This window comes from Rhinoderma darwinii, unplaced genomic scaffold (genome assembly GCF_050947455.1).
Source record: "Rhinoderma darwinii isolate aRhiDar2 unplaced genomic scaffold, aRhiDar2.hap1 Scaffold_36, whole genome shotgun sequence".
In the NCBI taxonomy this organism is placed as follows: Eukaryota; Metazoa; Chordata; class Amphibia; order Anura; family Rhinodermatidae; genus Rhinoderma; species Rhinoderma darwinii.
Genome location: NW_027463465.1, coordinates 295,927 through 368,015, shown reverse-complemented (window position 1 = coordinate 368,015; position 72,089 = coordinate 295,927). Strand labels below are relative to the sequence as shown.

The window sequence follows — 72,089 nt, the reverse complement described above, 5'->3', positions numbered from 1 at the left end:
GTATCTCTGGTTTGTTATTTTAATTGGAGAATGTTAAATATCCGTCTATTCAGCCACGTCCTTGGTATCCAAGGAGCTCAACACCGGGCGTCAAAGGAGACACAGGAGGGGCACCGGGGCACAGACTCCACAAAGATAACGGACAGAGGCTGAGGCGCTAACAGGAGACACCTCTGCTGGGGGAGGGGGGACATCACAATCCGCAGGTCTAGATGACCAAGATTGTTCATTCCTTTAGGTCATCCCACATTAGACCCCCCCACCAAATAATATCCACCTATTATCGACACAATGTAAAATCTATTGTACTCTGTTATCAGCCTTTTCGACCAGAGAGGGGCCGACTCTAGTGTAAGATGAGTGACAGCGACTGTAGAACCCTCCCTGCCCCCATGACAACTACTGTATGTCACACATCTCCGGTGCCGAGAATCTCGAGAGACATTACATCATATATGTGACTGATATCAGCCGCTCCTCTTATATCACTCCAGTACTATTATATCCTCCAGACATTACATCATGTGTGTGACTGATATCAGCCGCTCCTCTTATATCACTCCAGTACTATTATATCCTCCAGAGACATTACATCATATGTGTGACTGATATCAGCCGCTCCTCTTATATCACTCCAGCACTATTATATCCTCCAGAGACATTACATCATATGTGACTGATATCAGCCGCTCCTCTTATATCACTCCAGTACTATTATATCCTCCAGAGACATTACATCATATATGTGACTGATATCAGCCGCTCCTCTTATAACACTCCAGTACTATTATATCCTCCAGAGACATTACATCATATGTGTGACTGATATCAGCCGCTCCTCTTATATCACTCCAGTACTATTATATCCTCCAGAGACATTACATCATATGTGTGACTGATATCAGCCGCTCCTCTTATATCACTCCAGCACTATTATATCCTCCAGAGACATTACATCATATGTGACTGATATCAGCCGCTCCTCTTATATCACTCCAGTACTATTATATCCTCCAGAGACATTACATCATATGTGTGACTGATATCAGCCGCTCCTCTTATATCACTCCAGTACTATTATATCCTCCAGAGACATTACATCATATGTGACTGATATCAGCCGCTCCTCTTATATCACTCCAGCACTATTATATCCTCCAGAGACATTACATCATATGTGACTGATATCAGCCGCTCCTCTTATAACACTCCAGCACTATTATATCCTCCAGAGACATTACATCATATGTGACTGATATCAGCCGCTCCTCTTATATCACTCCAGCACTATTATATCCTCCAGAGACATTACATCATATGTGACTGATATCAGCCGCTCCTCTTATATCACTCCAGCACTATTATATCCTCCAGAGACATTACATCATATGTGACTGATATCAGCCGCTCCTCTTATAACACTCCAGCACTATTATATCCTCCAGAGACATTACATCATATGTGACTGATATCAGCCGCTCCTCTTATATCACTCCAGTACTATTATATCCTCCAGAGACATTACATCATATGTGACTGATATCAGCCGCTCCTCTTATATCACTCCAGCACTATTATATCCTCCAGAGACATTACATCATATGTGTGACTGATATCAGCCGCTCCTCTTATATCACTCCAGCACTATTATATCCTCCAGACATTACATCATATGTGTGACTGATATCAGCCGCTCCTCTTATATCACTCCAGCACTATTATATCCTCCAGAGACATTACATCATATGTGTGACTGATATCAGCCGCTCCTCTTATATCACTCCAGCACTATTATATCCTCCAGACATTACATCATATGTGTGACTGATATCAGCCGCTCCTCTTATATCACTCCAGCACTATTATATCCTCCAGAGACATTACATCATATGTGTGACTGATATCAGCCGCTCCTCTTATATCACTCCAGCACTATTATATCCTCCAGAGACATTACATCATATATGTGACTGATATCAGCCACTCCTCTTATATCACTCCAGTACTATTATATCCTCCAGAGACATTACATCATATATGTGACTGATATCAGCCGCTCCTCTTATAACACTCCAGTACTATTATATCCTCCAGAGACATTACATCATATGTGTGACTGATATCAGCCGCTCCTCTTATATCACTCCAGTACTATTATATCCTCCAGAGACATTACATCATATGTGTGACTGATATCAGCCACTCCTCTTATATCACTCCAGTACTATTATATCCTCCAGAGACATTACATCATATATGTGACTGATATCAGCCGCTCCTCTTATAACACTCCAGTACTATTATATCCTCCAGAGACATTACATCATATGTGTGACTGATATCAGCCGCTCCTCTTATATCACTCCAGTACTATTATATCCTCCAGAGACATTACATCATATGTGTGACTGATATCAGCCGCTCCTCTTATATCACTCCAGTACTATTATATCCTCCAGAGACATTACATCATATGTGTGACTGATATCAGCCGCTCCTCTTATATCACTCCAGTACTATTATAGCCTCCAGAGACATTACATCATATGTGTGACTGATATCAGCCGCTCCTCTTATATCACTCCAGTACTATTATATCCTCCAGAGACATTACATCTTATGTGACTGATATCAGCCGCTCCTCTTATATCACTCCAGTACTATTATATCCTCCAGAGACATTACATCATATGTGACTGATATCAGCAGCTCCTCTTATATCACTCCAGTACTATTATATCCTCCAGAGACATTACATCATATGTGTGACTGATATCAGCCGCTCCTCTTATATCACTCCAGCACTATTATATCCTCCAGAGACATTACATCATATGTGTGACTGATATCAGCCGCTCCTCTTATATCACTCCAGCACTATTATATCCTCCAGAGACATTACATCATATATGTGACTGATATCAGCCGCTTCTCTTATAACACTCCAGTACCATTATATCCTCCAGAGACATTACATCATATGTGACTGATATCAGCCGCTCCTCTTATATCACTCCAGCACTATTATATCCTCCAGAGACATTACATCATATGTGTGACTGATATCAGCCGCTCCTCTTATAACACTCCAGTACTATTATATCCCCCAGAGACATTACATCATATGTGTGACTGATATCAGCCGCTCCTCTTATATCACTCCAGCACTATTATATCCTCCAGAGACATTACATCATATGTGACTGATATCAGCCGCTCCTCTTATATCACTCCAGCACTATTATATTCTCCAGAGACATTACATCATATGTGTGACTGATATCAGCCGCTCCTCTTATATCACTCCAGTACTATTATATCCTCCAGAGACATTACATCATATGTGACTGATATCAGCTGCTCCTCTTATAACACTCCAGCACTATTATATCCTCCAGAGACATTACATCATATATGTGACTGATATCAGCCGCTCCTCTTATAACACTCCAGCACTATTATATCCTCCAGAGACATTACATCATATATGTGACTGATATCAGACGCTCCTCTTATATCACTCCAGCACTATTATATCCTCCAGAGACATTACATCATATATGTGACTGATATTAGCCGCTCCTCTTATATCACTCCAGCACTATTATATCCTCCAGAGACATTACATCATATGTGTGACTGATATCAGCCGCTCCTCTTATGACACTCCAGCACTATTATATCCTCCAGAGACATTAAATCATATATGTGACTGATATCAGCCGCTCCTCTTATATCACTCCAGTACTATTATATCCTCCAGAGACATTGAATCATATGTGTGACTGATATCAGCCGCTCCTCTTATATCACTCCAGCACTATTATATCCTCAAGACATTACATCATATGTGACTGATATCAGCCGCTTCTCTTATAACACTCCAGTACTATTATATCCTCCAGAGACATTACATTATATGTGACTGATATCAGCCGCTCCTCTTATATCACTCCAGTACTATTATATCCTCCAGAGACATTACATCATATGTGTGACTGATATCAGCCGCTCCTCTTATATCACTCCAGTACTATTATATCCTCCAGAGACATTACATCATATGTGACTGATATCAGCCGCTTCTCTTATAACACTCCAGCACTATTATATCCTCCAGAGACATTACATCATATGTGTGACTGATATCAGCCGCTCCTCTTATATCACTCCAGTACTATTATATCCTCCAGGGACATTACATCATATGTGTGACTGATATCAGCCGCTCCTCTTATATCACTCCAGTACTATTATATCCTCCAGGGACATTACATCATATGTGTGACTGATATCAGCCGCTCCTCTTATAACGCTCCAGTACTATTATATCCTGCAGAGATATTACATCATATGTGTGACTGATATCAGCCGCTCCTCTTATATCACTCCAGTACTATTATATCCTCCAGAGACATTACATCATATGTGTGACTGATATCAGCCGCTCCTCTTATATCACTCCAGTACTATTATATCCTCCAGACATTACATCATATGTGACTGATATCAGCCGCTCCTCTTATATCACTCCAGCACTATTATATCCTCCAGAGACATTACATCATATGTGTGACTGATATCAGCCGCTCCTCTTATATCACTCCAGTACTATTATATCCTCCAGAGACATTACATCATATGTGTGACTGATATCAGCCGCTCCTCTTATAACACTCCAGCACTATTATATCCTCCAGAGACATTACATCATATATGTGACTGATATCAACCGCTCCTCTTATATCACTCCAGCACTATTATATCCTCCAGAGACATTACATCATATGTGTGACTGATATCAGCCACTCCTCTTATATCACTCCAGCACTATTATATCCTCCAGAGACATTACATCATATATGTGACTGATATCAGCCACTCCTCTTATATCACTCCAGTACTATTATATCCTCCAGAGACATTACATCATATGTGTGACTGATATCAGCCGCTCCTCTTATATCACTCCAGTACTATTATATCCTCCAGAGACATTACATCATATGTGACTGATATCAGCCGCTCCTCTTATAACACTCCAGCACTATTATATCCTCCAGAGACATTACATCATATGTGACTGATATCAGCCGCTCCTCTTATATCACTCCAGTACTATTATATCCTCCAGAGACATTACATCATATGTGTGACTGATATCAGCCGCTCCTCTTATATCACTCCAGTACTATTATATCCTCCAGAGACATTACATCATATGTGACTGATATCAGCAGCTCCTCTTATATCACTCCAGTACTATTATATCCTCCAGAGACATTACATCATATGTGTGACTGATATCAGCCGCTCCTCTTATATCACTCCAGCACTATTATATCCTCCAGAGACATTACATCATATGTGTGACTGATATCAGCCGCTTCTCTTATAACACTCCAGTACCATTATATCCTCCAGAGACATTACATCATATGTGACTGATATCAGCCGCTCCTCTTATATCACTCCAGCACTATTATATCCTCCAGAGACATTACATCATATGTGTGACTGATATCAGCCGCTCCTCTTATAACACTCCAGTACTATTATATCCCCCAGAGACATTACATCATATGTGTGACTGATATCAGCCGCTCCTCTTATATCACTCCAGCACTATTATATCCTCCAGAGACATTACATCATATGTGACTGATATCAGCCGCTCCTCTTATATCACTCCAGCACTATTATATTCTCCAGAGACATTACATCATATGTGTGACTGATATCAGCCGCTCCTCTTATATCACTCCAGTACTATTATATCCTCCAGAGACATTACATCATATGTGACTGATATCAGCTGCTCCTCTTATAACACTCCAGCACTATTATATCCTCCAGAGACATTACATCATATATGTGACTGATATCAGCCGCTCCTCTTATAACACTCCAGCACTATTATATCCTCCAGAGACATTACATCATATATGTGACTGATATCAGACGCTCCTCTTATATCACTCCAGCACTATTATATCCTCCAGAGACATTACATCATATATGTGACTGATATTAGCCGCTCCTCTTATATCACTCCAGCACTATTATATCCTCCAGAGACATTACATCATATGTGTGACTGATATCAGCCGCTCCTCTTATGACACTCCAGCACTATTATATCCTCCAGAGACATTACATCATATATGTGACTGATATCAGCCGCTCCTCTTATATCACTCCAGTACTATTATATCCTCCAGAGACATTGAATCATATGTGTGACTGATATCAGCCGCTCCTCTTATATCACTCCAGCACTATTATATCCTCAAGACATTACATCATATGTGACTGATATCAGCCGCTTCTCTTATAACACTCCAGTACTATTATATCCTCCAGAGACATTACATTATATGTGACTGATATCAGCCGCTCCTCTTATATCACTCCAGTACTATTATATCCTCCAGAGACATTACATCATATGTGTGACTGATATCAGCCGCTCCTCTTATATCACTCCAGTACTATTATATCCTCCAGAGACATTACATCATATGTGACTGATATCAGCCGCTTCTCTTATAACACTCCAGCACTATTATATCCTCCAGAGACATTACATCATATGTGTGACTGATATCAGCCGCTCCTCTTATATCACTCCAGTACTATTATATCCTCCAGGGACATTACATCATATGTGTGACTGATATCAGCCGCTCCTCTTATATCACTCCAGTACTATTATATCCTCCAGGGACATTACATCATATGTGTGACTGATATCAGCCGCTCCTCTTATAACGCTCCAGTACTATTATATCCTGCAGAGATATTACATCATATGTGTGACTGATATCAGCCGCTCCTCTTATATCACTCCAGTACTATTATATCCTCCAGAGACATTACATCATATGTGTGACTGATATCAGCCGCTCCTCTTATATCACTCCAGTACTATTATATCCTCCAGACATTACATCATATGTGACTGATATCAGCCGCTCCTCTTATATCACTCCAGCACTATTATATCCTCCAGAGACATTACATCATATGTGTGACTGATATCAGCCGCTCCTCTTATAACACTCTAGTACTATTATATCCTCCAGAGACATTACATCATATATGTGACTGATATCAGCCGCTCCTCTTATAACACTCCAGTACTATTATATCCTCCAGAGACATTACATCATATGTGACTGATATCAGCCGCTCCTCTTATTACACTCCAGCACTATTATATCCTCCAGAGACATTACATCATATATATGACTGATATCAGCCGCTCCTCTTATAACACTCCAGTACTATTATATCCTCCAGAGACATTACATCATATATGTGACTGATATCAGCCGCTCCTCTTATAACACTCCAGTACTATTATATCCTCCAGAGACATTACATCATATATGTGACTGATATCAGCCGCTCCTCTTATAACACTCCAGTACTATTATATCCTCCAGAGACATTACATCATATGTGACTGATATCAGCCGCTCCTCTTATATCACTCCAGCACTATTATATCCTCCAGAGACATTACATCATATGTGACTGATATCAGCCGCTCCTCTTATATCACTCCAGTACTATTATATCCTCCAGAGACATTACATCATATGTGACTGATATCAGCCGCTCCTCTTATTACACTCCAGTACTATTATATCCTCCAGAGACATTACATCATATGTGTGACTGATATCAGCCGCTCCTCTTATATCACTCCAGTACTATTATATCCTCCAGAGACATTACATCATATGTGACTGATATCAGCCGCTCCTCTTATAACACTCCAGTACTATTATATCCTCCAGAGACATTACATCATATGTGTGACTGATATCAGCCGCTCCTCTTATATCACTCCAGTGCTATTATATCCTCCAGAGACATTACATCATATGTGTGACTGATATCAGCCGCTCCTCTTATATCACTCCTGTACTATTATATCCTCCAGAGACATTACATCATATATGTGACTGATATCAGCCGCTCCTCTTATATCACTCCAGTACTATTATATCCTCCAGAGACATTACATCATATGTGTGACTGATATCAGCCGCTCCTCTTATATCACTCCAGTACTATTATATCCTCCAGAGACATTACATCATGTGTGTGACTGATATCAGCCGCTCCTCTTATATCACTCCAGCACTATTATATCCTCCAGAGACATTACATCATATGTGTGACTGATATCAGCTGCTCCTCTTATATCACTCCAGTACTATTATATCCTCCAGAGACATTACATCATATGTGTGACTGATATCAGCCGCTCCTCTTATAACACTCCAGCACTATTATATCCTCCAGAGACATTACATCATATGTGTGACTGATATCAGCCGCTCCTCTTATATCACTCCAGCACTATTATATCCTCCAGAGACATTACATCATATGTGGCTGATATCAGCCGCTCCTCTTATATCACTCCAGTACTATTATATCCTCCAGAGACATTACATCATATGTGACTGATATCAGCCGCTCCTCTTATATCACTCCAGTACTATTATATCCTCCAGAGACATTACATCATATGTGTGACTGATATCAGCCACTCCTCTTATATCACTCCAGCACTATTATATCCTCCAGAGACATTACATCATATGTGTGACTGATATCAGCCGCTCCTCTTATAACACTCCAGTACTATTATATCCTCCAGAGACATTACATCATATATGTGACTGATATCAGCCGCTCCTCTTATAACACTCCAGTACTATTATATCCTCCAGAGACATTACATCATATGTGACTGATATCAGCCGCTCCTCTTATTACACTCCAGTACTATTATATCCTCCAGAGACATTACATCATATGTGTGACTGATATCAGCCGCTCCTCTTATATCACTCCAGTACTATTATATCCTCCAGAGACATTACATCATATGTGACTGATATCAGCCGCTCCTCTTATAACACTCCAGTACTATTATATCCTCCAGAGACATTACATCATATGTGTGACTGATATCAGCCGCTCCTCTTATATCACTCCAGTACTATTATATCCTCCAGAGACATTACATCATATGTGTGACTGATATCAGCCGCTCCTCTTATATCACTCCAGTACTATTATATCCTCCAGAGACATTACATCATATATGTGACTGATATCAGCAGCTCCTCTTATAACACTCCAGTACTATTATATCCTCCAGAGACATTACATCATATGTGACTGATATCAGCCGCTCCTCTTATATCACTCCAGTACTATTATATCCTCCAGAGACATTACATCATATGTGTGACTGATATCAGCCGCTCCTCTTATATCACTCCAGTACTATTATATCCTCCAGAGACATTACATCATGTGTGTGACTGATATCAGCCGCTCCTCTTATAACACTCCAGTACTATTATATCCTCCAGAGACATTACATCATATGTGACTGATATCAGCCGCTCCTCTTATAACACTCCAGCACTATTATATCCTCCAGAGACATTACATCATATATGTGACTGATATCAGCCGCTCCTCTTATATCACTCCAGCACTATTATATCCTCCAGAGACATTACATCATATGTGACAGATATCAGCTGCTCCTCTTATAACACTCCAGCACTATTATATCCTCCAGAGACATTACATCATATATGTGACTGATATCAGCCGCTCCTCTTATATCACTCCAGTACTATTATATCCTCCAGAGACATTACATCATATGTGACTGATATCAGCCGCTCCTCTTATAACACTCCAGTACTATTATATCCTCCAGACATTACATCATATGTGTGACTGATATCAGCCGCTCCTCTTATAACACTCCAGTACTATTATATCCTCCAGAGACATTACATCATATGTGTGACTGATATCAGCCGCTCCTCTTATATCACTCCAGCACTATTATATCCTCCAGAGACATTACATCATATGTGTGACTGATATCAGCCGCTCCTCTTATATCACTCCAGTACTATTATATCCTCCAGAGACATTACATCATATGTGTGACTGATATCAGCCGCTCCTCTTATATCACTCCAGCACTATTATATCCTCCAGAGACATTACATCATATGTGACTGATATCAGCCGCTCCTCTTATAACACTCCAGTACTATTATATCCTCCAGACATTACATCATATGTGTGACTGATATCAGCCGCTCCTCTTATAACACTCCAGTACTATTATATCCTCCAGAGACATTACATCATATGTGTGACTGATATCAGCCGCTCCTCTTATATCACTCCAGTACTATTATATCCTCCAGAGACATTACATCATATGTGACTGATATCAGCCGCTCCTCTTATATCACTCCAGCACTTTTATATCCTCCAGAGACATTACATCATGTGTGACTGATATCAGCCGCTCCTCTTATAACACTCCAGTACTATTATATCCTCCAGACATTACATCATATGTGTGACTGATATCAGCCGCTCCTCTTATAACACTCCAGTACTATTATATCCTCCAGAGACATTACATCATATGTGTGACTGATATCAGCCGCTCCTCTTATATCACTCCAGTACTATTATATCCTCCAGAGACATTACATCATATGTGTGACTGATATCAGCCGCTCCTCTTATATCACTCCAGCACTATTATATCCTCCAGAGACATTACATCATGTGACTGATATCAGCCGCTCCTCTTATATCACTCCAGCACTATTATATCCTCCAGAGACATTACATCATATGTGACTGATATCAGCCGCTCCTCTTATAACACTCCAGTACTATTATATCCTCCAGACATTACATCATATGTGTGACTGATATCAGCCGCTCCTCTTATAACACTCCAGTACTATTATATCCTCCAGAGACATTACATCATATGTGTGACTGATATCAGCCGCTCCTCTTATATCACTCCAGCACTATTATATCCTCCAGAGACATTACATCATATGTGTGACTGATATCAGCCGCTCCTCTTATATCACTCCAGTACTATTATATCCTCCAGAGACATTACATCATATGTGTGACTGATATCAGCCGCTCCTCTTATATCACTCCAGCACTATTATATCCTCCAGAGACATTACATCATATGTGACTGATATCAGCCGCTCCTCTTATAACACTCCAGTACTATTATATCCTCCATACATTACGTCATATGTGTGACTGATATCAGCCGCTCCTCTTATAACACTCCAGTACTATTATATCCTCCAGAGACATTACATCATATGTGTGACTGATATCAGCCGCTCCTCTTATATCACTCCAGTACTATTATATCCTCCAGAGACATTACATCATATGTGACTGATATCAGCCGCTCCTCTTATATCACTCCAGCACTATTATATCCTCCAGAGACATTACATCATGTGTGACTGATATCAGCCGCTCCTCTTATAACACTCCAGTACTATTATATCCTCCAGAGACATTACATCATATGTGACTGATATCAGCCGCTCCTCTTATATCACTCCAGTACTATTATATCCTCCAGAGACATTACATCATATGTGACTGATATCAGCCGCTCCTCTTATATCACTCCAGCACTATTATATCCTCCAGAGACATTACATCATGTGTGACTGATATCAGCCGCTCCTCTTATAACACTCCAGTACTATTATATCCTCCAGACATTACATCATATGTGTGACTGATATCAGCCGCTCCTCTTATAACACTCCAGTACTATTATATCCTCCAGAGACCTTACATCATATGTGTGACTGATATCAGCCGCTCCTCTTATATCACTCCAGTACTATTATATCCTCCAGAGACATTACATCATATGTGTGACTGATATCAGCCGCTCCTCTTATATCACTCCAGCACTATTATATCCTCCAGAGACATTACATCATGTGACTGATATCAGCCGCTCCTCTTATATCACTCCAGCACTATTATATCCTCCAGAGACATTACATCATATGTGACTGATATCAGCCGCTCCTCTTATATCACTCCAGCACTTTTATATCCTCCAGAGACATTACATCATGTGTGACTGATATCAGCCGCTCCTCTTATAACACTCCAGTACTATTATATCCTCCAGACATTACATCATATGTGTGACTGATATCAGCCGCTCCTCTTATAACACTCCAGTACTATTATATCCTCCAGAGACATTACATCATATGTGTGACTGATATCAGCCGCTCCTCTTATATCACTCCAGTACTATTATATCCTCCAGAGACATTACATCATATGTGTGACTGATATCAGCCGCTCCTCTTATATCACTCCAGCACTATTATATCCTCCAGAGACATTACATCATGTGACTGATATCAGCCGCTCCTCTTATATCACTCCAGCACTATTATATCCTCCAGAGACATTACATCATATGTGACTGATATCAGCCGCTCCTCTTATAACACTCCAGTACTATTATATCCTCCAGACATTACATCATATGTGTGACTGATATCAGCCGCTCCTCTTATAACACTCCAGTACTATTATATCCTCCAGAGACATTACATCATATGTGTGACTGATATCAGCCGCTCCTCTTATATCACTCCAGCACTATTATATCCTCCAGAGACATTACATCATATGTGTGACTGATATCAGCCGCTCCTCTTATATCACTCCAGTACTATTATATCCTCCAGAGACATTACATCATATGTGTGACTGATATCAGCCGCTCCTCTTATATCACTCCAGCACTATTATATCCTCCAGAGACATTACATCATATGTGACTGATATCAGCCGCTCCTCTTATAACACTCCAGTACTATTATATCCTCCAGACATTACATCATATGTGTGACTGATATCAGCCGCTCCTCTTATAACACTCCAGTACTATTATATCCTCCAGAGACATTACATCATATGTGTGACTGATATCAGCCGCTCCTCTTATATCACTCCAGTACTATTATATCCTCCAGAGACATTACATCATATGTGACTGATATCAGCCGCTCCTCTTATATCACTCCAGCACTATTATATCCTCCAGAGACATTACATCATGTGTGACTGATATCAGCCGCTCCTCTTATAACACTCCAGTACTATTATATCCTCCAGACATTACATCATATGTGTGACTGATATCAGCCGCTCCTCTTATAACATTCCAGTACTATTATATCCTCCAGAGACATTACATCATATGTGTGACTGATATCAGCCGCTCCTCTTATATCACTCCAGTACTATTATATCCTCCAGAGACATTACATCATATGTGTGACTGATATCAGCCGCTCCTCTTATATCACTCCAGCACTATTATATCCTCCAGAGACATTACATCATGTGACTGATATCAGCCGCTCCTCTTATATCACTCCAGCACTATTATATCCTCCAGAGACATTACATCATATGTGACTGATATCAGCCGCTCCTCTTATAACACTCCAGTACTATTATATCCTCCAGAGATATTACATCATATGTGACTGATATCAGCCGCTCCTCTTATATCACTGCTGTACTATTATATCCTCCAGAGACATTACATCATATGTGACTGATATCAGCCGCTCCTCTTATATCACTCCAGCACTATTATATCCTCCAGAGACATTACATCATATGTGACTGATATCAGCCGCTCCTCTTATATCACTCCAGTACTATTATATCCTCCAGAGACATTACATTATATGTGACTGATATCAGCCGCTCCTCTTATAACACTCCAGCACTATTATATCCTCCAGAGACATTACATCATATGTGACTGATATCAGCCGCTCCTCTTAGAGCACTCCAGCACTATTATATCCTCCAGAGACATTACATCATATGTGACTGATATCAGCCGCTCCTCTTATAACACTCCAGTACTATTATATCCTCCAGAGACATTACATCATATGTGTGACTGATATCAGCCGCTCCTCTTATAACACTCCAGTACTATTATATCCTCCAGAGACATTACATCATATGTGTGACTGATATCAGCCGCTCCTCTTATATCACTCCAGTACTATTATATCCTCCAGAGACATTACATCATATGTGACTGATATCAGCCGCTCCTCTTATATCACTCCAGCACTATTATATCCTCCAGAGACATTACATCATGTGTGACTGATATCAGCCGCTCCTCTTATAACACTCCAGTACTATTATATCCTCCAGACATTACATCATATGTGTGACTGATATCAGCCGCTCCTCTTATAACATTCCAGTACTATTATATCCTCCAGAGACATTACATCATATGTGTGACTGATATCAGCCGCTCCTCTTATATCACTCCAGTACTATTATATCCTCCAGAGACATTACATCATATGTGTGACTGATATCAGCCGCTCCTCTTATATCACTCCAGCACTATTATATCCTCCAGAGACATTACATCATGTGACTGATATCAGCCGCTCCTCTTATATCACTCCAGCACTATTATATCCTCCAGAGACATTACATCATATGTGACTGATATCAGCCGCTCCTCTTATAACACTCCAGTACTATTATATCCTCCAGAGACATTACATCATATGTGACTGATATCAGCCGCTCCTCTTATATCACTGCTGTACTATTATATCCTCCAGAGACATTACATCATATGTGACTGATATCAGCCGCTCCTCTTATATCACTCCAGCACTATTATATCCTCCAGAGACATTACATCATATGTGACTGATATCAGCCGCTCCTCTTATATCACTCCAGTACTATTATATCCTCCAGAGACATTACATTATATGTGACTGATATCAGCCGCTCCTCTTATAACACTCCAGCACTATTATATCCTCCAGAGACATTACATCATATGTGACTGATATCAGCCGCTCCTCTTAGAGCACTCCAGCACTATTATATCCTCCAGAGACATTACATCATATGTGACTGATATCAGCCGCTCCTCTTATAACACTCCAGTACTATTATATCCTCCAGAGACATTACATCATATGTGTGACTGATATCAGCCGCTCCTCTTATAACACTCCAGTACTATTATATCCTCCAGAGACATTACATCATATGTGTGACTGATATCAGCCGCTCCTCTTATATCACTCCAGCACTATTATATCCTCCAGAGACATTACATCATATGTGACTGATATCAGCCGCTCCTCTTATATCACTCCAGTACTATTATATCCTCCAGAGACATGACATCATATGTGACTGATATCAGCCGCTCCTCTTATATCACTCCAGTACTATTATATCCTCCAGAGACATTACATCATATGTGTGACTGATATCAGCAGCTCCTCTTATAACACTCCAGTACTATTATATCCTCCAGAGACATGACATCATATGTGACTGATATCAGCCGCTCCTCTTATATCACTCCAGTACTATTATATCCTCCAGAGACATTACATCATATATGTGACTGATATCAGCCGCTCCTCTTATATCACTCCAGTACTATTATATCCTCCAGAGACATTACATCATATGTGACTGATATCAGCCGCTCCTCTTATATCACTCCAGTACTATTATATCCTCCAGAGACATTACATCATATGTGTGACTGATATCAGCCGCTCCTCTTATATCACTCCAGTACTATTATATCCTCCAGACATTACATCATATGTGACTGATATCAGCCGCTCCTCTTATATCACTCCAGTACTATTATATCCTCCAGAGACATTACATCATATGTGTGACTGATATCAGCCGCTCCTCTTATATCACTCCAGTACTATTATATCCTCCAGAGACATTACATCATATGTGTGACTGATATCAGCCGCTCCTCTTATATCACTCCAGCACTATTATATCCTCCAGAGACATTACATCATATGTGACTGATATCAGCCGCTCCTCTTATATCACTCCAGTACTATTATATCCCCCAGAGACATTACATCATATGTGTGACTGATATCAGCCGCTCCTCTTATATCACTCCAGCACTATTATATCCTCCAGAGACATTACATCATATATGACTGATATCAGCCGCTCCTCTTATAACACTCCAGTACTATTATAAGCTGTGGATTTTAGGGTTAATGACTATGTGGGTGACTATATTATGATCTTGGAGGTGCAGCCTGTAATCCCCCGCAGGTTACATGACCAGTGACAGATGGAATGTATTTTGGGGAAGATTTAGCAACCAATCAGATTCCAGCTCTCATGTGTCAGAGGCTGTTTTGAAAATGAAAGGTGCAATCTGATTGGTTGCTATGGAGAATATTTCCATTTTTCCCTGATGTTGCAATGCATGATGGGATGACTCTATGATACGGCTGCAGTGATGATCACCGGTTCCTTATCGTCTCTCTTTTTCCCCCGCAGACTATTCCTCCCGATCAAGAGCTGTTGGTGTGGTATGGGAATTCTCAGAGCAGCTTCCTGGGTATCCCCGGAGTGCCCGGCATGGAGGAGGAGCAGAAGAAGATCAAAAATGGTGAGTGGCCTGTTCACCGCAGAACGGGCACGGGGACAGACTCGGAATAATTGTCTGGGTGCAAATACTTTGTGACCTGGTGGAGTTTTCAAGTTCAAGAATCGTCAGGAAATTTTTTGTTTCAGCGATTTATTTAGATTTAACCTCCCACCTAAAATAAAAGTGATGTCATGATCCCCCAGGAGCGTCCCTGCAGTATCCTGTACTGTCCAGCAGGGGGCCATAACCCAGAGGAGGAGTCAAGATTTGGGGATGTAGTGGGGGGGGGTAATTTTTCATAATTTATTTCAACTTTTAACATATTTTCCCCTTTGTTCCCCCTCAGATGAGTTTGGCGGCGTGGACCCCTCTATCCCAGTGCTGTCCGGCCGCATGCGCTGCGTGATCTGCCACCGAGGCTTTAACTCTCGCAGCAACCTGCGCTCCCACATGAGGATCCACACTCTGGACAAACCCTTCGTGTGCCGGTTCTGCAACCGTCGCTTCAGCCAGTCTTCCACCCTGCGGAACCACGTCCGACTGCACACCGGAGAGCGCCCGTATAAATGCCAGGTCTGCCAGAGCGCCTACTCACAGCTGGCCGGACTCCGTGCCCACCAGAAGAGCGCGAGGCACCGCCCACCAAACGGCTCCTTACAGGTTCATTCCCCCACCCTGCCGGTACCTCACCCGGCCTCCCTGGCACACCACATCCCCACCATGGTGTTGTGAAGAGACGCTGATACCGTCTGGAGACTTTCTAATTAGCATAAGTTAAGGCCTTGGACTGTGGCGGCTTTGGGATGGGGGGTGGGGGGGGGGGATTTAAAAATTCTAAGCAAAAAATTCGTATTTTTTTGGGCAGCCGTTTTCTTTCAAAAATGTCTAAATTCTACGCGACGACCCAGAACATTTTACAATTCCGCTGCCACGTTACAAGGCGTGTATATACCAGTGTATAAATATCTAAATCTCTATATAAATCTCTATACAAAGACACAAAGTAACGGATTCATCCCTCTAACGAGTCACTTTATATCCTGTAAATATTCCATGGAAACTCTTTGATATTATTTGCTGATATTCTATGTATAATACTTGTAAGTAATTTGTACCTCTCTGTATCTATCACATATTCCGAATAAAAAAAGGAAATTTATTTTGTGAACGTTCATTACTGTGAAAATATAGCTTTTTTTTTTTTATTTAGACCTTTATTATATTTTATATTTATTTATTTATTTATACACTTAAAAAAATTCTTCGGTTTCCGATTAATCAATAGATATTCATTTTTAATTTCTTTTAAATATATAAATATCTCCGGGATTGTTTTTATAGATTTTTTTAAAATTTTTTTTAAAAAAATAATTTAAATATATATCGGGGCGCAGTCAAAGGCGGTAGATTTGGTTGCAGAAATTTCCGCTGGCGGCAGAAACAACGCCCTACAGATGAATGCCACTCATTTGCCACGTGTAACTCCACCCTTTATGTTAAGCAGATTATTTAATAGATATTTTTATGTTTTTTATTTTAAAATTTTTGTTTTATTTATTTGTAATCTAAAGAAAGGACATTCGAAATTCGAAAAAGAAATTAAATTCTTGGTATTTATTAAATTTTTTTATTAAAAAATAATTTAAAAAAAGAGCTGCCTCCATGGTCTATAAAAATCTTCATCTCACACAAGAATTTTTTTTGTAGAAAATGAATCTCTCAATAAAAATAAAGAAAAACCCGGACACTTTTACTATAATCCTTATCAGTTTTTTTAGTCTGTGATGAATATAAAAATTTTTGGGATGAGGTTTTAACATTCTCCTGTAATAAAAAAATTAGAATTTTTTTTTTTACAAAAAAAAAAAGTTATACTTTTATATAAAGACATAGATTTTATTTTATGCATAATCAAAAAATGGCAATTGTCGTTTAGAAAAAAATTGTATTAAAAAAAATCTTTCAAAAATCAAAACCTTATACAATAAAATAAAAAAATACTCAATAAATATGAAACAAAACGAGCTAAATAATATTATATATTATTATTATTATATTTTATTATTATTATTATTTACTATTATTATTATATTTTATTATTATTATTTATTATTATATTTTATTATTATTATTATTATTATATATTATTATTATTATATTTTATTATTATTATTATTATTTATTATTATATTTTATTATTATTATTATTATATTTTATTATTATTATTATTATTATTATTATTATTATTATTATATTTTATTATTATTATTATTATTATTATTATATTTTATTATTATTATTATTATTATATTTTTTTATTATTATTATTATTATTATTATTATTATTATTATTATTATTATATTTTATTATTATTATTATTATTATATATTATTATTATTATATTTTATTATTATTATTATTATTATATTTTATTATATTCCTATTAAGTATAATTGACAGTAAAATGTTTTTTTGTTTTCTAAATATAGAAAATATGAAAAAAGAAACACAATAAAATAAATATTATGCTAATTGTCCTCCGTGCCGGGGTCTGTGATGGAATTTAAAACAATGCAAGTAAAATATATCATTAAATATTGAAAAAGTAAAAAAAAAAACGAAAAAATATAAAATATATATTGGTTAAAAAATAAATACAAATCAGAAATTATATATAAAAAAAAGATACAAAACCAAATTATTTTTTCTTTAAAAAAAAATATAGAATTGATATATTAGAAAAAATATTTAAAAAAGATTAAAAACAATCGGAATGTGTGAGTAAATTTAGATAAAAAAATTCCAAAATGATATTTTTTAAAGGAATAATATAAAAACGATATCTCATATAGTAATAAGCCCCGCTCAGCGCGGGATACAAGCATTTGGGGACGTTGGTGACATTTCGGCCGGATGGTTGTGATGATTGTAAAAAAAAATAAATGAAAAAATGTAAATAAGTGTAAATGATCATTTCGATGTGTATTTTGGGGGATTTCAACGGCTGAAACGCGCTTTATTTCCACGCTGAGGGAACTGATACTTCTGCCGCGTTCATCTTCCTTTTGTGATTTTCCTGTAAATCCCACAACAAAAAGACCAGTGCGTTCTGCGACGTGCCTGAGAGTCACGTTTGGGTGGCGTTGCCTCCGCGCCGCATCCTAATGCACTTGACAATTACAGGTATTCGGATACAATGGAATGTTTTCTGCGGTAACCTTGTTCCTTGATGACCCGCTTTATGTCGCCTACAATGCAGGATTTATGGCGGAGGCTGCGGCACAATGCGCACAATTTCTCTATTAGCTGCACTGCCGGGTTATGATTGCCCCATTGTTACAGCAAAATGGAGGTTTTAAACTGCTTACTTGACCCGGCGTCCGGGGTGTTCATTACCGGCTGCTCAATTCATGGAAATATCTTTATGTCCTCCTATATGGGATCTTAATATCCAGGAAGAATGGACTTTATGTTCTGCCCAGTTTCAGCAAAAGTTTAATGATGATCATTATCTATCTATCTATCTATCTATCTATCTATCTATCTATCTATCTATCTATCTATCTATCTATCTATCTATCTCATATCTATCTATCTATCTATCTATCTATCTATCTATCTATCTATCTATCTATCTATCTATCTATCTATCTATCTATCTATCTATCTATCTATCTATCTATCTATCTATCTCATATCTATCTATCTATCTATCTATCTATCTATCTATCTATCTATCTATCTATCTATCTATCTATCTATCTATCTATCTATCTATCTATCTATCTATCTATCTATCTCATATCTATCTATCTATCTATCTATCTATCTATCTATCTATCTATCTATCTATCTATCTATCTATCTATCTATCTATCTATCTATCTATCTAATCTATCACCACATATACAGTATTAATTACATCCATACACTGCCCTGGTCATTATCACTCTTTAGGATTCATCCTATTGCTGGCATTGTACTCAGTGCTCTACCATTAGCGCCGGCGAAGAATTACACGTTATTGGAAAAACGACAAATGCACACAAAAGAAGCATCATCTTATCCACAAAAGCCGGAACATTTTAGAACTTCTTATTAAAGGGACAGTGAGCGTTGATGAAGTGTCAGGCGATGAGTGGGGGAGGGGACTTGTCATATTTTCCGGAGAGCTGTCAGTGTGACGTTGACCTCTGAGCGTCATGAGGTGACACGTTGCGAGTTGTCGGTGTGAATGAGATGAGGCGCGGGCACATCCCATAGCGCAGTCCTCGCTGTAAGCACCTATTACCGGCAATGAATAGGCGCCCATGTCAGGCATTAGAATGGGCTTGTTGGCTGACAGCGCTTCTCGTATACTTGTGTCTCGCACAGCGGGGAGTCACGTTGAAATGTTTCAAAATACAACAACACGATGAAAAGGCAGCGGAGAAAAATAAAATCCAGCGCTGAAAGCCTCGCTCGTCAAGGGAGCGCCGCTCCGCCACATTCAGGGAAGTTATATTATGAAATTATAATGCTTCCCGGGTGACGCAGCGGCGGCGGAACATGAGGAGAGTTCATGTTTTATGGCTCATTCTGTAAATGGCGCTTTTATTCTGAATGTGAAAGAAACGTGGAGAGATAACAGGAGATAGAAACATCTAGAGATGAGACCAGACGTCAGGGATTTATGGGAGAAGGAGCACGAGGGACTAATTACACAAAGATCGAAAGGTATGAGATAGATATGAGAACGATAGATAGATAGATAGATAGATAGATAGATAGATATGAGATAGATAGATAGATAGATAGATAGATAGATATGAGATAGATAGATAGATATATAGATAGATAGATAGATGATAGATAGATAGATAGATAGATAGATAGATAGATAGATAGATATGAGATAGATAGATAGATAGATAGATATGAGATAGATAGATAGATAGATATGAGAACGATAGATAGATAGATATGAGATAGATAGATAGATAGATAGATAGATAGATAGATAGATAGATATGAGATAGATAGATAGATAGATATGAGATAGATAGATAGATAGATAGATATGAGATAGATAGATAGATAGATAGATAGATAGATAGATAGATAGATATGAGATAGATAGATAGATAGATAGATAGATAGATAGATATGAGAACGATAGATAAATAGATAGATAGATAGATAGATAGATAGATATGAGAACGATAGATAAATAGATAGATAGATAGATAGATAGATAGATAGATATGTAGGCTTAGTCCCGGTTCTGGGTGTATGTGCAGCGTAGTTTCCCACCTTACAAAGGTTGCCTTGTCGTGGCAGGTGGGCAAACACTTTTTGATCAAAATGTGCACTAAGAACCTCCCTATTATAAGTAGATTTAGCTTTAGTGCATATTTATTTATATTTAGTGGATTAGGTGGCATTAGTGTCACAGTGTGCTGTCGCCATACTTTTTCTGCTAGATGTATAGATAGATAGATAGATAGATAGATAGATAGATAGATAGATAGATAGATAGAGAAATATAGATAGATAGATAGATAGATAGATATAAATAAGATAGATATATAGTTAGATAGACAGTTAGATAGATCGATAGATAGATAGATAGATAGATAGATAGGAGATAGATAGATAGATAGATAGATAGATATGAGATAGATAGATAGATAGATAGATAGAGAAATATAGATAGATAGATAGATAGATAGATAGATATAAGATAGATATATAGTTAGATAGACAGTTAGATAGATCGATAGATATGTGGAGCACTATCTATAGGGGAAGCTATATGTAGGGCAGCACGGTGGCTCAGTGGTAAACTATTGCCTTGCAGCTCTGGAGTCCATATGTGGGCACTATCTACAGAGGGTTGTATGTGGGGCACTATCTACAGGGACTTTTTTGTAGGGCACTATCTACAGTGGCTCTATGGGGGTCACTACCTACCGGGGGGCTATTGGGGCACTATTTACAGGGGGCACAGTGTGTGTGTGGGACAGTGTATGGCACTATTATAATCAGGGACACAGTGTATAGCGCTATTATAGTTAGAGGTGCAGTGTATGGTACTATTATAATCAGGGACACAGTGAATGGCGCTATTATAGTTAGAGGTGCAGTGTATGGTACTATTAAAATAAGGGACACAGTCTATGGTGCTATTATAGAAGGTGGTGCAGTGTATCGTACTATTATAATCAGGGACACAGTGTATGGTGCTATTATAGTTAGGGGTGCAGTGTATCGTACTATTATAATCAGGGACACAGTGTATGGCGCTATTATAGTTAGCGGTGCAGTGTATCGTACTATTATAATCAGGGACACAGTGTATGGCGCTATTATAGATAGAGGTGCAGTGTATGGCACTATTACAATCAGGGACAGTGTATGGCGCGATTATAGTTAGTGGTACAGTGTATGGTACTTATTATAATCAGGGACACAGTGTATTGCGCTATTATGGTTAGAGGTGCAGTGTATGGTACTATTATAATCAGGGACACAGTGTATGGTGCTATTATAGTTAGAGGTGCAGTGTATGGCACTACTATATTTAGAGGTGTTGAGAATTTTATCTTAGTTTATAGATGCAGAAATCTTTTAAAAGTGAGAAACTGAAGACATCTGAGTGGAAAACTGCAGAAATTTGTCGTGGCCGGGAGAAATCCATCATAGAGGTCTGGACCGGAGGAAGAAGAAAAGAGAAAAAGAACTAGAATCTGAGACGTCACCAGTGAGTCACTTAATGTAAATTTTTATTCTGCCTCTAATCAGCACTGTAGTCACTGTATGATCTGCAGCGAGAAAACATCTCCCAGCATATCCTCACCATTGTTCGGGCCATGCTGGGAGCTGTAGTTTTACGCCGTAAAAACCTATACGGCAGGGGTTGCACTAAATTGAGCTGTATTTGTTCTGGTGTTGTATATATGTACTGAGCTTGGTTCTGGGGCTGTATTTATGTACTGAGCTTGGTTCTTGTACTGTCTATATGTACTGAGCTTTGTTCTGGTGCTGTATATATGTACTGAGCTTTGTTCTTGTGCTGTATTTATGTTCTGAGCTTTGTTCTGGTGCTGTATATATGTACTGAGCTTTGTTCTGTGACTGTATATATGTATGAGCTTTGTTCTGGTGCTGTACATATGTACTGAGCTTTGTTCTGGTGCTGTATATATGTATGAGCTTTGTTCTGGTACTGTATGTATGTATTGTGCTTTGTTCTGGTGCTGTATATATGTACTGAGCTTTGTTCTGGTGCTGTATATATGTATGAGCTTTGTTCTGGTACTGTATGTATGTATTGTGCTTTGTTCTGGTGCTGTATATATGTGCTGAGGTTGTGCTGTATATATGTATTGAGCTTTTTTCTGGTGCGGTATATATGTATTGAGCTTGGTTCTGGTGCTGTATATATGTACTGAGCTTGGTTTTGGTGCTGTATATATGTACTGAGTTTGGTTTTGGTATTGTATATATGTACTGTGCTTGGTTCTGGGGCTGTATATATGTACTGAGATTTGTTCTGGTTCTGTATTTATGTACTGAGCTTTGTTCTGGTGCTGTATATATGTACTGAGCTTTGTTCTGGTGCTGTATTTATGTACTGAGCTTGGCTCTCATGCCGTATATATGTATGAGCTTTGTTCTAGTGCTGTATTTATATACTGAGCTTTGTTCTGGTGCTGTATATATGTTTGAGGTTAGTTCTGGTGCTGTATTTATGTATTGAGCTTGGTTCTGGGTATGTATTTATGTATGAGCTTGGGTCTGGTGCTGTATATATGTACTGAGGTTTGTTCTGGTGCTGTGTATATGTACTGAGGTTGGTTCTGGTGCTGTCTATATGTATGAGCTTTGTTCTAGTGCTGTATATATGTACTGAGCTTGGTTGTGGTACTGTATATATGTACAAAGCTTTGTTCTGGTGATGTATTTGTGTACTGAGCTTGGTTTTGGTGCTGTATATATGAATGAGCTTGATTCTGGTGCTGTATATATGTATGGGCTTTGTTCTGGTGCTGTATTTATGTACTGAGTTTTGTTCTGGTTCTGTATATAGGTATGAGCTTTCTTCTGGTACTGTATATATGTACTGTAAAGGATCTGCCAGACACAGCTTCTGTGTCGACGCCCGTGGTTAATCAGAGTGCACCTGCTCCTAAGTCTGATAGAGTGACTCGATCTGCTACCACTCAGGCTGGTAGGCTGAGGAGTGGGAGAACCTATCACAGCCTGGCCAGACGGTTCTAGCTCCCGCTCTCGGTCTATTTATACCTTAATTTCCTGCTTGTCTCTGCCTGTGATTCTTTCCTGTTTCCTGGCTCTGCTGCTCCAGCTATCATTATTGACCTTGCTTCATTTTGACCCTGGCTTTACTGACTACTCTCCTGCTCTGCGTTTGGTACCACGTACACTCCTGGTTTGACTCGGCTTGTTCACTACTCTCCTGCTCTGCGTTTGGTACATCGTGCACTCCTGGTTTGACTCGGCTCGTTCACTACTCTTGTTGATCACGGTCTTGCCGTGGGCAACTGCCCCATTTCCCTTAGCTTGTGTGTACCCTTGTCTGTTTGTCTGTCGAGCACATATTGAGCGTAGGGACCGTCGCCCGGTTGTACGTCGTCGCCTAGGATGGGCCGTTGCAAGTAGGCAGGGACTGAGTGGCGGGTAGATTAAGGCTCACCTTTCTGTGTCCCTACCCCGTCATTACATGTACAGAGCTTTGTTTTGGTGCTGTAATTATGTACTGTGCTTGGTTCTGGGGCTGTATATATGTACTGAGATTTGTTCTGGTTCTGTATTTATGTACTGAGCTTTGTTCTGGTGCTGTATATATGTACTGAGCTTTGTTCTGGTGCTGTATTTATGTACTGAGCTTGGCTCTCATGCTGTATATATGTATGAGCTTTGTTCTAGTGCTGTATTTATATACTGAGCTTTGTTCTGGTGCTGTATATATGTTTGAGGTTAGTTCTGGTGCTGTATTTATGTATTGAGCTTGGTTCTGGGTATGTATTTATGTATGAGCTTGGGTCTGGTGCTGTATATATGTACTGAGGTTTGTTCTGGTGCTGTGTATATGTACTGAGGTTGGTTCTGGTGCTGTCTATATGTATGAGCTTTGTTCTAGTGCTGTATATATGTACTGAGCTTGGTTGTGGTACTGTATATATGTACAAAGCTTTGTTCTGGTGATGTATTTGTGTACTGAGCTTGGTTTTGGTGCTGTATATATGAATGAGCTTGATTCTGGTGCTGTATATATGTATGGGCTTTGTTCTGGTGCTGTATTTATGTACTGAGTTTTGTTCTGGTTCTGTATATAGGTATGAGCTTTCTTCTGGTACTGTATATATGTACTGTAAAGGATCTGCCAGACACAGCTTCTGTGTCGACGCCCGTGGTTAATCAGAGTGCACCTGCTCCTAAGTCTGATAGAGTGACTCGATCTGCTACCACTCAGGCTGGTAGGCTGAGGAGTGGGAGAACCTATCACAGCCTGGCCAGATGGTTCTAGCTCCCGCTCTCGGTCTATTTATACCTTAATTTCCTGCTTGTCTCTGCCTGTGATTCTTTCCTGTTTCCTGGCTCTGCTGCTCCAGCTATCATTATTGACCTTGCTTCATTTTGACCCTGGCTTTACTGACTACTCTCCTGCTCTGCGTTTGGTACCACGTACACTCCTGGTTTGACTCGGCTTGTTCACTACTCTCCTGCTCTGCGTTTGGTACATCGTGCACTCCTGGTTTGACTCGGCTCGTTCACTACTCTTGTTGATCACGGTCTTGCCGTGGGCAACTGCCCCATTTCCCTTAGCTTGTGTGTACCCTTGTCTGTTTGTCTGTCGAGCACATATTGAGCGTAGGGACCGTCGCCCGGTTGTACGTCGTCGCCTAGGATGGGCCGTTGCAAGTAGGCAGGGACTGAGTGGCGGGTAGATTAAGGCTCACCTTTCTGTCTCCCTACCCCGTCATTACATGTACAGAGCTTTGTTTTGGTGCTGTAATTATGTACTGAGCTTGGTTGTGGTACTGTATATATGTGCTGAGCTTGGTTCTAGTGCTGTATTTATGTACTGAGGTTTGTTCTGGTGCTGTATTTATGTACTGAGGTTGTTCTGGTGCTGTATATATATGTATGGGCTTTGTTCTAGTGCTGTATTTAAGTACTGAGCTTGGTTCTAGTGCTGTATATATGTATTGAGCTTTGTTCTGGTGCTGTATATATGTTCTGAGCTTGGTTCTGGAGCTGTATATATGTCAGAGCTTTGTTCTGGTGCTGTATATATGTACTGAGCTTGGTTCTGGTGCTGTATATATGTATGAGCTTTGTTCTGGTGCTGCATTGATGTACTGAGCTTGGTTCTGGGGATGTAAATATGTACTGAGCTTGGATCTGGGGCTGTATTTATGTACTGAGCTTTGTTCTGGGGATGTATATATGTTTGAGCTTGGTTCTAGTGCTATATTTATGTACTGAGCTTTGTTCTGGTGCTGTATATATGTATAAAGTTGGTTCTGGAGCTGTATATATGTTTTGAGCTTGGTTCTGGACCTGTATATATATGTATGTGCTTTGTTCTGGTGCTGTATATATGTACTGAGCTTTGTTCTTGTGCTGTATTTATGTTCTGAGCTTTGTTCTGGTGCTGTATATATGTACTGAGCTTGGTTCTGGGACTGTATATATGTATGAGCTTGGTACTGGAGCTGTAATTATATAGGATATATGTATAATAACAATATTGCAGGGCAGATGGAATTGTTCTCAATTCATTGTATATTTCATGGGAACCTGTCTGGTAGTTTTAACCCCTTGAACCACCACCATGCGGTGATACATGACCTGACAATATTCCCCTGTATGTTTTTTTCAAATGCAGCAAAATCTTTAAAATCCACTTTTAAAACGGTGCACACTATATGCTTATTAGTCATGGGGCGGTGCCACTATCCTGAAGAGTCACATAGTCCTGCCTCCAAACCCACCTTTCCATGTTTGATTGATATCCCCCTGGCTGATACAACTTTCTTGCGCCATTGCCCTGTACTACTTGGGGTGATGTGTGGCACTATACACAAGGGGGAGCTGTGTGGCACTATACACATGGGGGAGCTGTGTGGCACTATATACAAGGGACTGTGTGGCACTATATACGAGGGGCTGTGTGGCATTACTAAGGGGGGAATGTGTGTCACTACTAAGGGGGGGATGTGTGGCACTATCTACTAGGGGGCTGTATGGCTCTATCTACAGGGGGCTTTGTGAGGCGCAATCTACAGGGCTCTGTGTGTGGCACTACCTACTAAGAGATGGCTGTGTGGCACTATATACAAGGGAGGGGGGCTGTATGGAGATATCTACAGGGGGGCTGTATGGCACTATCTAAGGGGGAGGGCTGTGGCACTATATACACGGGAGGGAGGCTGTATGGCACTATCTAAGGGGGAGGGCTGTGGCTCTATCTACAGGGGGCTGTGTGTGGTGCTATTTACTAATGGGGGGCTGTTTGGCACTATATACAGAGAGCTGTATGATGCAATATACAGGGGGGGTTTATGGCACTATCTACAAGGGGGAGGTGGGGCACTATATACAAGTTGGGTGTAGCACAGTCTACGGGGGGGGGGGGGGGGGTATTATAGTAGTTATATTCTTGTATATAGGGGGCAGTATTATAGTAGTTATATTCTTGTATATAGGGAGCAATATTATAGTAGTTATATTCTTGTATATAGGGGCAGTATTATAGTAGTTATATTCTTGTATATAGGAGCACTATTATAGTAGTTATATTCTTGTATACAGGGGCAGTATTATAGTAATTATATTCTTGTATATAGGAGGCAGTATTATAGTAGTTATATTCTTGTATATAGGGGGCAGTATTATAGTAGTTATATTCTTGTATATAGGGGCAGTATTATAGTAGTTATATTCTTGTATATAGGAGCAGTATTATAGTAGTTATATTCTTGTATATAGGGGCAGTATTATAGTAGTTATATTCTTGTATATAGGAGCACTATTATAGTAGTTATATTCTTGTATACAGGGGCAGTATTATAGTAATTATATTCTTGTATATAGGAGGCAGTATTATAGTAGTTATATTCTTGTATATAGGGGTAGTATTATAGTAGTTATATTCTTGTATATAGGGAGCAATATTATAGTAGTTATATTCTTGTATATAGGGGCAGTATTATAGTAGTTATATTCTTGTATATAGGAGCACTATTATAGTAGTTATATTCTTGTATACAGGGGCAGTATTATAGTAATTATATTCTTGTATATAGGAGGCAGTATTATAGTAGTTATATTCTTGTATATAGGGGGCAGTATTATAGTAGTTATATTCTTGTATATAGGGGCAGTATTATAGTAGTTATATTCTTGTATATAGGAGCAGTATTATAGTAGTTATATTCTTGTATATAGGGGCAGTATTATAGTAGTTATATTCTTGTATATAGGAGCACTATTATAGTAGTTATATTCTTGTATACAGGGGCAGTATTATAGTAATTATATTCTTGTATATAGGAGGCAGTATTATAGTAGTTATATTCTTGTATATAGGGGTAGTATTATAGTAGTTATATTCTTGTATATCGGGGGCAGTATTATAGTAGTTATATTCTTGTATATAGGGGCAGTATTATAGTAGTTATATTCTTGTATATAGGGGCAGTATTATAGTAGTTATATTCTTGTATATAGGAGCAGTATTATAGTAGTTATATTCTTGTATATAGGGGGCAGTATTATAGTAGTTATATTCTTGTATATAGGAGCAGTATTATAGTAGTTATATTCTTGTATGTAGGAGCAGTATTATAGTAGTTATATTCTTGTATATAGGGGCAGTATTATAGTAGTTATATTCTTGTATATAGGGGGCAGTATTATAGTAGTTATATTCTTGTATATAGGGGCAGTATTATAGTAGTTATATTCTTGTATATAGGAGCAGTATTATAGTAGTTATATTCTTGTATATAGGGGCAGTATTATAGTAATTATATTCTTGTATATAGGAGGCAGTATTATAGTAGTTATATTCTTGTATATAGGGGTAGTATTATAGTAGTTATATTCTTGTATATAGGAGCAGTATTATAGTAGTTATATTCTTGTATATAGAGGCAGTATTATAGTAGTTATATTCTTGTATATAGGGGCAGTATTATAGTAGTTATATTCTTGTATATAGAGACAGTATTATAGTAGTTATATTCTTGTATATAGGGGCAGTATTATAGTAGTTATATTCTTGTATATAGGGGGCAGTATTATAGTATTATATTCTTGTATATAGGGGGCAGTATTATAGTAGTTATATTCTTGTATATAGGGGTAGTATTATAGTAGTTATATTCTTGTATATAGGGAGCAGTATTATAGTAGTTATATTCTTGTATATAGAGGCAGTATTATAGTAGTTATATTCTTGTATATAGGGGCAGTATTACAGTAGTTATATTCTTGTATATAGGGGACAGTATTATAGTAGTTATATTCTTGTATATAGGAGCAGTATTATAGTAGTTATATTCTTTTATATAGGAGCAGTATTATAGTAGTTATATTCTTGTATATAGGGGCAGTATTATAGTAGTTATATTCTTGTATATAGGAGCAGTATTATAGTAGTTATATTCTTGTATATAGGGGCAGTATTATAGTAGTTATATTCTTGTATATAGGAGCAGTATTATAGTAGTTATATTCTTGTATATAGAGAGCAGTATTATAGTAGTTATATTCTTGTATATAGGGAGCAGTATTATAGTAGTTATATTCTTGTATATAGGAGCAGTATTATAGTAGTTATATTCTTGTATATAGGGGCAGTATTATAGTAGTTATATTGTATATAGGGGGCAGTATTATAGTAGTTATATTCTTGTATATAGGAGCAGTATTATAGTAGTTATATTGTTGTATATAGGGGGCAGTATTATAGTAGTTATATTCTTGTATATAGGAGCAGTATTATAGTAGTTATATTCTTGTATATAGGGGGCAGTATTATAGTAGTTATATTCTTGTATATAGGGGGCAGTATTATAGTAGTTATATTCTTGTATATAGGGGGCAGTATTATAGTAGTTATATTCTTGTATATAGGGGGCAGTATTATAGTAGTTATATTCTTGTATATAGGGGGCAGTATTATAGTAGTTATATTCTTGTATATAGGAGCAGTATTATAGTAGTTATATTCCTGTATATAGGGAGCAGTATTATAGTAGTTATATTCTTGTATATAGGGGGCAGTATTATAGTAGTTATATTCTTGTATATAGGAGCAGTATTATAGTAGTTATATTCTTGTATATAGGGAGCAGTATTATAGTAGTTATATTCTTGTATATAGGGGGCAGTATTATAGTAGTTATATTCTTGTATATAGGGGGCAGTATTATAGTAGTTATATTCTTGTGTATAGGAGCAGTATTATAGTAGTTATATTCTTGTATATAGGGGGCAGTATTATAGTAGTTATATTCTTGTATATAGGGGCAGTATTATAGTAGTTATATTCTTGTATATAGGAGCAGTATTATAGTAGTTATATTCTTGTATATAGGGGGCAGTATTATAGTAGTTATATTCTTGTATATAGGGGGCAGTATTACAGTAGTTATATTCTTGTGTATAGGGGCAGTATTATAGTAGTTATATTCTTGTATATAGGAGCAGTAATATAGTAGTTATATTCTTGTATATAGGAGCAGTATTATAGTAGTTATATTCTTGTATATAGGGGGCAGTATTATAGTAGTTATATTCTTGTATATAGGGGGCAGTATTATAGTAGTTATATTCTTGTATATAGGGGGCAGTATTATAGTAGTTATATTCTTGTATATACTAGCAGTATTATAGTAGTTATATTCCTGTATATAGGGAGCAGTATTATAGTAGTTATATTCTTGTATATAGGGGGCAGTATTATAGTAGTTATATTCTTGTATATAGGGGGCAGTATTATAGTAGTTATATTCTTGTATATAGGGGGCAGTATTATAGTAGTTATATTCTTGTATATAGGAGCAGTATTATAGTAGTTATATTCTTGTATATAGGGAGCAGTATTATAGTAGTTATATTCTTGTATATAGGGGGCAGTATTATAGTAGTTATATTCTTGTATATAGGGGGCAGTATTATAGTAGTTATATTCTTGTGTATAGGAGCAGTATTATAGTAGTTATATTCTTGTATATAGGAGGCAGTATTATAGTAGTTATATTCTTGTATATAGGGGGCAGTATTATAGTAGTTATATTCTTGTATATAGGAGCAGTATTATAGTAGTTATATTCTTGTATATAGGGGACAGTATTATAGTAGTTATATTCTTGTATATAGGGGCAGTATTATAGTAGTTATATTCTTGTATATAGGAGCAGTATTATAGTAGTTATATTCTTGTATATAGGGGGCAGTATTATAGTAGTTATATTCTTGTATATAGGGGGCAGTATTACAGTAGTTATATTCTTGTGTATAGGGGCAGTATTATAGTAGTTATATTCTTGTATATAGGAGCAGTAATATAGTAGTTATATTCTTGTATATAGGAGCAGTAATATAGTAGTTATATTCTTGTATATAGGGGCAGTATTATAGTAGTTATATTCTTGTATATAGGAGCAGTAATATAGTAGTTATATTCTTGTATATAGGAGGCAGTATTATAGTAGTTATATTCTTGTATATAGGAGCAGTATTATAGTAGTTATATTCTTGTATATAGGAGCAGTAATATAGTAGTTATATTCTTGTATATAGGAGCAGTAATATAGTAGTTATATTCTTGTATATAGGGGCAGTATTATAGTAGTTATATTCTTGTAAATAGGAGCAGTAATATAGTAGTTATATTCTTGTATATAGGAGCAGTAATATAGTAGTTATATTCTTGTATATAGGGGCAGTATTATAGTAGTTATATTCTTGTATATAGGAGCAGTATTATAGTAGTTATATTCTTGTATATAGGGGGAGTATTATAGTAGTTATATTCCTGTATATAGGAGGCAGTATTATAGTAGTTATATTCTTGTATATAGGGGCAGTATTATAGTAGTTATATTCTTGTATATAGGGGGCAGTATTATAGTAGTTATATTCTTGTATATAGGAGGCAGTATTATAGTAGTTACATTCTTGTATATAGGAGCAGTATTATAGTAGTTATATTCTTGTATATAGGTGGCAGTATTATAGTAGTTATATTCTTGTATATAGGGAGCAGTATTATAGTAGTTATATTCTTGTATATGGGGGCAGTATTATAGTAGTTATATTCTTGTATATAGGAGCAGTATTATAGTAGTTATATTCTTGTATATAGGAGCAGTATTATAGTAGTTATAGTCTTGTATATAGGGGGCAGTATTATAGTAGTTATATTCTTGTATATAGGATCAGTATTATAGTAGCTATATTCTTGTCTATAGGGGGCAGTATTATAGTAGTTATATTCTTGTATATAGGAGGCAGTATTATAGTAGTTATATTCTTGTATATAGGAGCAGTATTAGAGTAGTTATATTCTTGTATATAGGGGCAGTATTATAGTAGTTATATTCTTGTATATAGGAAGCAGTATTATAGTAGTTATATTCTTGTATATAGGGGCAGTATTATGGTAGATGTATTCTTGTATATAGGGGGCAGTATTATAGTAGTTATATTCTTGTATATAGGGACAGTATTATAGTAGTTATATTCTTGTATATAGGGGGCAGTATTATAGTAGTTGTATTCTTGTATATAGGGGGCAGTATTATAGTAGGTATATTCTTGTGTATAGGGAGCAGTATTATAGTAGTTATATTCTTGTATATAGGGGCAGTATTATAGTAGTTATATTCTTGTATATAGGAGGCAGTATTATAGTAGTTATATTCTTGTATATAGGGGCAGTATTATAGTAGTTATATTCTTGTATATAGGAGCAGTATTATAGTAGTTATATTCTTGTATATAGGGGCAGTATTATAGTAGTTATATTCTTGTATATAGGAGGCAGTATTATAGTAGTTATATTCTTGTATATAGGGGCAGTATTATAGTAGTTATATTCTTGTATATAGGGAGCAGTATTATAGTAGTTATATTCTTGTATATAGCGGCAGTATTATAGTAGTTATATTCTTGTATATAGTGGCAGTATTATAGTAGTTATATTCTTGTATATAGGGGCAGTATTATAGTAGTTATATTCTTGTATATAGGAGCATTATTATAGTAGTTATATTCTTGTGTATAGGGGGCGGTATTATAGTAGTTATATTCTTGTATATAGGGGGCAGTATTATAGTAGTTATATTCTTGTATATAGGGGGCAGTATTATAGTAGTTATATTCTTGTATATAGGGGCAGTATTATAGTAGTTATATTCTTGTATATAGGGGGCAGTATTATAGTAGTTATGTCTCTATTATAGATGCAGTCTCCTGGGGGATGTCTATTATAGATGCGGTCTCTTGGGGATGTCTCTATTACAGATGCAGTCTCTTGGGGATGTCTCTATTACAGATGCAGTCTCTTGGGGATGTCTCTATTACAGATGCCGTCTCTTGGGTGATGTCTCTATTATAGATGCGGCCTCCTGGGTGATGTCTCTCTTACAGATGCAGTCTCTTGGGGGATGTCTCTATTACACATGCAGTCTCTTGGGGGATGTCTCTATTATAGATGCAGTCTCTTGGTGATGTCTCTATTACAGATGCAGTCTCTACAGATGTCTCTATTACAGATGCAGTCTCTTGGTGATGTCTCTATTATAGCTGCAGTCTCTTGGGGATGTCTCTATTACAGATGCAGTCTCTTGGGGATGTCTCTATTACAGATGCAGTCTCTTGGGGCTGTCTCTATTACAGATGCAGTCTCTTGGGGATGTCTCTATTACAGATGCAGTCTCTTGGGGATGTCTCTATTACAGATGTGGTCTCTTGGTGATGTCTCTATTACAGATGCAGTCTCTTGGGGATGTCTCTATTACAGATGCAGTCTCTTGGGGATGTCTCTATTACAGATGCGGTCTCTTGGGGATGTCTCTATTATAGATGCAGTCTCTTGGTGATGTCTCTATTACAGATGCAGTCTCTTGGGGATGTCTCTATTACAGATGCGGTCTCTTGGGGATGTCTCTATTATAGATGCAGTCTCTTGGTGATGTCTCTATTATAGATGCAGTCTCTTGGGGATGTCTCTATTACAGATGCGGTCTCTTGGGGATGTCTCTATTATAGATGCAGTCTCTTGGGGGATGTCTCTATTACAGATGCGGTCTCTTGGGGATGTCTCTGTTACAGATGCAGTCTCTTGGTGATGTCTCTATTACAGATGCAGTCTCTTGGGGATGTCTCTATTACAGATGCGGTCTCTTGGGGATGTCTCTATTACAGATTCTCTATTAGATTGAGGTCTGGGCTGTGACTCGGCCGTTCCAGGACACTTCCATGTTCCCCGGTGCACCCTCCAGTGCAGGTTTAGCCGGATGTTGAGGGTGATTGTCCTGCTGGACGTCCGTCCTCTTCTTAAATCTCCGGCAAACTGAAACAGGATTTTTTTCAGCAATGCCCTGTAGTTACTGTCACCCATCTTTCCTTTACTCCTGAGCGGTTCTCCAGTCCCTGCCCCCACAGATTGACGCTGCCCCCACCGCGTGTCATTGTGGGATATAGACACGCGCACCCACAACTGTTCCGTTTTTAGTTGTTTTTTTTTAGTTGTTGTTTTTTTTTAAACATTGTAACAATTTGGACATTTTTTAAGGTCTATTACATGAAATCAAAAGTAAAATCGAGTTTAATTTCTGTCTGTAATGGAACAAAACACGAAAAACACTGGGGGGGGGGGGGGGGGGTGGATGAATACCCTCACAAGGCACCGAATGTTCTATATTATAAATATGTAGCTCTATCGCCCTCTTGTGGTGATAGACGTGAAATACAGTAACAACTCAAATTGTGAATTTAGTATAAGGGGTCGCCCCACAAAAACCAAATTATCACTTATTCACATGAAAGATGATAAATGTATGATCATTACTGGACCCCCAGCAATCAAAAGAACAAGGGTCTCCTGTCTGGAGTGGTTGGGATTCCCTAAAGGACTTACAAATATAATCAGAGCGCTATGATACAGTGACTCCACCAGCAGAATAGTGAGTGCAGCTCTGGAGTATAATACAGGATGTAACTCAGGATCAGTACAGGATAAGTAATGTAATGTATGTACACAGTGACTCCACCAGCAGAATAGTGAGTGCAGCTCTGGAGTATAATACAGGATATAACTCAGGATCAGTACAGGATAAGTAATGTAATGTATGTACACAGTGACTCCACCAGCAGAATAGTGAGTGCAGCTCTGGAGTATAATACAGGATATAACTCAGGATCAGTACAGGATAAGTAATGTAATGTATGTAGACATTGACTCCACCAGCAGAATAGTGAGTGCAGCTCTGGAGTATAATACAGGATGTAACTCAGGATCAGTACAGGATAAGTAATGTAATGTATGTACACAGTGACTCCACCAGCAGAATAGTGAGTGCAGCTCTGGAATATAATACAGGATGTAACTCAGGATCAGTACAGGATAAGTAATATAATGTATGTACACAGTGACTCCACCAGCAGAATAGTGAGTACAGCTCTGGAGTATAATACAGGATGTAACTCAGGATCAGTACAGGATAAGTAATGTAATGTATGTACACAGTGACTCCACCAGCAGAATAGTGAGTGCAGCTCTGGAGTATAATACAGGATGTAACTCAGGATCAGTACAGGTTAAGTAATGTAATGTATGTACACAGTGACTCCACCGGCAGAATAGTGAGTGCAGCTCTGGAGTATAATACAAGATGTAACTCAGGATCAGTACAGGATTAGTAATGTAATGTATGTACACAGTGACTCCACCAGCAGAATAGTCAGTGCAGCTCTGGAGTGGGTGGAGTAGGAGGTGTGGAGAGAGCTGCTGAGACTACCGTGCAGGCCTTGGATCCAGGGACTTTCCTTATTCTATCTGCCCAGGCCTCATACCATCTGCCTGGGCTTGGAAAGTACCCTGAGGGGGGTTCCATCCTAGGATGGAGCCTCAGACCTCTACCTCCCGGAGCATGCCAGCGGGGGGTAGAGGGTCATCCCAGCTGGCTGGGAATATGCAAACAGTCGCGGGGGTGAGGAGATCATCTCGGGGCAAGGCTGTCCTGGCTCCCCCTGACGCTGGAACCCTGGATAAGGGTATGGAGACGCGGTCCGGCAGGGTGATCGAGGTGTTGTCATCTGGAGAAGGACCAGCGCCGTCCGGACATTTGGATGACGGTCGTGTGGAGGAATGGGGACAGCTGAGGACCGGAGAGACGGTGGAGAACTTCAGCTCCCGTCTGGCTATGCGGTTGGAGGAGTATCGGGACCTCAGGAAGTCGCTGCAACGGCTCCGTGCGGACTTGGCGGTCGCCAGAGGAAGGGCTGCAAAATGCACAGGAGGTAAGAGGTCCCGATACCTTTTAAATGTGAAATCCTTGTTGGAGGAAATAAAAGAAGTGGAAGAGAGACGTGAGGAGATTTTGGCAGGCGGAGGGGTGTTTGGTGAAAAATTAAAAAATGAAGAGAGGTTTGCCGAGATGGCAGAACCTATAAAAATAGAAAGTGTGGAGGAAGACAGCAGAGCCCCAGACACAACAAAGGAAATTGTGGGGGAGAAAATGGAGCATGAGAATGTAAAGTCCAGAGAAGGCTCAGATTCTGAGGCACCCAGGAGCAGTGAGGAGGAGGAGGGTGGACTCACAGCTGGGAGAAATCAGGAGAGTTTTGATACTGACAGTGAGCGGCCTCCAGGATTACTCACTCAGATCCGTAACGTGGAGTCGCCGGTATCCTTCCAGGGATTTTGTTTCGGTGCGGAGTTACCCGCAGAGGAGGAAAAGCAAAAGAAAAAAAAATTTAAGAAGAAAAAAAAGACAAAGGAAAAAAAATCTGCTGAAGGTTCATTTAAAATGGTGTATACAGCAAGATCCTTCCTGTGCTCTGAGCCTGATGAAAGTCAGGATCAGAGCGCAGGTCCCGCAAGACCCCCAGCTCAAGCCTCTGCAGTGGGGCTGGAGCGGGAATGCGGGGAGAGTGTTACGGGTCCGGCATTAGAACACGTGGTGGTCAAAATGGCGCCGGACGCCAACCCCTGCAAAGGGGGCGGTACTGGTGGCCTGGTGACGCCAGGGGGTGTGTCCCCGTGTCCGGTTAATGGCGAGCCCGGGAAACTGGTCTCTGATGCGAGTCAGCGGTCTGGAGAACGGGTAAACCAGAAACCGGATGTGGTGTCTGAAAGCCGGAAGTCTGTCGGTGTCGCAGTAAAGCCGTCAGACGTTCCGGACAAGGGCGGTCACAGAGGGGGCTCCGGCTCTGTTGGCCACTCCTCTGTGGGAGGGGGGAGTGGTCCGGCGCCGGAGGCGGCTCCAGTGACATCAGTGGCTCCTTCGTCCGCATCACTGAAAAGTGGTGTAGGCGAGAAGGGGGCTGCTGGCGTCGGGGGCGGCGGTGGCCCCTTTCCCAAAAATGTTCCGCACATAGAAAAGATGGAGGTTAATGAGGCGGAGGGCACAGCGGGGACACCGCTTATAACATCTGGTGGCGTCCCTGCAAAGGTGCCTGATGATGCGGAGACTGAAGCAGTGTCTACCCACACAAAATGTACAGGAAAAATACATAACATAGGACCAGGCCTGGCCAGAAGGATGACTGCAGGGGGACCTGGTGGGTTAAATAAAAAAGTTGCGGCTGTGGATGTGGGAACTGCTGGGGGTATGCAGGTGTCTGTAAATAAAGTTGCTGGAGTGTCTGCTGGTAATGGGGTGTTGAGTGCTGTGTCTGTGGGTGGTGAGGTGGTGGGTGGTGGGGATGGGGTATCAACCAGGGGCAATGGGCCTGGCGCTCCTCTTGCTGTGACATCCGGCAGGTCTTATGCTGGTGTGGCAGCGGGGGGACAGCGGGCCCACCCATCTTCATCCTCAAGGTCCGGGGACGGTAACTTGCAACAACGTCTCTTGGACGCTTTAAGAGAGGGAAAGCAAACCCTAACCATAGGGGGAGTGCAGAAGGACCTGTCTTTCTGGATAGACAGATATGGTCTAAATGCCTTCCGAGAGCAACGAGGAGATCAGTGGTCGCTCCCAACAGCCGGGCAGGCTGTAGCCAGGAGGAATGTGGTCCGTCTCCGGTGGCGTGGCAATGATGCGTGCCCTCCCAGAAAGAGGGTGGTGGAGCTGCTGCTGGGGATGGGCTTCAAGGCGAGTGACATCTTTGCCTTGATACATCCTCATGGCTCGGTCGAGTTTGACATCAGCTTTGTTCACCTAGGGGGCCTTGAGGTCTTCTGGGGGAACTACGAGCTGATGAAGGACGAGCCTGGCTGGCGAGACTTTGCTGCACAAGCAATTTCTCGCCAAAGTGGTCCCAAGAGAGTGACCGTTCTTACCCGTAATGAGTCACTCTCTTGTATTGATATCATGACCTGGTTGGGAAGGTACGGAGAGGTAGTAGAGATGCCACGGAAGAACATGGATGAGTTTGGCATCTGGTCAGGGGCCTGGACGTTCATGGTTAAATTAAAGCGTCTGGGACAGACGGTGTCCCACATACCATCGTCTGCTTTCCTGGGAAGAGATCGGATCCTTGTCTTCTACCAGGGGCAGCCGAAGTTGTGTCACCGGTGTGGCGACCCCTCACATTTGAGTGCAGGCTGCAAGGTGCAGAAGTGTGCTCATTGTGGGGGGATTGGTCATCTAGCCGCATCGTGTGACCGTATTCGGTGCAACCTGTGTGGTGACTTAGGTCACCCGTTCAGTCGGTGTCCTCGCTCTGTTGTCAATGCTTGTTCCAAACCTGCGGAGGATGAAAGGAGGGAGGCCTCCGTGGGTGAGGGTGCGGGCAGGGACGATGGGGCACAGGGGCAAGGGAAGAATGCAAAGAAGGGTCCCCCTTCTCTCCAGAGAAGGGCGGAGAAGCGAAGGAAGGAGAGGATTTGGAGGGCGCTCCAGGAAACTGGGACAACCTCTGATTCGGATCTGGATGCCCCCCCTGAATCTGATGCCCCTGGGGAGGCCGAATTGAATGGGGAGATGAGGAGGATCCAAAGGGAGCAGAGGGCTGAGGACTCTCAGTCCTCCCACTATGAAAGTGTGGGAGAGGAAGAGAGGACTCAGCCTACAGCAAAAGGGACACCGGGCAAAACCCAAGGGCCAAATACATCTGGCCCCGCCCTGGCCCAGGAAGGTAAATCCTGTACCCCCCTGGTGCGCTCTACTGATCGATACCATGCTCTCGTGGACATTCCAGCCTCTCATACTAAGAGGGAGGGCATGGTAGGGCACCCTAGAGTCGTTGAGCCTCCCCTGCTGCAGGGGCCGTTGCCCCCAGAGGGGGAGGTTGACCCGGTACTTGGGGATGAAGATGGGAATAGGGTGGTGAATATGGACTCCTCAGTTTGCAAGAAGCGAGGCAAAGAAGGGGGGTCCTCATCAGATAGAGGGGGGGGTGGGAAGAAGAAAGCCGTCTAACTCAAACATCCATGATGGCGGCACCCACTCCGTTGACGCTGGCATCAATTAACGTTGCCAGCATTAAGTCAGATAGGGCGAGATTTGCAGCCTTTGATTTTCTTGGCCGAGTTGAAGCCGACATTTTGTTTTTACAGGAGACCAGGCTGTCACTTTTGGCAGACGTCGTTAAATCTAGGAGGGAGTGGCGACGCGGGCCCTCCTACTGGTCTCTTGCGGCTGAGCCCTATAGCGGAGTGGCGGTCCTTTTCACCGCACCGGTAACATGCCGACGGATGATTGAGTTAGAAATGGGGAGGTGCTTGATCTTAGATGTCCTCATGAGGGGACAGGAATTAAGACTAATCAATATATACGGACCCCAGAGCAAATGGGACCGTAAAAGTCTCTTCATGAGGATTAAGCCTTTCCTTTTTTCAGGTCGACAAGTTATCTTTGGAGGGGACTTCAATACTGTCGTGAGGCCCCGAGATAGAGGAGGTTCCGGAGATAAAAAATTGACCTACGATAGTGTAGCATTAAAAAATATAGTTAGCGATGCTCGCCTGGTGGATATCCACATCAGGCATACCCCAGGCCACTCGGGTTTCACCTATCGTAGAGGTAGTTGTAGGTCTAGGATAGACAGGTTTTTTTTGAAGGAGGAAGCCATCTCTTCACCAGTGTCCGTTGTTGAGGTGGAGTTCTCCGATCACTGTATGATTATTTTCTCTTTGAACATTGCAGAGTCCCTCCAGATGGGAAGAGGTATATGGAGGCTGAATTCTACTCTCTTGGAAGAAGCGGAGATAAGACAGGCCTTTGAGGATTTTCTTCAGAGCCAGGTACCTTTGTTGGATCTCAGTGGTACTAAGTCTGAGTGGTGGGAGTTGTTTAAAGTCCGGGTGGCAGGATTTTTCCGCAGGCTCTCGAGCCTCAGGTCCATGAGTAGGTACCGCCTATATCAGGAACTGAGGAGGAAACTCGAACATCTGGTCTCAACCAGGGGTAGTGGGGAGGAGATCTCCGTGGTGAAAGCTTTGCTCAGGAGGTGTCAGTATGATAGGCACACATCTTTAGTTCTTGAGAGGGATTTCGGGAGGTACCGCTCGCCCGACCCCTACAGGAACTGTAAGATGTCAGTGAGTCGTAAGGTTGTGACAGGACTGATTGATAGTACAGGATCTCTGAAGAGATCCAAATCAGGGATCTTGGAGGTCGTCAGATCCTTCTACTCGCACCTCTTGGGGAAGCAAGATCCAAACCGAGACGAGATGTCGGCTTTCCTGGCTGAAACCATCCCTGAGCCAGGGGTAGACCCCTCTCTCGGTGTTTTGATAGACTCGATCAAGGAAGAGGAAGTGGGATTGGCGATTGATGGGCTTGCCCTCAAAAAATCGCCAGGGCCGGATGGCTTAACATCCGAGTTTTATAAGACTTTTAAAGGAACCCTAGTTCCCCTCTTGACTGAGGTGTTTAATGAGTGCCTTTCCTCGGGTACTTTGCCAATGTCAATGAGGAGGTCGGCCTTGATCGTTTTATCGAAGGGTAAAGACTCGACCCGTATTGAGAATTGGCGTCCCATAGCGCTGCTCAATACGGACAGAAAGGTTCTCGCAAAGGTGCTGTTTAATCGGCTGGTGAAGTTTGCATCCCGGCTCCTTTCGCCGGTCCAGCATTGCTCTGTTCCAGGCCGCAGCACATTTAGTGCTGTCCTCAGTGTCAGAGAGGCAGTGGAGCAGGGAAATTCTGGTCGGTGGGAGGGGTACATCCTGTCCTTGGACCAGGCCAAGGCTTTTGACCGGGTGGACCACGAGTACCTCTGGTCGGTCCTTCTGAGGTACGGCCTACCGGGGGGGTTTGTCAATTGGCTACAGACCTTATACACTGGGGCTGAGACTTTTGCGCTGGTGAACGGTTGGGTTGGAACCCCCTTTGAGGTTGGGTCTGGTGTCCGCCAGGGTTGTCCCTTGAGCCCTTTGCTATATGCGTTCGCAATTGATCCTTTTCTTAAAAGGATCGATCGTGGGCCATTGGCGGGAGTCGGGGCCGGCCTGGAGGGGCCGGAGGCCACTCAGAGGGTGGTTGCGTACGCAGACGACGTCTCCATTTTTGTCTCCTCGAGAGGGGAGGCAGAGTGGGTGATGTCGGAAGTGGAGCGTTACTCATTGGCATCTGGGTCCAAGATCAACCGGGATAAGTGCAAAAGTCTCTGGCTGGGAGGAGGAGATCCTGGTTTTGATCTCCCGGACACCCTTCCAGAGCCTCAGGGGTCTGCTAAGATCTTAGGAGTCGAATTTGGCCCGGGTGATTACCCCAAGAAGAACTGGGAGGATAGGCTGAATCTAGTTGCCCAGAAGGTCGACCAATGGAAGGGTTGGTCTTTAACCCTGAGGGAAAGGGTTCACTTGGCCAAGGCCTACCTGGTGCCCATGTTGCTTTACCTGGGCAGTGTGTGCATCTTGCCAGAACCTCTCTGGACTCGGGTCTATAGCCTGTTCTTCCAGCTGTTATGGGGGAACAGGCTCAACCTAATCAAGAGGGAGGTTACTTACCTACCAAGGACACTAGGCGGGTTAGGTATGGTTAACCCGGTGGTGTTCCTAGTGAACACCTTTGTTAAGATCAACCTGGCAAACCTCTGGCAAGAGAGGGCTCCTTGGTGGATATCCTCCTGCAGGGGGTGGTTTCGGCCTTTCTTCCAGGAATGGGAGAGAGGAGGGCAAGTGAAAGACCTGCGTACACCTCACGGACATCTCCCGGCTTATGCCACCCTGGCGCTGAAGATTGTTCGCCGGTGGGGTCTGGAGGTGTGGGAGATCAGGACCATGTCGAGAAAATTTCTTGACAGGAGGGTCCTGATGACCCACTTCCAGAAGCCCCTGGCGCTCAAAGACTGCCCAAGTAGTGACCTCGGGGTGGGATTAAAACTTTTAAATTCAGCGAGGATTCCCCAGAAGTTTTGGGATCTGGCTTGGCGTTGCTTCCATGGGAGACTGTATGTGAGGGACAATCTAAAGTGCAGAAGCTCTGATGATCGGGATTGCCCCCGGGAGGAGTGTGGCGGAGTGCTGGAAAGCATGGAGCATTTCCTGCTTCATTGCCCTTTCAATACAGAGGTATACAAAAGGGTGGGAGCCTCCATTGGTTGGCCAGGCCTAACCAGCCTCTCCTATGCTGGGTGGGCCTATGGAGTGTTCGGAGACCTCGGTGGTAGGGACCATTGCACCTTGTTTCTAGTCAGTATAGTGGTCAGGCACTTTATGTGGAATGCACGATGTCTAGTTTCTACCCAGAAGAAAATCCTCCTAGTGGATGAGGTTGTTAGCAATATCATGGGTGACCTGGTGAAGGTGCATTCTTTGGAGGTTGGCAGATTGGGAGCATCCAAAGCCTCTCGTCTTTGGAGGGGCTTTTCCTTTTGGGTGCCTTAATGTGTCTGCCTTCATGAGGGAGGGGGAGTCGTCACCGGTGCTCAACTGGAGGTGGGGGTCTGCGTTCCGCTGAGGCACCAATAAAAAATGGAATAAGGGAAAGGTGAGGGTCAGCATAGGGTCAGCTTTCAATAGGGTCAAGAAAGGGCTAGTAATAGGGTAAGGAGATAGGGCAAGCGATAGGGAGGGTGCAGCGGTGGACGTGGTACCTTGGCCTCTGGGGGGGAGCTGGGGGGGCTTTCCCTTCTCTCTATCTGGTGATGGGCTAGGTAAGCACTGGAAGACTTTTGTTTTGTTTAGGATTGAAATGGCAGGAAAAAGGTTTACAAGCGACCGAACTTGGTGCTTTCGGGTACGGTGTATTTTGTATATGGTTTGGTATTTGGACAGGTTGGTGACGTGTATTGTATTATAATGTAGAAATGTTGTTAGAATAGGGATAGACTTAAGGGGGTTAATAGATAGGTTGGGAGGGGGTCGGGGGGGGGGGGGGGGGGTTTGCCTGACCCAGCCCCGGACTATGCGGACATGGGAGGACATGGGGCGGGGGGGCTGGGCTGGGGTGTTGGGTGTGGTGGTGGGGGCCAGCATCTGGACTATGCGGACGTGAGAGGACATGAGGCGAGATGCTGGCTGGGGTGGTGGAGTTTAGGTAAGAAGGGTAAGGTTAGGGAAAGTCAGGATGTGTATAGTGTGATTAAAAAATATATATATATAAAAAAAAAAAAAAAAAAATTGGGATTAGTATTATTATATTTTGGATTTTTGGGGTTATTATTATTATTATTTTATTATTATTATGTTGTTTCTTTAGGCCCTTGGTTGACGCGGGTCGGGGGATTTTCTGTTGGTACTTTGGATTACGTTTATATGATGTTTGTATATATTCTAGTTATTGTTTAGTTTCGGATGAAGTGTAGATGTAAGTATATAAGAGTGGGGTGTATGTGGCCGGGTCTGGTATCGTTTTCTCTTCTCATATACAGAGATGTATATAAGAAAATTTGTTTATAAGAATTGGGTTGTGACTTTTTGGTTATATGGAATTAGTTATGTATTTGTTTTTCAGTTTATGTTTTGTAAATTTATATAAAATAAAGAGATACAGGATGTAACTCAGGATCAGTACAGGATAAGTAATGTAATGTATGTACACAGTGAATCCACCAGCAGAATAGTGAGTGCAGCTCTGGAGTATAATACAGGATGTAACTCAGGATCAGTACAGAATAAGTAATGTATGTATGTACACAGTGACTCCACCAGCAGAATAGTGAGTGCAGCTCTGCAGTATAATACAGGATGTAACTCAGGATCAGTACAGGATAAGTAATGTAATGTATGTATACAGTGACTCCACCAGCAGAATAGTGAGTGCAGCTCTGGAGTATAATACAGGATATAACTCAGGATCAGTACAGGATAAGTAATGTAATGTATGTACACAGTGACTCCTCCAGCAGAATAGTGAGTGCAGCTCTGGAGTATAATACAGGATGTAACTCAGGATCAGTACAGGATAAGTAATGTAATGTATGTACACAGTGACTCCACCAGCAGAATAGTGAGTGCAGCTCTGGAGTATAATACAGGATGTAACTCAGGATCAGTACAGGATAAGTAATGTAATGTATGTACACAGTGACTCCACCAGCAGAATAGTGAGTGCAGCTCTGGAGTATAATACAGGATGTAACTCAGGATCAGTACAGGATAAGTAATGTAATGTATGTACACAGTGACTCCACCAGCAGAATAGTGAGTGCAGCTCTGGAGTATAATACAGGATATAACTCAGGATCAGTACAGGATAAGTAATGTAATGTATGTACACAGTGACTCCTCCAGCAGAATAGTGAGTGCAGCTCTGGAGTATAATACAGGATGTAACTCAGGATCAGTACAGGATAAGTAATGTAATGTATGTACACAGTGACTCCACCAGCAGAATAGTGAGTGCAGCTCTGGAGTATAATACAGGATGTAACTCAGGATCAGTACAGGATAAGTAATGTAATGTATGTACACAGTGACTCCTCCAGCAGAATAGTGAGTGCAGCTCTGGAGTATAATACAGGATGTAACTCAGGATCAGTACAGGATAAGTAATGTAATGTATGTACACAGTGACTCCACCAGCAGAATAGTGAGTGCAGCTCTGGAGTATAATACAGGATAAGTAATGTAATGTATGTACACGGTGACTCAGTTTAGTCTTACTCTCTAACTGTACAGGGAGGGGCAGTGTAAGGATGTTGTGTGAGGCGGCGGTGCCCAGGAGAGCATCTGCACATCTGGTCTGAGGGGAGTTTTTATTTAGGGGGTCTGTATTTGTTAAGTAGTTCTAGTGGGGGCCCCCCATGTCCCGGCTTCCGGGCTTGCCTGCCATTGTAACATACATATATACGTACTCTCTCTGTTGCTAAGTTGCATCCGCTACGGCTCCGGATTCAACGCTGGGTCTTGACGCCGGTTAATGTCGGGACGTTGTATGTGCGGCGCAAATAATTTTCTGATGCTGAATAACGTCAGAGGGGAAGAAAAAACAATTCAGGAGCGAGGTGAGTGAGTATGAATACTGTGTTCTGGGGCCCTGTATCTAATCCTATCATGTGTGATACTGTCTTCTGGGGCCTTGTATCTAATCCTATCATGTGTGATACTGTCTGCTGAGCTGTGTATCTAATCCTATCATGTGTGATACTGTCTGCTGAGCTGTGTATCTAATCCTACCATGTGTGATACTGTCTGCTGAGCTGTGTATCTAATCCTATCATGTGTGATACTGTCTGCTGAGCTGTGTATCTAATCCTATCATGTGTGATACTGTCTGCTGAGCTGTGTATCTAATCCTATCATGTGTGATACTGTCTGCTGAGCTGTGTATCTAATCCTATCATGTGTGATACTGTCTGCTGAGCCGCTGTATCTAATCCTATCATGTGTGATACGGTCTGCTGAGCCGTGTATCTAATCCTATCATGTGTGATACTGTCTGCTGAGCCGCTGTATCTAATCCTATCATGTGTGATACGGTCTGCTGAGCTGTGTATCTAATCCCATCATGTGTGATACTGTCTGCTGAGCCGTGTATCTAATCCTATCATGTGTGATACTGTCTGCTGAGCCGCTGTATCTAATCCTATCATGTGTGATACTGTCTGCTGAGCTGTGTATCTAATCCTATCATGTGTGATACTGTCTGCTGAGCCACTGTATCTAATCCTATCATGTGTGATACTGTCTGCTGAGCCACTGTATCTAATCCTATCATGTGTAATACTGTCTGCTGAGCCGTGTATCTAATCCTATCATGTGTGATACTGTCTACTCAGCATGTGTATCTAATCCTATCATGTGTGATACTGTCTGCTGAGCCGTGTATCTAATACTATCATGTGTGATACTGTCTGCTGAGCTGTGTATCTGATCCTATCATGTGTGATACTGTCTACTGAGCCGTGTATCTAATCCTACCATGTGTTTATGAAGTAATTATATCAGACGGTCACCCCCAGGAATCCTCCTCTTGTTCTTTGCGGGGTCCCTGGTGTTTGCCGGGTCAGTCCGGGTCGTGTGGCGCTCGGTCGGGCGCAGTATTTGGGGCCCGCGGTGTTTATTTGATTATTTATTATTCGTTTATTTTATTAGATATTTTTCGCCGTTCATATATTTATTTTTTCGCTTCGCTGTTTCGCACAATTCTTACATCGATGGTGATTTTTGTGAGGTGCGGTGGGGGGCACCATTAACTCTTTGCATGCTCCCCGGGCGTGCCTGGACCTTGTATTTATGAAGGGGTCACATGCACTATTAGTAATTCAGAGGCCGCAGTTTGGAGGCATTTTCTGTACATAATTACTAATGTGACCGTGTTTTAGCGCCTGTATTATAGACGCAGGACCCGGACTCCTTGGTGAACTTTATTTTAACCGTGGCGGTCCGGCTCTTGTGGCCACATTACAGCAGTCTGAATGAGGTCTAACAATGAAAGCGTTTTTCTTTGACTTCTCCAGACATTAATAAAACCACCTACATGATGCGGGTGACAATCCATTATAATTCCAGTAGATGGCGCTCCAGGACTACAATTCAATGCCAGTAACAAACATGTCCGTCCGCATTAACATTCGATTCCTCTTCCCTTAGATAAAATGGCCGCTGAGGGTATCATGTCTCCGCCCCTCTGCGCTGTCAGTGACAGGATATCCGGTTAGGTGCGCATGTGACGCTCGTGTAGGCTGGAGGATGGCGGTGGACGTGAGGCTGCCTGTTGCTCGGAAACAAGTCAATGAAGGTCTGACGACGGATAAGAGCTGGCACCTTGTGGCCCCCGGGGACACCATCACCACGGACACTGGGTTTATGAGGTGCGGGGCCGGGGCTGCTGGGAGTTGTAGTCTCAGTTCTCCCCCTGATTGTTGTTATTGTGTTTTAGTCGCAGTATTGGCCCCCAAGTCTGTTCTGTGTCACATGTAGATGGCGGGGCCACTATGACTGAAGCTCCGTCCTGAGCGAGAATGTAGTCCCCATTAAAACGTGGCCGCTGTGAGGGATTCGCTGTTTTTTCTGTTGCTTTATGTGGAATGTCCACAAATGCGCACCATGCCTCCATAGTGCCACGTTAAATGCCCCCGTGTGACAAGCGGCGCGTCCAGTGTGCCCCCTGTGTGTAAATTGGCGGTGCCAGAGTGCCCTCCCGTTTCTGCGTGATAAGCGGCATGTCCAGAGTGCCCCCCATGTCATAAGTGGCCCCGCCAGAGTTCCGCCCTCCCCGCGTCGTCTGCTGCGTCTCTGTAGCGGTGTCGCTGTTTTATTGACTATATATAATCTGTCCCTCCTCTTCCTTGGGGCACCTCCTGCCGTCTTGGGTTGCAGGTTGGACCCCCGTTGTCTGGACATGTCGTGTATTGGTCAGAATCCCCCTTTATGTCGTGTCTGCCGGGATGTAACTCTCACCCCTAAGGATCAGGTCTATATTTCGGAATTGCAGCCGTCTGACTGGTTGGCTAAGATCACGCAGTCCGTCAGATGTACGGGGCCGAGCTGTAATACTGACCACGCCATACATACTAATATCGGGGGCAGTCATTGGCCTTGCAGCGCTTTGTATGTATTGTGTGAGAACTTGCATAGAGAGGCCGGGCATGAGAACGCTGCTCTAAGAAAGTCTCCGCAAAGGTGCAGTTTCCCTTTAAGCCTCGTTCACCTGTTCACTAACCCGTCTCCATATTTCCTCCAGAGGCCATGGAACCTACATGGAAGATGACAAGCTGTTGGCGTCTGTAGCCGGCATGGTGGAGAGAGTCAACAAGCTGATATGTGTCCGAGCCCTGAAGACGAGGTGAATGTGAGGAGAGGGCGGAGGTCAAACTGGCGGAGTGATGGTGACCGGACGACTAATACAATAATGTGTATCCAGATCTCCATAATCACTGCATTGTCTCTCCTTCATTCTAGATACAATGGAGAAGTTGGTGACATAGTGGTGGGAAGAATAACGGAGGTAAACAACTATAATACTGCCCCCTATATACAAGAATATAACTACTATAATACTGCCCCCTATATACAGGAATATAACTACTATAATACTGCTCCCTATATACAAGAATATAACTACTATAATACTGCCTCTATATACAAGAATATAACTACTATAACACTGCCCCCTATATACAAGAATATAACTACTATAATACTGCTCCCTATATACAAGAATATAACTACTGTAATACTGCTCCTATATACAAGAATATAACTACTATAACACTGCCCCCTATGTACAAGAATATAACTACTATAATACTGCCCCGATATACAAAAATATAACTACTATAATACTGCTCCTATATACAAGAATATAACTACTATAATACTGCTTCTATATACAAGAATATAACTACTATAATACTGCCCCTATATACAAGAATATAACTACTATAATACTGCCTCCTATATACAAGAATATAACTACTATAATACTGCCCCCTATATACAAGAATATAACTACTATAATACTGCTCCCTATACACAAGAATATAACTACTATAATACTGCTCCTATATACAAGAATATAACTACTATAATACTGCTTCCTATATACAAGAATATAACTACTATAATAATGCTCCTATATACAAGAATATAACTACTATAATACTGCTCCTATATACAAGAATATAACTACTATAATACTGCCATCTATGTACAAGAATATAACTACTATAATACTGCCCCCTATATACAAGAATATAACTACTATAATACTGCTCCTATATACAAGAATATAACTACTATAATACTGCTCCCTATATACAAGAATATAACTACTATAATACTGCTCCTATATACAAGAATATAACTACTATAATACTGCCTCCCTATATACAAGAATATAACTACTATAATACTGCCTCCTATATACAAGAATATAACTACTATAATACTGCTCCCTATATACAAGAATATAACTACTATAATACTGCCCCCTATATACAGGAATATAATTACTATAATACTGCCCCTATATACAAGAATATAACTACTATAATACTGCCCCTATATACAGGAATATAACTACTATAATACTGCCCCTATATACAAGAATATAACTACTATAATACTGCCCCCTATATACAGGAATATAATTACTATAATACTGCCCCTATATACAAGAATATAACTACTATAATACTGCCCCGATATACAAAAATATAACTACTATAATACTGCTCCTATATACAAGAATATAACTACTATAATACTGCTCCTATATACAAGAATATAACTACTATAATACTGCTTCCTATATACAAGAATATAACTACTATAATAATGCTCCTATATACAAGAATATAACTACTATAATACTGCTCCTATATACAAGAATATAACTACTATAATACTGCCATCTATGTACAAGAATATAACTACTATAATACTGCCCCCTATATACAAGAATATAACTACTATAATACTGCTCCTATATACAAGAATATAACTACTATAATACTGCTCCCTATATACAAGAATATAACTACTATAATACTGCTCCTATATACAAGAATATAACTACTATAATACTGCCTCCCTATATACAAGAATATAACTACTATAATACTGCCTCCTATATACAAGAATATAACTACTATAATACTGCTCCCTATATACAAGAATATAACTACTATAATACTGCTCCTATATACAAGAATATAACTACTATAATACTGCTCCTATGTACAAGAATATAACTACTATAATACTGCCCCTATATACAAGAATATAACTACTATAATACTGCCCCTATATACAAGAATATAACTACTATAATACTGCCTCCCTATATACAAGAATATAACTACTATAATACTGCCTCCCTATATACAAGAATATAACTACTATAATACTGCCTCCCTATATACAAGAATATAACTACTATAATACTGCCCCTATATACAAGAATATAACTACTATAATACTGCCTCCTATATACAAAAATATAACTACTATAATACTGCTCCTATATACAAGAATATAACTACTATAATACTGCTCCTATATACAAGAATATAACTACTATAATACTGCCTCCTATATACAAAAATATAACTACTATAATACTGCTCCTATATACAAGAATATAACTACTATAATACTGCCCCTATATACAGGAATATAACTACTATAATACTGCCTCCTATATACAAGAATATAACTACTATAATACTGCCCCTATATACAAGAATATAACTACTATAATACTGCTCCTATGTACAAGAATATAACTACTATAATACTGCTCCTATATACAAGAATATAACTACTATAATACTGCCTCCTATATACAAGAATAGAACTACTATAATACTGCCTCCTATATACAAGAATATAACTACTATAATACTGCTCCTATGTACAAGAATATAACTACTATAATACTGCCCCTATACACAAGAATATAACTACTATAATACTGCCCCTATACACAAGAATATAACTACTGTAATACTGTGCCCTATGTACAAGACTATAACTACTATAATACTGCTCCTATATACAAGAATATAACTACTTTAACACTGCCCCTATATACAAGAATATAACTACTATAATACTGCCTCCTATGTATAAGAATATAACTACTATAATACTGCTCCTATATACAAGAATAACTACTATAATACTGCCCCTATATACAAGAATATAACTACTATAATACTGCTCCTATATACAAGAATATAACTACTATAATACTGCCCCCTATATACAAGAATATAACTACTATAATACTGCCCCCTATATACAAGAATATAACTACTATAATACTGCTCCTATATACAAGAATATAACTACTTTAACACTGCCCCTATATACAAGAATATAACTACTATAATACTGCCTCCTATATATAAGAATATAACTACTATAATACTGCTCCCTATATACAAGAATATAACTACTATAATACTGCCTCCTATATACAAGAATATAACTACTTTAACACTGCCCCTATATACAAGAATATAACTACTATAATACTGCCTCCTATATACAAGAACATAACTACTATAATACTGCTCCCTATATACAAGAATATAACTACTATAATACTGCCCCCTGTATACAAGAATATAACTACTATAATACTGCTCCTATATACAAGAATATAACTACTTTAACACTGCCCCTATATACAAGAATATAACTACTATAATACTGCCTCCTATATATAAGAATATAACTACTATAATACTGCTCCTATATACAAGAACATAACTACTATAATACTGCTCCCTATATACAAGAATATAACTACTATAATACTGCCTCCTATATATAAGAATATAACTACTATAATACTGCCTCCTATATATAAGAATATAACTACTATAATACTGCTCCTATATACAAGAATATACCTACTATAATACTGCTCCTATATACAAGAATATAACTACTATAATACTGCCTCCTATATACAAGAATATAACTACTATAATACTGCCCCTATATACAAGAATATAACTACTATAATACTGCCTCCTATATACAAGAATATAACTACTATAATACTGCTCCCTATATACAAGAATATAACTACTATAATACTGCCCCCTATATACAAGAATATAACTACTATAATACTGCCCCCTATATACAAGAATATAACTACTATAATACTGCTCCCTATATACAAGAATATAACTACTATAATACTGCCCCCTATATACAAGAATATAACTACTATAATACTGCCTCCTATATACAAGAATATAACTACTATAATACTGCTCCCTATATACAAGAATATAACTACTATAATACTGCCCCCTATATACAAGAATATAACCACTATAATACTGCCTCCTATATACAAGAATATAACTACTATAATACTGCCTCCTATATACAAGAATATAACTACTATAATACTGCCCCTATATACAAGAATATAACTACTATAATACTGCCTCCTATATACAAGAATATAACTACTATAATACTGCTCCCTATATACAAGAATATAACTACTATAATACTGCCCCCTATATACAAGAATATAACTACTATAATACTGCCCCCTATATACAAGAATATAACTACTATAATACTGCTCCCTATATACAAGAATATAACTACTATAATACTGCCCCCTATATACAAGAATATAACTACTATAATACTGCCTCCTATATACAAGAATATAACTACTATAATACTGCCCCCTATATACAAGAATATAACCACTATAATACTGCCTCCTATATACAAGAATATAACTACTATAATACTGCCCCCTATAAACAAGAATATAACTACTATAATACTGCTCCCTATATACAAGAATATAACTACTATAATACTGCCCCCTATATACAAGAATATAACTACTATAATACTGCCCCCTATATACAAGAATATAACTACTATAATACTGCCCCCTATATACAAGAATATAACTACTATAATACTGCCCCTATATACAAGAATATAACTACTATAATACTGCCCCTATATACAAGAATATAACTACTATAATACTGCTCCTATATACAAGAATATAACTACTATAATACTGCTCCTATATACAAGAATATAACTACTATAATACTGCTCCTATATACAAGAATATATCTACTATAATACTGCCCCCTATATACAAGAATATAACTACTATAATACTGCTCCTATATACAAGAATATAACTACTATAATACTGCTCCTATATACAGGAATATAACTACTATAATACTGCTCCTATATACAGGAATATAACTACTATAATACTGCCTCCTATATACAAGAATATAACTACTATAATACTGCCCTATATACAAGAATATAACTACTATAATACTGCCCCTATATACAAGAATATAACTACTATAATACTGCCCCCTATATACAAGAATATAACTACTATAATACTGCCCCTATATACAAGAATATAACTACTATAATACTGCCCCTATATACAAGAATATAACTACTATAATACTGCCCCCTATATACAAGAATATAACTACTATAATACTGACCCTATATACAAGAATATAACTACTATAATACTGCTCCTATATACAAGAATATAACTACTATAATACTGCCCCCTATGTACAAGAATATAACTACTATAATACTGCCCCCTATATACAAGAATATAACTACTATAATACTGCTCCTATATACAAGAACTACTATAATACTGCCCCCTATATACAAGAATATAACTACTATAATACGGCCTCTATATACAAGAATATAACTACTATAATACTGACCCTATATACAAGAATATAACTACTATAATACTGCCCCCTATATACAAGAATAACTACTATAATACTGCTCCTATATACAAGAATATAACTACTATAATACTGCCCCCTATATACAAGAATATAACTACTATAATACTGCTCCCTATATACAAGAATATAACTACTATAATACTGCTCCTATATACAAGAATATAACTACTATAATACTGCCCCCTGTGGTTTGTTGTAGGTGCAGCAGAAGCGGTGGAAAGTGGACACGAAGTCGCGCTTGGACTCTGTGTTGCTGCTGTCGGCGGTTAATCTTCCTGGGGGGGAGCTGGTGAGTTGGCCGCTCCCTCGTCTTGATATTAGTATATTTTTTGTGTCGCTTTTGCTGCGGTTTTCTCTTTGTGAGATTGTGGGTGTGAGATCTTGCAGCCCGGCCTCAGATCTGCGCAGGTATTTGCCGCTGCTTATGTATTGGGGTTTTGTATTTATTGCGCTGCTACTAATCCGCCGCTAATCTACTGTGGGCGCGCGGCTTAAGCGTGTTCTCCTCTGTGCCCGGCTTATCTCGTGTCGTGTCTTTCAGAGAAGGAGGTCGGCTGAGGATGAACTGGCGATGAGGAGCTACCTGCAGGAAGGAGATCTGATCAGCGTATCCTCTATGTACCACTGCAGGGATGCGGTATTGGGCTCTGTTCACACTGCTGCCATGACCTCCGTTTTACAGCAGCTATGACAAGTCCATTTTGTAAAGGATCCCAATGGATCCCATTGAGTTTGATTGGTTTCTGACGTAATACAGCTGATGGTTTGTTCCATTTGTATCCAGTCTAGACAATAGTCCGGATTCCACATTGATCCGTTTTATCTTCACTGATACACTGTAAGGGTATGTTCACACGGCCTATTTACGGACGTAATTCGGGCGTTTTTGCCCCGAATTACGCCCGAAAATAGCGCCTCAATAGCGCTGACAAACATCTGCCCATTGAAAGCAATGGGCAGACGTTTGTCTGTTCACACGAGGCGTATATTTACGCGCCGCTGTCAAATGACGGCGCGTAACTAGACGCCCGCGTCAAAGAAGTGACCTGTCACTTCTTTGGCCGTAATTGGAGCCGCTATTCATTGACTCCAATGAATAGCAGCGCTAATTACGGCCGTAATTGACGCGGCGTTCAAGCGCCTGCACATGCCGGTACGGCTGAAATTACGGGGATGTTTTCAGGCTGAAACATCCCCGTAATTTCAGCCGTTACGGACCCCCGCCGTGTGAACATACCCTAACAATCCAGACATCTAGTAACCTACAATGTATCAATCTGAAGTCCAGTCTGTTTACCTCAAAGGATTGTCTAGACTGGACACAACTGTAACAATCCCTCAGATGTGACCAGTATTGGGGTCAGGATGTGGTGTTAGCATTTGTATATAAATTAGAATGTTCACAATCACTGACAGCAAGCAGGGTTCGTAGAAATGGAAACACACGTTCCACAACTTTTTGCATGACACTGGAGAACCCCTTTAAAAAATAGCTGCTCGGAGAAGGTCTGTAGTGGTTTTCAGTGTCTAGTTGTAAAGAAAAATATTCCTATTCACTGACTGTAAGCGGAGATCTTGAATATGGTTAAGAGTTGAAGCCGAAGTCTATTTTCAGTGTCCAAGCTTTATTCCAGAAAACCTCATTCATGTGAATCTGCTCAGTTAGACCTTTCATGTGGTCACTACTGTAGAGCATTGACTGAGACACGAGGCGCCGCTTATCTCGGAGGCTAGAAATGATTGGAACGGTTAAAGCCCCTTTCTCTTATAGCAGATGTGGGGGTACAAGGCTGTTCCCTATGGCTTTATAGGCATATCATGGTTTTTGGGGATATTCGTTGACCGTGCCGCTGTTCCTTGACTTGCTCTCTCAGGCGGAGGTGCAGGCGGTGTACTCGGACGGCGCGCTGTCTCTACACACTCGCAGTCTGAAGTACGGCAAGGTAAGGTATCCCGCTGTGAGAGTCGTATCTGTGTGTCCGCTGCGCCCCCCTCTGGACAGTCTTTTTGCTCTTAGCTCGGACAGGGCGTCCTGGTGCAGGTGTCGCCATCGCTGATAAAGCGCCGCAAGACCCACTTCCATAATCTCCCCTGCGGAACCTCCGTCATCCTGGGGAACAACGGCTTCATCTGGCTCTACCCAACTCCGCAGCAGACCGAGGAGGAGGCCGGGGGGTTCATCACCAATCTAGAGGTAACGCCCAATATTTTATATATAGAACATTCCAAGCCGGATTAAAGAGGCGCCGCAGCACATCCGAGCGTTCAGTGACGGGTCCTCCTGTGAGTACCGCTGACCATTGGTGGTCCCAGTCGCCGGCCAGATTGGTCCAAACTGAACCACGCTGCCTGGGATGGCTGCAGCAGGTCTTCTGATTGGTCAGCTGATAGCGGGGCTCCACCTACTGGTCGTATGGGATCTGCACTTTTCTGTGCAGGGGAAATTCTATAAGGCCACATGCACACGACCGTGCCCTCAATCACAGCCCGCGCTTGCGGGCACGGCCGGCCGCTGACTGACAGCCGCATTTTGGGCCGTGCTCCCATACAAAGTATGGGAGCACGGCCCGCAAAATGCGAAAGAACGGACATGTTCCATAATTCCCGGAACATTTCCACGGCACTGACACCCTTCCGTAGTGCTACGGAAAGGTGTCCGTGTTCAATGAAAGTGAATGGCTCCGTTTTTGCGGTCCGCAAAAACGGAGGTTTTTTGCTGTCGTGTGCATGGGGCCTAACTCTGTGATATTATACGTGGTCATGCCAGAGCCGCTTCATGTAGCGCCTCTTCACCCTCGCTAATAGAGAAGGGGAGGGGTGTTCCAACATGGCGGAGCTTCCTCTTTAGTGTTCATTGACATATAGGATATAATAAAAGTTTAAGCAATTTTCTAACATTTTGGGGCAGATTTAGGCCCCATGAACACGAACGTAAAAACGCCCGTAATTACGGCACGTTTTTACGGGCCCATGGACTTCTATTGGCCACGGATACCTCCCCGTATAATTACGGGAAGGTGCCCGGGCCGTTGAAAAATATAGAACATGTCCTATTTCAGGCCGTAATTACGGCACGGGCAGCCCATAGAAGTCTATGGGGCTCCTGTAATTACGGGAGGGTTGCTAGGCAACGTCAGGGGATAGTCACTGTCCAGGGTGCTGAAAGAGTTAAGCGATCGGCAGTAACTGTTTCTGCACCCTGGACAGTGACTACCGATCACAATATACAGCAACCTGTAAAAAAAAAAAAAAGATGTTCATACTTACCCAGAACTACCTGCTTCTTCCTCCAGTCCGGCCTCCTGGGATGATGTTTCAGCCCATGTGACCGCTGCGGTCAATCACAGGCTGCAGCGGTCACATGGACTGCCGCGTCATCCAGGGATGTCGGGCTGGATGTGAAGAGAGGGACGCGTCACCAAGACAATGGCCGGGTAAGTATGAATTTCTTTTACTTTTATTACGGAAAGGGTTGCCCCTTCTCTTTATCCTGCAATGATAGAGAGAAGGGGCTGCCGATTACTGCAGTGTAATTTTGCAGCGAAAACGTGCCCTTAAATACGGGTGACACCGGACCCGTATTGTACGGGCACGGGTCCGTAACTACTGGTGCAATACGGGTCGAATACGTGTGACCAAGGACCCGTATTTACGGGAGGACAAAAATACGTTTGTGTGCATGAGGCCTTACTTAGACGCCGTCATGGTGCAGACTTTGCTGGAGTAAAACATAACACATTTATTAAGAGGCGCATGCGTTTTAATAAAGATGGCGCATTTTTACCTGTAAATCTGTCAGTGGCCCCGCCCCGTCGGGCTAACTCCACCCATTCTTCAAAAGCAGCAAATGTTAGCGCTGATATTAGCGACCTTTTTAATGGCACAAATCTGCAGATCTAATATTTAGACACAGCTGAGGGTTTGTTACAGTTGTGTCCAGCTACACAATTCTCTGCGAGATTAGCGGCCCGGGTTCCAGACTGATACATTGTAACAAACTATCAGGACAGGAGAGAGGTTTCTGCTGCTGATGTGTTTAGGCCACGGAGAGTTGTTTAGACTGCATACAACTGTAACAAACCTTCAGCTGTGAGAAGTCTCAGATCAGAACAGGTTTTGGTTTTTTTCAGCTCTTGAATGAAAATAATGAAAATATTAGATGGAAACAGAACTGTATTGTACAATGAATAAGAGATCTTGTGTTTCTGCAGCCGATCCCGCTGTCTGACCGGGGAGTGATCTCTCGTCTGAGGAACTGTATCCTGGCCCTGACCTCCCAGAAGATGTTACTGTATGACACCAGCATCATGTACTGCTACGAAGCGTCTCTGCCCCACCAGGTACGTGGACTATGCCACAGATCTTCTGGGACCCCCACTGATAGAACGAAGGGGGTCACAAGGAAGTGGTCATATCAGCCCAGACCTCTGCCCATAGATGTGTTACAACTGTCAGTCCAGAAATAGGAGCATGCGCCTAATATTTTAATAGGGATAAGCAGCGCCATATTAGATGTTGCCGCTTATCAGTACTATATTATATGGTTAATATCCAACCTGCGAAATCTGTCGGGTAAGTGTTTAAAGTCTTGTGTTTATTCACCGCTATGGTGTGATGGGACCTGCCGGCGGTGCTGCAGGGACTTCCGAGACTCCAGGGATATTGCAGCACATCCCTAATATATTGGAAGTCGCTCGTTGTAACTCCGTTTGTCTGGCAGATTAAGGATCTCCTGAAGTTGGAGGTTATAGAAGATCTAGTGCTGGAGACCAGACAGCGTCTTGTGGAGCAGGAAGGATAGTGTGTGGAATCCTCAGACCGTCGCCACGGAAACCTCCACGTTCTGCAGTGATACAATGTGTCCTCCATCCGCTCCCGAGACGTGCGCTACAGCCAGACCCAAACTGAAGATTTCCTCCCATCCAATCACCATCCTGATATTTTTACTTTTGAAAAAACTGTTTCGGAATAATAGATGACAAGGAAAGATGATTGGTTGAGGATGTATAGAAGTAATGTAAAAAGCTGTTTAATGCTGCAGGGTCCTGCTCCCCTTCCCCCGCACACAGTGATCGACACCCTCATAGAGAGCCTGAGTCTCCTGTATGTCATGAGGGGGGGGGATCCTATGCGGGAGTTCGGGCCTGCGTCCATCAGATGTTCATGGCATATACATAGATCCCGTGGATGTGCCATATCTAAGGCCCTGTTCACACACCATTTTTTGATGCGACAAATTGCTAAAAATTGCCCGAAACCGCTTCCTATTGATTTCAATGGGAGGCGGAGGTGTTTTTTCTGCGAGCTGAAAAAAAAAAAAAAAAGTTTGCAGGGGAAAAGAAGCGACCGCTATTTATTCGCGTGTTTCGGTCTCTGACCTCCCATTGACCTCAATGGGAGGCTGAGAAAGTGTTTTTTTGCGGCATTGAGAGTGCAGGCAGGTCTAAATCTGCCTCCGAATTCCTGAAGTATTTAGGAGTCAGATTTTTCCGCCTGCAAAAAAACTCGGTGTGAACTGGATGGAATATTCCTTTAAGTGGTTATTACATGAAAATACTCAATCCTAGAAAACTATATATCCCTGAGCTCAGCCCATCCTCCCCCCGGTGGCTACCGGCCAGATCTGTAGCTGGTCCGAAATCCAATAAACTCTATTAGGAGGTTGCAGAACATTGTGTTTCCCAAAAATGAAGCTTTATGCCGTAAGACTGGGGGGGTCGGTCAGTAGCTGGACCACTGGTGTATATAATGGACAGGACTATTATAGTGTCATCTGTACGGACAACCATGTCAGCTCCACTACATTTCCTCTCTGTAGGAAGCTGCGTGTGTATCACTTTAAGAGGCTCGTAGCACTGCGGTAAATATATTTGCATACAGTTAAGCGGCGCCGCCGCCAGATAAAGCTGCTGATTCTGCGCAGCGACGTCATGAATTACCGACCCGCGTCTCGATTACATGTTAAAGCTTCGGAGTAGAGGCCGATGTCTGCAGCTCTCCTGAATGGACATGGGGGGGGGGGGGGGGGGGGGAGAGAGAGAATAGAGATGGGGGGGGCGCATACTATATATTGACCCGCTCGTGGTGTATTTTTTATAATGGACGCTGTTATTTTGTACAAATTGAGTGTTTTCTGTTTGCTGAGATGTTTTGTCGTCTCTTTGTATCAGGATTTATATACAGAACATTTACGTTTCACGTTTGGTTTTTTCAATGAATTATCTGTCCAGTCTTTTAATCCAGCACTGAACTAAAGTCATCCCGATGTCAGATTAGCGGGAAATGTTAATCCGGCACTGGTCGTAGCCACGCCCACCATGACCCTGCTGACTACCGCTGCTGCTCCGGTGAGTAAGGGTTAACAAGTCACCCAATCCCCACTGGCGAGCGTGCGCTGCACAGTGGCAGCAGCAATAATAATGTCGGATTAATCCACCTAAGGCCTCATGTACATGACGGTAAGGGTTCTAATGTACGCAAATATGGATACACATCCGCAGCCGTCCACAATTGCGGGCCGGACTTGGACATGTTTTATATTTTGCGGCTCATTTCTACGGCACAGATACCCATACGTAAATATACTGAAAGGTGTCTGTGGCCACGGACCTAAAAAAAGGAACGCCACTAAAAGAATGCGCTGTCTGTATTTCGTTCAATGTTTCTCCATTGACTTCCATCTAACATCTCGGCGCAGCGGTTTTTTGCAAAATGCCACGAAAAAAGTCTTCGCTCAGATGTCGTTTTTTAGTCCGACTAGATGTTACTTTAAGGCATCATGTATACGACCGTAATTATGAGCCCATAGACTTCTATTGGGCACGGGTACCTTCCCGTTTGCTGACGGGAAGGAGCCCGGGCCGTTGAAAAATATAGAACATGTCTTATTTCAGGCCGTAATTACGGCACGGGCAGCCCATAGAAGTCTATGGGGCTCCCATAATTACGTGAGCGTTGCTAGGCGACGTCAGGGTATTCCCCTGTCTGCAGGCTCATGCCTGATTTGAATTTTTGAATAATTAGAAATCTATATTGTCAGCGCTGCGCATGGTACTCACTGTCCAGGGGGCTGAAAGAGTTAAACGATCAGTGCTGGATAGAGAGAAGGGGCTGCACTGATCGGCAGTAACTCGTTCAGCAACCTGGACAGTGACTACCGCTGGATAGTGTGTACCATACGCGGCGCTGACCATATAAATTTCTAATGTTTCTTTAAAAACCCGCAACAAAAAAAGATTTACTTACCCAGAACTCCCTGCTACTTCCTCCAGTACGGCCTCCTGGGATAATGTTTCATTCCATGTGACCGCTGCAGCCAATCACATGGACTGCCGCATCATCCAGGGATGTCGGACTGGATGCCAAAAGAGGGACGCGTCACCAAGACAACGGCCGGTAAGTATGAACTTTTTCTTTCTATCGCTGCGGAAACTCTGCTGGAAAGGGCTGCTCCCTTCTCTCTAACCAGCACTGATAGGGAGAAGAGGCTGGCGATCAGTGCTGGATAGGGAGAAGAGGCTGGCGCTCAGTGCTGGATAGGGAGAAGAGGCTGGCGCTCAGTGCTGGATATGGAGAAGAGGCTGGCGCTCAGTGCTGGATAGGGAGGAGAGGCTGGCGCTCAGTGCTGGATAGGGAGGAGAGGCTGGCGCTCAGTGCTGGATAGGGAGAAGAGGCTGGCGCTCAGTGCTGGATAGGGAGAAGAGGCTGGCGCTCAGTGCTGGATAGGGAGAAGAGGCTGGCGCTCAGTGCTGGATAGGGAGAAGAGGCTGGCGCTCAGTGCTGGATAGGGAGAAGAGGCTGGCGCTCAGTGCTGGATAGGGAGAAGAGGCTGGCGCTCAGTGCTGGATAGGGAGAAGAGGCTGGCGCTCAGTGCTGGATAGGGAGAAGAGGCTGGCGCTCAGTGCTGGATAGGGAGAAGAGGCTGGCGATCAGTGCTGGATAGGGAGAAGAGGCTGACGATCAGTGCTGGATAGGGAGAGGAGGCTGGCGATCAGTGCTGGATAGGGAGAGGAGGCTGGCGATCAGTGCTGGATAGGGAGAGGAGGCTGGCGATCAGTGCTGGATAGGGAGAGGAGGCTGGCGATCAGTGCTGGATAGGGAGAGGAGGCTGGCGATCAGTGCTGGATAGGGAGAGGAGGCTGGCGATCAGTGCTGGATAGGGAGAGGAGGCTGGCGATCAGTGCTGGATAGGGAGAGGAGGCTGGCGCTCAGTGCTGGATAGGGAGAGGAGGCTGGCGCTCAGTGCTGGATAGGGAGAGGAGGCTGGCGCTCAGTGCTGGATAGGGAGAGGAGGCTGGCGCTCAGTGCTGGATAGGGAGAGGAGGCTGGCGCTCAGTGCTGGATAGGGAGAGGAGGCTGGCGCTCAGTGCTGGATAGGGAGAAGAGGCTGGCGCTCAGTGCTGGATAGGGAGAAGAGGCTGGCGCTCAGTGCTGGATAGGGAGAAGAGGCTGGCGCTCAGTGCTGGATAGGGAGAAGAGGCTGGCGCTCAGTGCTGGATAGGGAGAAGAGGCTGGCGCTCAGTGCTGGATAGGGAGAAGAGGCTGGCGCTCAGTGCTGGATAGGGAGAAGAGGCTGACGATCAGTGCTGGATAGGGAGAGGAGGCTGGCGATCAGTGCTGGATAGGGAGAGGAGGCTGGCGATCAGTGCTGGATAGGGAGAGGAGGCTGGCGCTCAGTGCTGGATAGGGAGAGGAGGCTGGCGCTCAGTGCTGGATAGGGAGAGGAGGCTGGCGCTCAGTGCTGGATAGGGAGAGGAGGCTGGCGCTCAGTGCTGGATAGGGAGAGGAGGCTGGCGCTCAGTGCTGGATAGGGAGAGGAGGCTGGCGCTCAGTGCTGGATAGGGAGAGGAGGCTGGCGCTCAGTGCTGGATAGGGAGAGGAGGCTGGCGCTCAGTGCTGGATAGGGAGAGGAGGCTGGCGCTCAGTGCTGGATAGGGAGAGGAGGCTGGCGCTCAGTGCTGGATAGGGAGAGGAGGCTGGCGCTCAGTGCTGGATAGGGAGAGGAGGCTGGCGCTCAGTGCTGGATAGGGAGAAGAGGCTGGCGCTCAGTGCTGGATAGGGAGAAGAGGCTGGCGCTCAGTGCTGGATAGGGAGAGGAGGCTGGCGCTCAGTGCTGGATAGGGAGAGGAGGCTGGCGCTCAGTGCTGGATAGGGAGAGGAGGCTGGCGCTCAGTGCTGGATAGGGAGAGGAGGCTGGCGATCAGTGCTGGATAGGGAGAGGAGGCTGGCGATCAGTGCTGGATAGGGAGAGGAGGCTGGCGATCAGTGCTGGATAGGGAGAGGAGGCTGGCGATCAGTGCTGGATAGGGAGAGGAGGCTGGCGATCAGTGCTGGATAGGGAGAGGAGGCTGGCGATCAGTGCTGGATAGGGAGAGGAGGCTGGCGATCAGTGCTGGATAGGGAGAGGAGGCTGGCGATCAGTGCTGGATAGGGAGAGGAGGCTGGCGATCAGTGCTGGATAGGGAGAGGAGGCTGGCGATCAGTGCTGGATAGGGAGAGGAGGCTGGCGATCAGTGCTGGATAGGGAGAGGAGGCTGGCGATCAGTGCTGGATAGGGAGAGGAGGCTGGCGATCAGTGCTGGATAGGGAGAGGAGGCTGGCGATCAGTGCTGGATAGGGAGAGGAGGCTGGCGCTCAGTGCTGGATAGGGAGAGGAGGCTGGCGCTCAGTGCTGGATAGGGAGAGGAGGCTGGCGCTCAGTGCTGGATAGGGAGAGGAGGCTGGCGCTCAGTGCTGGATAGGGAGAGGAGGCTGGCGCTCAGTGCTGGATAGGGGGGAGAGCAGGCTGGCGCTCAGTGCTGGATAGGGGGGAGAGCAGGCTGGCGCTCAGTGCTGGATAGGGGGGAGAGCAGGCTGGCGCTCAGTGCTGGATAGGGGGGAGAGCAGGCTGGCGCTCAGTGCTGGATATCGAGAAGAGGCTGGCGATCAGTGCTGGATAGCGAGAGGAGGCTGGCGCTCAGTGCTGGATAGGGAGAGGAGGCTGGCGCTCAGTGCTGGATAGGGAGAGGAGGCTGGCGCTCAGTGCTGGATAGGGAGAGGAGGCTGGCGCTCAGTGCTGGATAGGGAGAGCAGGCTGGCGCTCAGTGCTGGATAGGGAGAAGAGGCTGGCGCTCAGTGCTGGATAGGGAGAGGAGGCTGGCGCTCAGTGCTGGATAGGGAGAGGAGGCTGGCGCTCAGTGCTGGATAGGGAGAGGAGGCTGGCGCTCAGTGCTGGATAGGGAGAGCAGGCTGGCGCTCAGTGCTGGATAGGGAGAAGAGGCTGGCGCTCAGTGCTGTGCAATATCGCTCTACGTGTAAAGAGAAGCAGAAAAAATACGGTCGTGTGCATGGGGCCTAAGGCCGGGTTCCCACGTAGCGAAACTGCTGCGGAATTTCCGCAATGGAATTGTGTGTGGAAATCCTGCAGCGTTTACAGTAGCAGCAAAGTGGATGAGATTTATAAAATATCCGGCCCGCGCTGCGGAAACGTTAATCAAGTGACCTGGGGTGCGGAACTAAATTCCGCAGTATGTCAATTTATGCTGCGGTTGTTCATTTTACGTTGCAGGTTTTCCCTATAGAATTTAATTGGGATGCAAAGCCCGCAACAGAAAGCCAAGCGGTGCAACTTTTGCAGCACATTCGCAGCGATTACGCCGCAAAAATAGTAACTACGGAAAAAAAAAAACGTACCCAGAAGACATCCTTCCTGCAGTCTGGCCTCCTGGGATGACGTTGTGTCCTATGTGACTACAATCACAGGCCCACAAAACGCCGGCGTCTTTTCATGCTCTTAAACGCCAGAAAATGTCCACGCGTCCGGAAGGCGCCGGATGCAGAGAGTGGCTGTTCTACTTGTAGATTACAGGGTGTAGTGGGTCCGATGCCCCTTTGTCCATTAATGGGGTGTTCTGCTGGGAGTGTGGGTACTAAACCCAGAGATCAACGTCTATCAACCCACCGCCCTCCACCCCAGGGGGCAAATGAAGCCAATGGACGTCTATGTAAGACCCCTGATCTGCTCTGTAGCGGCGCCCGCTCTTCTAGCAAGTGGACGGCCCCCCTAATATCTCGCACACGTGTCCTGTCCTGAGTCTTATGTGGTGGGACCCTATGGAAAAAAACATGCACTAATAATAAGTGACCGCCGTCATACAAGGATATGAAGACCGCGGCCACAGGACGGACAGACTCCTTGTGCAATGGACATTATAGGGTTAGAATTTCCCTTTTCTCGGCGCCCGTCGTCTCGATTTTACTTCTGCTTTCCCCTAAAGTGACCGTTTTATGTCATTATTATGGTAAAATAAAAAAACGGAGGAAGTCGTATAAGGCTGGGTTCACACGACCTATTTTCAGACGTAAACGAGGCGTATTATGCCTCGTTTTACCTCTGAAAATACGGCTCCAATACGTCGGCAAACATCTGCCCATTCATTTGAATGGGTTTGCCGACGTACTGTGCAGACGACCTGTTATTTACGCGTCGTTGTTTGACAGCTGTCAAACGACGACGCGTAAATGAACAGCCTCGTCAAAGAAGTGCGGGGCGCTTCTGTACGTTACGCGCGGGGCGCTTCTGTACGTTACGCGCGGGGCGCTTCTGTACGTTACGCGCGGGGCGCTTCTTTGCAACGTAATTTGAGCCGTTCATTGCATTCAATGAAGAGCAGCTCAAGATTACGAGCGTCAAAGACGCCTCACATAATGCGAGGAGGTTTTACGTCTGAAACGACGCAGCTGTTCACGTGTGCACATACCCGAACAGACAATATGGGCGCCCTCACTGCTCTGCCAGACTCCTGAACGGCAAACCTGCTTACCCTTCCCCCACACCAGTGCTAGGCAGACGAGTCATTACGGAATCCGGAAAAGCTGGGTGACAGGTCTTGCGATCTTAACCCCTTCTTGCACAACGTAACTACACCCCGTACAGACGCTGCGTCCGCACCACCGGTACCGTACAGCCGGCATGTAACGCTGGATGACTCTGATCCTGGACATTTAACCGTTTAGATGCTGCGGTCAATAGTGACGGCAGAGAGTGGGGGTTCCCTCTGTTTCCCCATCGTCACCTGCTGTGTGGGGGTGCCGTTGGTTGTCACGGCAGGCGGGGGCCTAATTAAGCACGGCCTCAAAGGTTACCTGTCAGTTTTACACTATACCAAAGCATTAGATCAGCGATCAGGTCACGTCATGATGCCCCCTAGTGGGCAAAAAAAAAATAAATTAAATTACATTGTTTGAAAATTTAAGAAAAATAAATACAATAAAACAAAAACTGACTTTGTCTTAAAAAAATATATACATCTATAAGGGAGCGCCGCGATTGTAATGACAAATTATAAACTTAACATGTTTAAGGGGTGATCCGGGATTTTACAAAATCGGCCGTAGGGGACGGAATTACATAGAGAACAGAAACCCACCCCTGAAGTCTCCCCCGAGGTTCTGATCTCCGTCCGTCCCGATCCTGCCGCGGTCACTCGCCGTTCATGGCAGCATCACACCGGAGGCCAGCGATTTGCTGCAGCGGCACGTGACTTCAGCTTTGGAGCGGGAACCTCAGGGGTGAACATATCGGTTAGTTTACTACGTAATTTTCCATCCTCTGCTGCAAGTTCTGTAAAATCCCGGATCCCCCTATAATTAATAATGTATATGTACCCCAAAACTGTTCTATTAAAAAATATGACGCATTCCGCAAAAAACAAGCCGGTTACGTCAACGGAAAAATTAAAAAGTTACGGCTCTCGGAATGCGACAATGGAAAAACGAAAAAAAAAACAAAAAACTTTCATCCTAAAGACCCAAATTAGACTGATCATGAAGGAGTTAAAGGGTGAGACTCAGGGAAACGAAGAACCATCAGTTGAAACCCTAAACTATTTTAAGTTGGGGGAAAAAAGCCATTTCCCTCTGCACTATCACCCCCATCATCCTCCACTACTCCCCAGGGCGCTCTCCATTCACTGCTCCCTCTCCAGCGCCGGAGCCACCGCGCATGCGCCGCAGGTCACCTATGTTCACCGCCAACCTGTGTCCGGAAGTGACGTCACGTACGTCACGGCGTCTCCCAGGGCAGCAGCGGCGGCGGCGGCCAGGGCCCATCATGGCGGCGGTGGAGAGGGCTGGAAGCGGCCGCTGACACACACACCGGGGGTCGCTTCGTCCTGCTCTGATTTTCCTGTGTGACCGGACGAGCTGTCAGAGGGGGCTCCAGCCCCGGTATTACCGGCCACCCCCTCTTTAGAAGGGAGACCCCCAGGGGCCTGTGAACCCCCAGATACGGGGATGACCAAGGAAGTGACAGCGGGGACGAGACGTGCGCGTTATAACCGGCACTGGTAACCCGGGTGCTCCACCCCCCCCACCGCCTATTATTGCACTTAACCCCTTGGTGACCTGAGTGACAACCCCTTCATGACCCACAAGCCATGTGTGACCCCCAGCGCAGCCCCCCATGACCCCAGTGCGCTGCACCCCAAGAGCGTTACCATAGAGACCACAGCCCTCCGCCATTTTTGTTTGTTTTTTTTTCCTTTTTTTGGGGCTTGTTATGAAACCGTCTCTACATTTCACCCCAAACCACATCCTGCCACCGAGGCTGCTCCATCTGTAAAGTCCGAGGCGTCTCCAAGTTCCTCTTCTCAGTGACATGAAGCTTCTCCGCTGAGCGGTCGGACGCCGTGACGAGCCGTGGACCGCGACAAGAAGCCAGAAAAGTCGCACGCGCTGGATTATTTTTATTTTTTATTGCTTCGCGTCGGGGCGTCCTATGGGTCAGCAGCCCGGAAAAGTGCTCGGGGACCAGAGGAGGCCGAGTCTGCCTGCCCTACCCTTCATCAAAGGAGCGGCGAAGAAAGACGCCGCCGCCAAACATGGCGGCCCGCACTGCAACGTCTTCGTGGAGCACGGTAATGAAAGGGAATGTACCAATGATTCCGTAATCCAGCGCCGGTTATTATTATGGCCGCACTGGACGATTATATAGAAGTTATTACGTGTTTACCGTGAACCGATCCCTTTCGTCTGACGTCATTGGGTCCTGATAGGGGCTGGATTATCGAATATTCTGGATTATCAGACGTCCGATTAATGGAATTTTTCTTGTATTGTTCCGGATAAATTGTGGTGAAATCACTGACAGCATCGGGTGGGGGCGGAGCTTATCATGACAGGTATTTAATTATTCAGTACCTGTCATGCTAAGCTCCTCCCCCATATAGCCCTCGGGTCACTGACCCCCTCCTCTTTCTCTCCCAGTACTACTACTGACCAGTGACCATCTTCTACCGGATCACACCTCATCAGCCGTTGCAGTATAACTCCCATCATGGTCAGCGCCCCGGTTGTTGTCAGTGGTTTTCGGTTTGTCGGCGTCTAGTATTTGAAAAATATGGCTGCTTTCTTCCAAAAATAGCGCCATTCCTGCCCACAGGTTGTGTGCGGTATTGCAGCTCATTCACTTCAATAGAGCTGCAATACCAGACACAACCTGTGGAGGGGTGTGGCGCTGTTTCTGAATACGCAGCAGGGTGTGTACGTTGTCGTCACGTTTGCTTTGTACGTTTGTGTGACTTGACACGAAGCCGGAGATTTTTTTTTCGCCTTTTTATAATTGAATTGCGCTTTGTCACGTCTCCGCGCCGGATCCGTCGCCGTCCTCGTAACCGACCCCCACAAAGTGGATTATAAGCACCGTTATTGTTTTCTTGTGTCTGCTGTCATTTGTCGGAGCAGGATGTCGCGGTAATACGGGGGATGGGTGATGTGATTGTAGCTGTAGTCACAAGGTTCAGAGCCCGCCGCAGGGGTCCGGGTGGGGGGGGCTTTATGTCCGTAATGCTTCATTATTGTGTAATGACAAGTTCTGTAACTTTCTAATTGACTTTGTGTTTCAATTCTTCAACATTTTCAAGATCTTTGCTTGCTGTCAGTGAATTGGATCGTTCTTGTTTACATTGAGGCTGAAACCCCATCCCGACTGAAGGCTGTGTTCACAGTTTTTAACAATGTTCCTCTGTATAAAATTGTGTAGTCCGACGCAAAGCGGCCCAGACGTACGCCAAAAACGCACGGTTTTCCCACGATTTGCAGTGGTTTCGATGTGGTTTTCGCTTGCGCGGCCTTTACAGGTAAAACACATTTATTTTTCAAGTTTCACTAGTAAACGGCATCGGAAACAGCGACAAATTGCGGTAAAACCGTGCGGCCAAAAACGTCTCCTCTAAGTGCACCCTAGTTTTTCTCACAGCTGAGAGTTTGTTACAATGTGTCCAGACTAGAGAATCCTCTGTGAGTAAACACATCCGCAGAGGAAATGTCTCCCACGTCTTCAGACACACAGCTCTTATCTACGCCGATACATTGTAACAAACCCTCAGCTGTGGGAAGTATTGGGTCAGGACCGGTTTTTAGCCTCTGGGTATAAGCACAAATTTTTCCATTCACTGATGGTAAGCAGAGATTTTGGAAATGCAATACAAAGTATCAGGAAGCTGCGGAACGTTTCACTTTACAGGGATTAATGTCTATAAGGGGGTCACACAGACGGAGGTATTGTGACCCCGTGTAGTCCCGGTCCGGTATCCATACAGCTCTATGGCCTGGACTTTACCTCCGGGCCCCTCTGATTTGATCTGGAAGATTATGAGTCCCTACGTAATATGGACCAATAGGGACTGTGTTCACATCTGCGTTGGAGGGAGAAATGACAGGAACCTATTAAAGTCAATGGGTTCCTGCGGGCGCCGCTGGTCTCCATCATGTGACGGATCCTCCGTTTTTGTTATTTAAAGGGTAACTAAACGCTAAAACGAAGCGGCAGAAGGTCTCGTGTCAGCGCTGAGCCGCTTCGTTTTTCCGGAAGCCGATGTGGCGGTGAACGGGTTTATAGACCTTGTATTCAGCCCGTACTCCGTAACATTGATTTCCGGAAAAAGCCGAGCAGACACGAAGCAGCAGAGTGTTCACAGGAGCGCTTCTGCCGCTTCGTTTTAGCGATTGGTGGTGGTCTTAGTGCTTGGACCCCCACCAATCCAAACCGCTGACATGTCAGAAGTTTGTTGAACGTTTAGTTACCCTTGAAGCCAAAGATAAATGCCATGTCGACTTTTCTCTAACCATCCCTAAGATAAGCGGCGCCAGAGGTCTCCAGCCGCTGCTCCCCCATACGTAGTAACTATCAAATCTGTATATTGAAGAGAAAACCATTGGTGATGACCCCCATCCGAGGCTCCTCTCATCTGGCAGTTAGAGGGTCTATTCAACGTTGCGGTCGTGGCGTGAATGCGGTATGACCGCGGCATGTTACGTAATCGCAACGCCGGTGCTCACCACTCTTATTAATTGAAGGGGCTGTGTGATCCTCTTAGGAGTTTCTTCCAGAACTTTCCAGCCATGTGAGACCCTGTAGCCGTAGAATGACCCCCCTGAGCGTTGTATCCGCGTCTCGTCATTACTATTATGTTGCAGTCCATGATCGTATTTCCAGCTCTTATATTGCACGCAAGTGCTGGAACACACGGGCCTGAGGGGGCGGAGCATGACACAGTGACTTACTGGTGTCACGCTCCGCCCCCTCCATGTTTTAATAAAACCAAAAAACAAAGCGGCATGTCTCTGTGCGACGCTGCAGTCTGGCGCGGCCCCGCCACTGCTGTTTGTGAATAGACTCTACGTCTGTCCTTTGACTTCCCGGTACCGGCTGTAGTGGAGGACTCGGTGCGGCTGGTCCTTGTTGCGATCTCGTAAGTGCGCAGCAGACGGTCCCTGAGCTCTCAGTTGTGCATTTGATACCGGGCTAATGGCCTCCACATGTGCAGCGCTGATCTAATAGTGTCCCCACATTAGCGGGGTCCCAGGCTGTGAACATTTACGGGAGGGACGAGGTGCGGCTCCAGCTTCCGGCGACTGTCCCTGTTATTATAGAGGACGTCCCGCGCCGTCACTTCTGACCATTATTGTCTTTCATATCGTTGCGTTCTGGATGTTTGAACGTTCTGCTCTTCACATGAGCGTAATCCAGGCGCAATTCTGAGCCATTATTAGCCGCCGTAATTCGGGCGCAGAAATGCGCCAGTGTAACGTTCAGGTAGAACCTCAGACGTGTCTCAGGCAGAGATTCCAAGCAGAGCCAACTTTATTAAAGGGGTCGTCCAGCCTCTGCTAGATAAAGGCGACTTTCCGACGGACTTTGTGTAATTATTTTGCACCATTTTCATGATCTCTGCTTGCTGTCAGTGACTGGGAACATTCTTGTATACATCCAGAGGCTGAGACCCTGCCCTGACCAAATACTTCTCACAGCTGAGGGTTTGCTACCGTTGTATCGAGTCTAGACAATTCTTTATGAGGTGAACGGCCTGAACTCCAGACTGATACATTTGACCTGCACTGATACATTGTAACAAACATCAGGACAGAAGGGAGATTTGTGCTGCTGATGTGTTTACCTCACAGAGTATTGTCTAGACGGGATACAATTGAAACAACCCCTCAGCTGTAAGAAGTATTAGGTCAGGATGGGGTTGCTGTATGTTAAAATGGGCATTCCCATTCACTGACAGCCAGCAGAGAACTTGAAAGCCGTATAGTACTGAAACACAAGATGTATTAAGTTGCAGCTTTACAAATCTTTTGATATAACGTTGAGTGATGCTGCAAATTCTTTGACTTTCCGGTAAGTGGGCCACATATAGAAAAAATGGGAAGTTGACGGCCGCATTACTTTCAAATTTCATACGATACAAAATTATTGTTAATCACTTAGTTATTTGATCTACTATAACCCTACATTACTAATGTCTTCGGAGCTCCGGTGCCCCGCGGGCCGCTTGTTTGATACCCCTGGTGTCTGTTACATTGTAATAAATTCTCAGTTGTGAGAA

At 42.7% G+C, this 72,089-nt stretch overlaps 3 protein-coding genes across 3 annotated transcripts in view; all 3 read left to right on the top strand.

Moving 5' to 3' along the window:
* The window catches only part of PRDM12 (PR/SET domain 12), a 22,830-nt gene extending 5,717 nt beyond the window's left edge, over nt 1–17,113 (top strand). The window contains exons 4-5 of the mRNA XM_075848332.1: nt 16,291–16,402; nt 16,728–17,113. Of these exons, the coding sequence (XP_075704447.1) occupies nt 16,291–16,402; nt 16,728–17,113 (498 nt within the window). The remainder of the gene's footprint in view (nt 1–16,290; nt 16,403–16,727) is intronic.
* Nucleotides 17,114–47,598: 30,485 nt separating this feature from the next.
* On the top strand, nt 47,599–60,232 carry EXOSC2 (exosome component 2). The gene is made up of 9 exons (XM_075848331.1): nt 47,599–47,775; nt 48,648–48,749; nt 48,866–48,911; nt 54,419–54,508; nt 54,761–54,826; nt 56,094–56,162; nt 56,237–56,413; nt 58,431–58,559; nt 58,940–60,232. Exons 1-9 carry the CDS (start codon nt 47,654–47,656, stop codon nt 59,018–59,020), a joined length of 882 nt encoding a protein of 293 aa, XP_075704446.1. The 5' UTR covers nt 47,599–47,653; the 3' UTR covers nt 59,021–60,232.
* Nucleotides 60,233–67,247: 7,015 nt separating this feature from the next.
* ABL1 (ABL proto-oncogene 1, non-receptor tyrosine kinase) overlaps nt 67,248–72,089 on the top strand; it is a 95,036-nt gene continuing 90,194 nt past the window's right edge. The window contains exon 1 of the mRNA XM_075848334.1: nt 67,248–68,114. Coding sequence (XP_075704449.1) covers nt 67,976–68,114 — 139 coding nt within the window. The 5' untranslated portion in view covers nt 67,248–67,975. The remainder of the gene's footprint in view (nt 68,115–72,089) is intronic.

Coding starts and splice junctions, on each gene's coding strand:
- EXOSC2 (XM_075848331.1), top strand. CDS start 47,654: ATGGCGGTGGACGTGAGGCTGCCTGTTGCTCGGAAACAAGTCAATGAA. Junction 48,912..54,418: donor TGGTGGGAAGAATAACGGAG/GTAAACAACTAT, acceptor GGTTTGTTGTAG/GTGCAGCAGAAGCGGTGGAA. Junction 54,827..56,093: donor AGGAAGGAGATCTGATCAGC/GTATCCTCTATG, acceptor TTGCTCTCTCAG/GCGGAGGTGCAGGCGGTGTA.